The 71,553-nt window shown below is 32.4% G+C and overlaps 8 protein-coding genes across 10 annotated transcripts; 3 read left to right on the forward strand and 5 right to left on the reverse strand.

The window, feature by feature from the left end:
- The first annotated feature begins 143 nt into the window (after positions 1-143).
- Positions 144-617, forward strand: LOC108913668 (cytochrome b-c1 complex subunit 7-like). The gene has a single exon (XM_018719254.2). It carries the CDS (start codon positions 224-226, stop codon positions 554-556), a length of 333 nt encoding a protein of 110 aa, XP_018574770.1. The 5' UTR covers positions 144-223; the 3' UTR covers positions 557-617.
- Positions 618-836: 219 nt separating this feature from the next.
- On the reverse strand, positions 837-1,943 carry LOC108913667 (proliferating cell nuclear antigen). Its single transcript, XM_018719253.1, has 2 exons — positions 1,621-1,943; positions 837-1,518 (listed from the first exon to the last, which is right to left on the reverse strand). Exons 1-2 carry the CDS (start codon positions 1,839-1,841, stop codon positions 957-959), a joined length of 783 nt encoding a protein of 260 aa, XP_018574769.1. The 5' UTR covers positions 1,842-1,943; the 3' UTR covers positions 837-956.
- A 677-nt stretch (positions 1,944-2,620) lies between these two features.
- On the forward strand, positions 2,621-4,946 carry LOC108913675 (mRNA export factor). 2 transcript variants are annotated; one of them, XM_018719262.2, is made up of 4 exons: positions 2,621-2,655; positions 2,727-3,055; positions 3,113-3,477; positions 3,988-4,946. In XM_018719262.2, exons 2-4 carry the CDS (start codon positions 2,780-2,782, stop codon positions 4,418-4,420), a joined length of 1,074 nt encoding a protein of 357 aa, XP_018574778.1. In that variant the 5' UTR covers positions 2,621-2,655; positions 2,727-2,779; the 3' UTR covers positions 4,421-4,946. The 2 variants fall into 2 exon arrangements, with proteins under 2 accessions (XP_018574778.1, XP_018574779.1); XM_018719263.2 differs by lacking the exon at positions 2,621-2,655 and having other exon boundaries at positions 2,666-3,055.
- A 5,517-nt stretch (positions 4,947-10,463) lies between these two features.
- On the reverse strand, positions 10,464-11,095 carry LOC108913672 (NADH dehydrogenase [ubiquinone] 1 beta subcomplex subunit 3). Its single transcript, XM_018719257.1, has 2 exons — positions 10,981-11,095; positions 10,464-10,850 (listed from the first exon to the last, which is right to left on the reverse strand). Exon 2 carries the CDS (start codon positions 10,846-10,848, stop codon positions 10,522-10,524), a length of 327 nt encoding a protein of 108 aa, XP_018574773.1. The 5' UTR covers positions 10,849-10,850; positions 10,981-11,095; the 3' UTR covers positions 10,464-10,521.
- A 2,401-nt stretch (positions 11,096-13,496) lies between these two features.
- Positions 13,497-14,472, reverse strand: LOC108913673 (dynein light chain roadblock-type 2). Its single transcript, XM_018719258.1, has 3 exons — positions 14,375-14,472; positions 14,242-14,320; positions 13,497-14,193 (listed from the first exon to the last, which is right to left on the reverse strand). Exons 1-3 carry the CDS (start codon positions 14,375-14,377, stop codon positions 13,982-13,984), a joined length of 294 nt encoding a protein of 97 aa, XP_018574774.1. The 5' UTR covers positions 14,378-14,472; the 3' UTR covers positions 13,497-13,981.
- A 273-nt stretch (positions 14,473-14,745) lies between these two features.
- LOC108913670 (exosome complex component RRP41) lies at positions 14,746-15,774 on the forward strand. The gene is made up of 3 exons (XM_018719256.1): positions 14,746-14,989; positions 15,108-15,330; positions 15,390-15,774. Exons 1-3 carry the CDS (start codon positions 14,816-14,818, stop codon positions 15,746-15,748), a joined length of 756 nt encoding a protein of 251 aa, XP_018574772.1. The 5' UTR covers positions 14,746-14,815; the 3' UTR covers positions 15,749-15,774.
- Positions 15,751-24,515, reverse strand: LOC108913669 (trifunctional enzyme subunit beta, mitochondrial). The gene is made up of 7 exons (XM_018719255.1): positions 24,335-24,515; positions 24,076-24,244; positions 23,830-24,017; positions 22,333-22,826; positions 19,445-19,660; positions 19,073-19,312; positions 15,751-16,112 (listed from the first exon to the last, which is right to left on the reverse strand). Exons 1-7 carry the CDS (start codon positions 24,405-24,407, stop codon positions 16,065-16,067), a joined length of 1,428 nt encoding a protein of 475 aa, XP_018574771.1. The 5' UTR covers positions 24,408-24,515; the 3' UTR covers positions 15,751-16,064.
- Positions 24,516-26,613: 2,098 nt separating this feature from the next.
- On the reverse strand, positions 26,614-43,605 carry LOC108913674 (KH domain-containing, RNA-binding, signal transduction-associated protein 3). Of its 2 annotated transcripts, none has more exons than XM_018719261.1 (5): positions 43,327-43,605; positions 31,709-31,833; positions 31,206-31,605; positions 28,021-28,296; positions 26,614-26,696 (listed from the first exon to the last, which is right to left on the reverse strand). In XM_018719261.1, the coding sequence occupies exons 1-5, from the start codon at positions 43,544-43,546 to the stop codon at positions 26,692-26,694; spliced, it is 1,026 nt and encodes a 341-aa protein (XP_018574777.1). In that variant the 5' UTR covers positions 43,547-43,605; the 3' UTR covers positions 26,614-26,691. The 2 variants fall into 2 exon arrangements, with proteins under 2 accessions (XP_018574777.1, XP_018574775.1); XM_018719259.1 differs by lacking the exon at positions 26,614-26,696 and adding an exon at positions 26,740-27,771.
- Positions 43,606-71,553: the final 27,948 nt, after the last annotated feature.

Genomic DNA, 71,553 nt, shown 5'->3' on the forward strand with positions numbered 1-71,553 from the left:
GATAAAGAGGGATAATCCCCCTCGATCCCAAATCATTGAGGCCAATTTCTAGCCATAGAATAATGGCGCGGTTACGTGCTTGCAACGGATCCGTGATTATGTATGCATGTGGATCGAGGCTTATTTAGCCTAAATATTAAATAACTAACTTCATTTTGCTGTTGGTTGATTATCTAACATCAAATTTTTGTCCATATAAAATATAATAAAATAATTCAATAAAATGGCAGTAAGTTTCGCCCAAAAGCGTTTTATGTCCAGCGCTCTACAAAGATTTGTGTACAATTTGTCAGGATTTAATAAATATGGCCTGTGGAGAGATGACCTTTTACACGAAGACGAGGACGTAAAAGAAGCACTAAGAAGATTACCTGAAAATATAGTAGACGAAAGAAATTACCGCATTTTGAGAGCAACACAGCTATCAATTCAGAAAGATATACTCCCTAAAGAGCAATGGACAAAACTGGAAGACGATAAATTATACCTCACTCCCATTGTTAATGAAGTTATTAAAGAACGAGAAGAACGGGAGGAATGGAACAAAAATTATTAACTTGGTTAAAGTAATTCTGATGTAGTTTCGTGTGATTATATAATTAAATTATGTTAATATATTTTTTTTTCTCCATTTTCTGTACATAGTCATCTTCATATTGCCAAAATATCCTATTATCACAGAATAGTTTCATTTGTATTCAAAACAGATTTATCATATTTTCAAAAGCTGAAATGAGTACTATACTGTTCATGAATTTTTTTCATATTGATACACGATTAAAACGCAAATATGAAAAATATATCACTTTTATTTTACAAATGAGTTTTTTAGCACATTTACTTAAAAAATTAGTTAATTCTTACACAACTAATTTAAAACTTAAACCTATTTTATAAAAATATTAAAAATGCTATAGCCTGAAGATGACCGTACAATAAATAGATGTTTCATACAATTAATTTTCATCTTCTTCAATTTTTGGTGCTAAATAAAATCGTAGGTGTCCTAGATCTGGAATTTGGTATTCAACAACCAACGGGACATTGTCCGACATTGATAACTGGACTTGGTTTGTCAAAGGAGTTGCTTTCGTAAACGAGTTAAGATATTGGCACGCAAAAGTTAGTGTTACAGGTTCTTGCATTTCAATAGTAACTGCCTCTTCTTCCTTATCGAAATTGCTAGTTTGAGCAATTTTGACATTTGCACTTCCAATATCACCAGAGGTGGAGAATTTGACTCCTTCCTTTGTGCAGGAAATTACAATGGATTCACCAAATTGTGATAGATCACGGCAAATTCTTGCAAATTCACCAGAAGGCATCTTTATTACACAAGAGAAATCAGTTTCAGGTATTCCAAGATGTTCTTGGTCAAGATTCATAAGTTTCATTTCATAGTCCGATATTTTGTCCTGTTTTTTGGATTCGAACATGAATGTTACGGTATCTGCATCATCTTGTGCTTTTATTGTTACCGTGTCATCATTACTGGAACACTTGAAGATTTTTGACATACTGAAAACAATTTCTTTATAAGATCTAAGTGTTACAAGATTGTTTCTCTTAAAAAAAAAAAAAATGGGGGTTATAAGAAAAGCAAGACGAGTTTGTACCTACCTTCCAAGGTTCATTCCCATAGTTAAATTTCTATCACACCTATACTTGTCGAATCCATCAGACCTCAAATTTAGGGACACTAAAGACACGTGAGAGTTGTCCATAGCTTGTAACTGAATTCCAGATTCCGAACAATCAAAAGAAGCCTCATTTAACAAGTCCTTGATAGCATCTAATACCTTTTTGAAGGTAGCACTGGTTATCAATCTAGCCTCAAACATTTTGGATACTCTTATTTTAAACTAACAATATAACAATACTTTAATGCTTAACGGCTTAACGTTCAACACAACCTTTATACAAATGGCCGGAAAAGCGGAATGGGAGGGAAATTTACGCGCCAAATAATTTTAATAGTGAAATTCAATTATATTTGTTGGCATCAATGTAATAAAACCATAGACCTTATAAACTACTGGACTGCCCAACTGTCATTTTGCCTACATAAATGGCAATCGCTCAGACGTGTGCGAGAGAGATGGTGCTAGTAAGGGCTTAAGCATCGTTCACATAATTTCGACTGCAGCGCGCTATATTTAATTCAACTAATCAGCTAGCTGTATTCGTTTCCTTACCCCTTTTTCTGTTGGGCCGTATTCAAAGACTTTATAAAAATAATATTGAGACCAAAAGACTAAAGAAATTCATTTTTTCCAGTAGTGTAGGTATATAAAAGGGTTTATGATATTACTGGCGTAATTACGGTACAATATTTGAATTGTTTTAGCTGTTCCAAATAGTTTTTATAGTGCCTTATAAATTATAACTTCCTCATATCGTAAACTCGATCGGTTAAAATTACTGCATGCTCTCCTGACGTTGTTGTTTCAAATATTTAAATCATTTTTATGTAAAAGGAAATCAACAAATAATTTTATGACGAAGATCATAATAGTATGATTAGTTTGGATAAGGTTTTTTAACTAATTCGAATCTGCTTAATTTATCTGTGCTGCTAATATGGAATCTGCGCTGTTTTATTCCGTGCTTTGCGTTTCGAATTCGAATGTCGTCACAAAATAGATTGTCGTATTGGTAAATATTTTTGGTGTTCTATGTAAATCAATAACGTTGCATTTGAAAATTGAAATAAGTCATATTTTCAGGTCATTTCGATAAACAGAAATAAGTGTACGGTACGTTGTGTACTAATCTCGACATGTTTAACCAAAGTTCAATAGGATTTGGTGCAAGTTCAACTCCCAGTACTGCTAATCCTATGAAAGACTTCGAGGTGGTCCAACCACCTGAGGATTCTATCAGTTCTTTAGCATTTTCTCCAGCGGCTCTTCCTCAAAATTTTCTTATCGCTGGTAGTTGGGATAATAACGTACGTTGCTGGGAAATTGAACAAAATGGTACTAGTGTTCCAAAATCTATGCAGTCATGTGGGGGACCCGTTTTAGATGTTGCTTGGAGCGATGATGGAACCAAGGTGCCCATTAATATAAAAACATAATTCATATAAAAATTTAAATTATATAAATTTTAGGTATTTATGGCAGGTTGCGACAAGCAAGCTAAAATGTGGGATTTAGCTAGTAATCAGGTAGTCCAAGTTGCAGTTCATGATGCACCTATTAAAACATGCCATTGGATCAAAGCACCTAATTACTCCTGTTTAATGACTGGTTCTTGGGATAAAACATTGAAATTTTGGGATACTCGTAGTCCAAATCCAATGATGAGCATCAATTTGCCAGAACGTTGCTATTGTGCTGATGTAGACTATCCCATGGCTGTCGTTGGAACTGCTGGCCGACACATCGTCGTGTATCAGTTGGAGAATAAGCCTCAAGAGTTTAAAAAGTTGGATAGTCCATTGAAGTATCAACATCGCTGTGTAGCAATTTTCAGGTAGAAATCAATGAATTTTAAATTTAAAATACAGTATAACCTACTAATAACGGACACCCACACGGAAAGTTTATGTAAACAGATTCATCCCATGCTGTTTTAAAGGAAATTTTATGCCTCATACAAAATTTTTTCAACCATCCACTAGAAATTTTGAATTTAGCTGCAAACTTGAGTTGCCTCCAATACCTTTTATTTGCGTAGAGATATGGAAATATTCTTGTCTCGTACCTTACACAACCAATTAAAAATTGTTTTTGTAATAAAACTATGTACACTAATTCAGTGTCATCCCATCTGTCGGCTATTAACAAACAATTTCACATATATTTTCGTGCATTCGTAATAAATCCGTTTTATAGATGGTCTGTTATTAAGGAGATATTATGAAAACCCTATTGTAAAATCTTGTTATTTAGAGGGATCCGCAATTCATAAGTGTCCACAAATAAAAGTTTTACTGTGTATTCTCTACATTTGTATTTGTAACGGAAAATAAAAATTTTTTAGAGATAAAAAGAAAATTCCAACGGGATATGCTCTGGGTTCCGTGGAGGGACGAGTGGCTATTCAGTATGTGATTCCCACAAATCCCAAAGACAACTTCACTTTCAAATGCCACCGCTCCAATGGAACACCTAATGGGTACCAAGATATTTACGCCGTAAACGATATTGCTTTCCATCCTGTGCACGGTACTTTAGCAACAGTGGGAGCTGACGGCACATTTAGTTTCTGGGATAAGGATGCCCGCACTAAATTGAAACCCTCCGAGTCGATGGAACAACCCATAGTGCGGTGTGCGTTCAATAATAACGGACAGATATTTGCTTATGCAGTTAGTTATGATTGGAGCAAAGGACATGAGTTTTATAACACGCAGAAAAAGAATTACATATTCTTGAGGCCTTGCTATGACGAACTTAAACCTAGAACATCTTAAGGTTTTAAGTCGTTAAATGTTTAAATAGGACAGAGTAGTCTTTTATAAAATTTCTGTGTATTCAAGCTGCTGTAGCACAGTGTAGGCTTGCAGTGTCTGATATTATCTACAATCAATCATTTAATGGTAAACAGCATAGATTTATATTTATATTTGATCATTTTCCTTTGAAACTTTCTTAATATACCGTAAAACATGCCTACTTTGCCCATGAAAATTTGTTTTTTTGGACAAATATTTTATATGCACATGTATAAATGTAAATTAAAATTACCTTGCAGTCACACTAACCGTTGGATATTTATTTTAACTATCAGTTTTGTAATAGGTGGGCACATGTGTCAAAAAAAATAAATTGGGGCAAAGTTTGGGATTTCTTCAACTTTCCCGGCTGTATAAATTTCACTTTGGAGACAATTTGAAGGATCTTTAAACAACTATGCTCATCAAATAAGTTTTTAAAAAATATTTTAAGATGTGTGGAAGAGGTAGGGATTTTAAAAACCAAAAAATTGTAACGTATTTTTATTGAAAAATATTAAAAAAATGCCAATTCTAAGGCAAAAGAATATAAAAAAAATAAATAATACATTCTAAACAAACTTAAAAATTGTAATCAGTTGCGATAACATCACAGTCGTTTCCCACTGAGCATAATACAGCTTATAAACTGTAGGATTTTAAGTTATCCTTAAAAATGAGACCTTTTAGTGGATCTGATAAACTTTTGACTACGTCAACAAAAAAGACTTCAGAAATATCATCCTTTTCAGGAAATAAAAAGCCCGCCTCATATTAAAAAAAATTTAACTGAAAATATTGTCTAAATCTGATTTTTCCAAAATGAGTCCAATAAAATGTCTTACAGTTTTTTCCGTCGGAAACTGAACCACAACAAATTTTCCTGGTTCTAAGTTATCTGGATTAAAATGGTTGTCTTCAAGATGATTTTCTTTTGATGCATCACTGTTTGTATCACTGATTTCTGAAACAATACCTATCTTCATAATTTTCATTGCCTTCCTCGTTCTCGTTCTCTTCAGCTAAGTCAACTACCTTCCCCTTTATGAAATCTTCATACTGCAAAGATTCTCCTGCATGTATATTAACTTTTTTCTTTTTCCCTTTCTTAATGGCTTCTCTTTTAGAATCCTTTCTGTCTTTAAGGAAAGTCAATACAGCATGGCTAATTTCAGTGTTGACTCTCGTTTTAAATCGTTTTCCAGGCATTTTCTTCAAGACTTCGTGGGAATTCAATGAATATATTCCTGTTGCACCATTTTGTATATTCTTAAAATTTGGATTTATTTTATTCATTAGTTATGTCAACAACTGAGGAAATATGCTTTTTTCTACACAATTTATATTGCGTTGTTTTGTTTTTACATCCGTTAAAATCGATCTCCATGTCTGCTTTAATGGCGTAAAAAGGCTGACATCTAGAGGCTGTGTTGACTGAGTTGAGTTCGGTGGTAAGAGAACAAACCTTATGTTATGTTGTTGACATTCTTGCAATATTTCTATGTTTATGTGTGACGACAAGTTGTCACCGATTAAGAATAGATTCTGCATCTTTCTTAGCCCAAGGAATTATGACTTTTTTAAACCAGTCATGAAAGTCGCGGAATTGAACCATCCTAATTTAGTTCTTTTATAAAATGTTTTACAAAGGTAAACAATCTCCAGCTGCGGTCCCTGCAAACATGATAGAAATTGCACTTTTAGTGGAATTCATATATCGTTCAGGATATTTAGTTCCACGTCTAAAAAGAAGTTTTGAGTTTCTGGGTTGTCGCTAAGATTTGTTTCATCATAGTTAACTATATTTACCAAATTTTCTATCCAACCCATTCCTGGAAGATTTCCATCTCGAAAATAATTGTCTTTTGCCCCTTTGGAATATAAATAATATTTCACTAACATTCTCACTTCAAGTGGAGCTAACGGAGATCCAAATTCTGCGCATGCTATTATAACGTCTGTCGTCTACCAATTGACGTCCTTCAATGTCGTTTGTGGCAAGGGGATGACCCACGGGCTTCAGATGTCTTTTATTTTATTTATTCAGGAAAGTTTGCTAGGAATCTTACATAGTTGCTCAGCTTCTCTAAAGCTTAATCCATTGTGAATTGCTGTTAAAGCCCTTTGTAGAGTTTTTTGGGTATAATTTCGATACCTCCTCGAACCTAGTGTTCTTCTAATTCTACCCATATCTAAAAAAGGACCTCGTTACTTAGAAAATAATTTTCATCAGTATAAAGTTATTTTGTTGAGAAAAATAAAGATTAAAAAAACAAACTAGCTTAAAAAGAATTCAGTACGATATATTCTAACCTAAAATAAAGGTTCACATTTATATTTTAGCATAAAAACTCTTTTTTTGCTGAGAAAAATAAAATTTTATAAAAACATTTTTAAACAAGAACTACCTATCAACATTGCCCGGTTACTTGTTACCACATAAAAAAAAACGTTTGTAATGTATATTTAGTTAACGGATATTCTCAACAAATAATTATAACAAAGATCTTGACAAAGTTTCGTTGAAATAAATAAAATAGAAACCAAGCAGCAATGCTTAAAGTTTAAAGAACTACGAGTTGACGTGACCGTCGGTGTTGCCACTTTTCACAACTTGAATTTTTCCGTTATCTCTGCCTTGGGCAAAGTTGTCCCTTCTGGGCAAAGTAAGCAGGTTTTACCGTACATTTTTTAAATATGTTGTCGAATTTTGTAACGTAAAAATAAATATTTAAATATTGTAAAATATTTAAATTACTTCATTTTGTAAAATATGAGTTTTTTTTTTCAGCAAAACATATTTAATAATAATAATAATACTAATAATTTATTTTCCTCAGAGTCATAATATGTACAGGAATAGTCAAATAAAACTTACAAACTAAGGCAACGTAGGTAAAATTTCCAATATGGAATAAAAACATTTTTCCATTAAAAACCGCTAAAAAAGCTTTCTTAAAGAAATATTCACTTTTCAGTAATTTTAATTGGTTAGGTAACTTGGACCTAAACAGGAGAATTGGACGTTATTCTTATTCTAGCGAATGGAACCTGTAAATTAATATTTTGTCTTGTGTTATACTTGAGGAGTGCATCATTTAAAAGAAATTACTTTTATTTTTGAAAACATATAAACAGGTCTAAAATATGAACAAACATGGTAAAGTTAGAATTTTAAAATTTTTAAAAATATTACACGAATAATGACCGGGAACTCTTACCATATATCTTAATAATCTCTTCTGTGCTATAAAAATTTGTATAAAAAATGTAGAATTTCCCCAAAAACAGAGACGCGAGATGCAACTTGTGCATGATATAAGCAAAGAAGTTGTTCCATACTTATATATCGGCCTTAGATTGCGAAACAAATAAGTAAGAGAGGAAATTTTATTAGTTAATAACACAGTGAATTTTCCAATTCAAATTTTTGTCTATGTTCAGACCTAAAAATTTTATTACCTTAACATCAGCACTTAAGTCATCATTTCCTATGGTAAAACCCATCATATCACAATATTTCTGCGAGCTATGAAATCTTATAATATTGTTTTATTAGTATTAAAATACAAATTATTCTCAGAGAACCATTTTGTTAGATCTTTTAATAAGACATTAGAAATTGTCTCCAAATCCTTATCGTTTGGGTTCGATCTAATTAAAGATGTGTCATCCGCATACATGGTAAAATTTGTGCTTGGTGAGATAGCATGCAAATCATTAACATATATTAAAAACAGCACCGGCCCTAGAATTGAGCCTTGCGGTACACCCATCTTTGCAGGATACGGCACCGAACAAATAAATATTTTCTATTGAGATATATTGGATTTTATTCGACACGAAAGTTTACAACCGATTAAGAAGTAAACCTCTGATATCACAAGAAATCAGGTTATATATCGGCCTCTGATGGTCGACACAATCGAATGTCTTACTTAAATCGCAGAAGATACCGGCCAGGCGTTCACCAAGCTCTATAAAATTATAAACCTTTTCTAAAAAAGCATGGATAGCTGTGCCTGTAGACATACCACTACGAAACCCGTGTTGATCCTTGGTTAAAATATTAAATTTGTCCAAAAAATATAAAATATTTTTGAAAATGCGGCAGGACTTGTTACAGATTTGAAATTATTCATATTATTTGTATCGCCACTTTTATAAATTGGTACAACCCTCCCAGTTTCCAGGGACTCTAGAAATGCGCCACACACGAATGATAAGTTAATGAGATATGTAATTGGATCTAGGTATAATACAATCAATAACTCTTTATTAGAAAAGTTGGTATGTCATCAGAACTTGACGATTTTTTGTTTTTTAATTTTCAGCAAAGTCAGAATTTCAGCCAGAGTAAATGGATGTAAATAACAATTTTTTGTATAAATATTAATATTCAAGTTGCCTACCCTATTAGGTATAAGGTCAACTACTCTCTGAGGGGCGATTATAAAAAGTCATTGAACGATGAAGCCACTATCGCAGGTTCAATATGAGAAATTCCATCCATTTAATTGTTGAAAGATTTATATCTCACATTCGTATGAGCTGCTCAATTATTTTGTTTGTTATCGGTCTACACAATTGCTTAGAAATTGGGAATTTCAAAATCTGGGTTTTCATTAAATCTAGCTAGTCAATTCCAAAATTTCGTTCCTTTTTTACACTTTTAAATATACAGGCAGTTAATTAAGTTATTTTAAACAAAAATTGCTATATTAACATAGATTTGCAAAATGATAGTTTTTGAGATACAGGGTGTTGAAATTCAGAAAAAAGTTCACTTTTTCTAAAATATCTCTGAAGATGATTGATATATGTAGAATGACGAAACTTAGGCTAATGATTTATCTAATTATAGGTAGAAATCCAATGAATTCAAATATAAATATGTGTATCAGGAGTGGAGATACTGGGATTATTTTCATCAAGAATCCTAGAATCTCATTTTATTTAATTAAACGTAACGTGACTTTAGACCTGCTCGTTTCGCAAAAAAAAATTATTGATTTTTTACAATTTCAAATAAATTGTAATCGTGAAAAGTCCAAGTAATTGACTTAATTTTTTTTTTTGGACGATATCCCTTGCTCCCTCTAATAAAATTGCAACATTTTATGCTATGACTCATTATGTATTTAAAACTAATTTTAGCAAAAGATCCTATGAACTTTACTAGACAAATGAGTACCTAGTTCAACTGATTAATGTCGTTGAAAATTGAAATAATAATAAATCAAAAATGGTTCATTTTGCAAATAAAATGAAAGATAGCTTTTATCTTGGAAACAGCACAAAAAGTTACGGGTAGTGATTGAATTTTGGAAATATTAGGTGGTGTTGAATTTGTAGGGTCTTCTGTGAGAGGGACTTTCGGATTTTTGCCTTTATTAATATGATTCATAAGCTTAAGTTTCATCATTCTGGATTAAAAATCTTCAGATATATTTAAGAAAATTTGATTTTTCTCTAAAACTATTCACCCTTCTTCGTTTAAGATTATTGAAAGAATCACTCCTTACAATTTGTCAATTTATTTGATTAACACCCTGTATTGGAGATAAATATGTTGAAACGTTTTGTCTAATATACATTTTTCCGTTTTAATAAAGCAAATGTCACTAAACTCACTCATAAATAAGTTCTACAGATTTGCAATTTAAAATTTAGATTGCAAATAAAAGAATGTAAATTCTAAATGTGATTGCTTTTTTTTAAAGCAATACATATCACAACGAATTACATAGTATTGTCTCTTTCACTGTTTAAACTGCAAGCAAAAAGATAACTATCCCCACACATTGCTCTTCAAACGATTCAAGAACAGATTATTGACTGTCCTCTTCAATATGAGGTTAATTATTTTAAGAAAATGTGACATTTTTTATGATACTGCCCTGCCATTTTTTTAAAGCAAATTTACCATGCTTTTACAAGCATTCCAAATCCACGAGATTATTTATTTTAATACTGAAAATAAATAAAAAATGTTAGGTTCTATATAAAAAAAAATAACAAATATTTTAAAACCTATTATATTCAATAACATTGTACAACTACACTAATAATTCATAATATTAATGGTCACTGCTGTGATCGTGGCTGCCGTGTCCATGATCACTAGGATATATTTTGTCATACAAGGCAGTGCCAGCAATAGTTACGAGGAAAGCTGCAAAGCCATATTTGAAACCTCTAAAGAAAATTAGTCTTCCACGGGCCTTCTCAGTTCCCCATTCTTTAACGTTATATCGCCAGACTTCATTGCGCAGCCAGGGGTCTTTCAAACCTTGAGCAGCCAGAGCTTTTTCTACTGCTACTAATTCAGGAACGTCAGCTACTTTGAATATTTTATAGTCTGGGATCGTGTAAGGTTCGTGATGACCGTGGCCATGTCCCCCCATTTCTTAAAAATAATAACATAACCTTAAAACATTACATAATTGGGTAAAAATTTATTCTGATAATTTTTGTTAAGCAGTATTGTACATCTATAAATTATTGGGTAACTTAAAATTGAAAAATAAATTACATACCTGCAAATTCAGTCCACTTCAACCAATGCTCTTTTCCTATCCCAAGTAAACTTTTTGGAATTTTTGACAGGTTTTGACAATTGGAATTGACAGTCAGTTTGTTCTTCGTCGTGATTTTTCTGATCGGAGTAAGATTTGCTGTTTCTTGGGCAAAAGTTTTGTTCTAATCTAATCCGGTTCTGTTTCGTGGGCAAGATCAAACTGCTCTAGATCAAGAAAAATCACGCTTTATCTGCTCCACCTTGGAATAAGAGCCCTTTTCTTTTATTCATGATTTCGGAATCATAACGCGTAACGATCCGACGAAAACCAATCAGGTCGGTAGATTTCGGATTGTAACGCTTTATGAAATTATGATTCTGAAATCACGAATAAAAGAAAACAGCTAAGTGTGAGTTAGAGCCGCTTGGAGTTTGAATTGACCTTGACTTTTACCGGTCTTTTGTGGAGCACATTAACCTATAAAATTTACTGAAACCTGAAATCAAAGAATTAACCTATGTATAGTTCGTATATGTTAATATTCTTTACTGAAGTTATTGTATGATTTAACTGTGCTTTGAAACTGTTTATTAAATTGTCTTTATAATCTGTGCTGTTTATAGTGTTTCTGTCTTGTATTTGTTTCTGAAAAAAATGGAAAACATGATAGATGTAAACGTTGATGATGTTGTTGATGGACATTACGTTATAAATGCTGTCCTTTATAATCTGTGTATCTAATTTACGGTTTACACCCAAATGAAATAAAAGTTACTCTGAACACATCGATCGCATTTTCTCGTTTATCGAAACTATATGCAAAGTGATCTGAAGTAAACTAGAGCGTAACGAAGAACAAACCTAGTATGACAGTTCGATTATTATTTGATATTTGATTGATATCCTAGATAAATGATACTGATTGATATTTCGCGTATTTACTGAGCTCTGAGCATTCCATTGAAGTTGCATTTTCGTAATGGGATCAAATCATCAGAGTGAATATTCATAAGACATTTTCTTGTTCCGACCACTCCGATACAATTATCAGGTGCGTTTTGTTGGATTCATTCCGGAATTGAATTATACAGAATGCGCGAGATCTCGCTCTTTTTATTTCGTATACACTCTCGCTCATCTTTGTCAAATCTTGCTCGTTTTAGTACCCTTCAAAACGATCAGTTTACCTAAATATGAATTAATGCACAAATAACAAACTTTCCCCAATTTTAACGCAGATTTTCTATAAAATAGACAGTTTGAAACTTACATTACTTTTTGGTGTAAAGAAATTTGTAATTTACGATGCTGCTTGTTCAAAAGCGTCAAATTACAAATTTCTTTACAACAAAAAGTAATTTGAGTTTCAAACTAACTCCATTTTATAGAAAATTTGTGATAGAATGGAGGAAAGTCTGTTATTTATGCATTAATTCATATTTAAACAATCTGTGTAATAAAATCTATAAAAATGCATTGCTGGTTGCCTATATGGTTTGCTAGATACCGACCAACTACCGACAGTCGAGTCGGAAAGTCGAAACATTTGTCGAATGGCCAGATAATGTTAATTTTTAATTTCTTCAGTCTTTATTTAAATTTAAAATTAATAAAAACCTACTAACCTACTAACAAAAACTATGGAATTGTACCTATAATCTAGTGAAGTTTGGCTATTCTATTTTTGTATTATAGACACAGAGGAGGGTCCTCTGTGGTAGACACAAAATATATAATAGACCTTGTTCCCTCTAATAAAAATGCAACATTTTATGCTATGACTGATCATGTATTTAAAATGAAAGATAGCTTTTAGCTTGGAAACAGTACAAAAAGTTACAGGTAGCGATCAAATTATATTTGGTGGCGGGTTTTCGGTGATAAGAACTTTCGGATATTTACCTTGATTTATATGAATCATTAGCATAAGTTTCATTATTCTGGATAAAAAAATCTTCAGATATATTTTAGAAAAGTTGATTTTTCTCGAAAACTATTCAATCTTCTTCGCTTAGATTTACTGAAATTGCTCCTTACAATTTGTCCATTTATTTAATTAACACCCTGTATAGTAGAAAAATATCTCGGAATGCTTTATCTAATATACATTATTCCATTTTAATAAAGCAAATGTCACTAAAACTCACTCATAAATAAGTTCTACCGATTTCAATTTAAAATTTAGATTGTTTGCAAAGATTGTAAATTCTAAATGCGATTGCTTTTTTTAAAGCAATACATATTACATAGTTTAAACTGCAAGCAAAACGATAAACCTGTTCAATTCCCACAAATTACTCTTTGAACGATTCAAGAATAGATCCCCTGAAGAGATTATCGACCATCCTCTACAATACGAGGTTCATTATTTTATTAAAATGTGACATTTTTTATGATACTGTCCTACCATTTTTAAAAAAAGCAAATTTAGCATGCTCTTAAAAACATAAACATACCAAATCCATGAGAATGTTATTTTTAATTATTTTAATTTTGTTCATAAAAATATTAATTACAAAATTTAAAAATTAAAGCCAGCTGTACATTAACTATTTGCATTCTTCTAATATTCTATGAAACAAATTTTTCTTCTAATAATGTGAAATAGGTTAACCTATTGTACACCAACAAAAATTTGAAACTCGTACCAAAGTTCATGGCTAAGCTTTTGGTATATCATAATTTCTTAACTATTATTTTCTTTTTTATAAAATTATCTTTTTCTGGGATCAGTCAATAAAAATACAACATTGCAAAAATGAAATGGTTTTTATTGACAGATTTCCCGAAAAAAATACATTTTGTCTAAAAAATGTAGGTTTTAGGTATATTCTTTAGTCGTAATACATATCTTATTTCCATAATTTTCACTTCCAGCATCTCATTCTGCATTCATTTAATGACAAAATGATATTAAATTAACAATCTACTTACATATGTAAAAAAATAAAACGTGCAGGTTAATACATTAAAAATAAATATTAATAGCAAATGGTGGACTAAATTGCTTATTATAAATTTAATCTGTTGGATTCTGAACTACTATAAGAATAAATTCTTTATCTGGAGCTACCATAATCTCGTGTTTCTTTGACCGAATTCTTAGAAAGGTAAGATCGTTAGAAGGATCCAAATCACGTACGACACTTCTCGCTTTATCTGCTAATGAACTTATTAATCCTGCATATTGAACTGTAGTTGTATTGTCCAAAGTTGATTTAATGGGGATTCCTACAACAACCATGTCAATTCAATATTCATTTTATGTATACACATTACCCTCAGAGTTGACTACTATTGTCCCAACAACACCTTTGTGGGATTGAATGCGTTTCATGGTTTCTTCTACTTCGTTGGACTATATAAGGATTAATGATTATTACTGCAGCAATAAATTAAAATAAGTACTTACCATTTTTTATTTATTAAATTGAAAGTGATAGAGCGAATTTACTACAGCACAATTTCTTTGCAAATTGTGTCGATGTCTCGTCTGCTCTGCTCTGTTTATGAATGATGGATGACAGATGACGTCATTGGAACAATTTTTTGCATTGTCAAGTTGAAAACTGGTTATATAATTGTTAACATGATTATATATGGTTAGTCCGTTTAGTACTTGTTTTTTATTTTCTGTAGTCATTGTACTACATTGGTGTTTAGAGAATGTATAAAATATATTGTACAGGTTTACATTATTCACTGAATGTCTGTAACAGGCAACCAGTGATCATGTTAATTGGTTGAAACACTTATTGGTTATTTTGTATTCGAGAAAAATGTTCTAATGTCAATGTCATATAACGAATACAACTCTAACCTTAATTTTTCTAATTTATTTTCATAGGATAAAATGAGTAGGAATAAAGAGCTTATTTCGAAAATTGGCTTACGTTTAGATGGTAGAAGGGCTAATGAGTTGCGGCGAATTCGTTGTAAGTTAGGTGTTTTTACTGAACCGGATGGAAGTGCATATTTGGAGCAAGGGTTAACTAAGGTTTTAGCAGCCGTTTATGGACCACATCAGGTATTTTCCATTTTCTCATTAACTTTACATTAAATAGAATAGAACATTGTGGAAAAATATATAATCATACCATCTGTAAAATTAACTTGGGTTCTTTCTTATGTTCTATGTATATTAGGTCCGTAATAGATCAAAAGCTCAACACGATGCTGCTATAGTAAACTGTCAGTTCAGTATGGCCGTGTTTTCAACAAACGAAAGGAAACGTAGGCCTAGAGGTGACAGAAAATCTACAGAATTATCTATGCACCTACAACAAGCCCTTTTAGCAGTTATAAAGATTGAATTGTACCCTTGGTCTCAAATAGATGTCTATGTGGAAGTTTTACATGCTGATGGAGGTAAACTATAATAATATTCAATATGAATTGAGAAATATTAAATAAAAATTTGTTTTTAGGTATTTATCCTGCCTGTGTTAATGCTGCAACGTTAGCTCTCATAGATGCTGGAATTCCTATTAAAGAATACGTTTGTGCTTGTACGGCAAGTTTGGCCAACAACGACATTCCCATGTTAGACATCTCCCATCAAGAAGAAGTAATGGGTGGTCCAACTTTAACAGTAGCTGCTTTACCGATATCTGGGAAGATTGTCTTGATGGAAATGTCGCAGAGATTTCATTTGGACCACTTGCAAAAAGTGTTAGAGAAAGCTTTGCAGGGCTGTCGCGACATTAAGCAGATATTAGATGAGGCCGTAAGGCTGCACGTGAGGGACGTGGGATGTTCAACAGGGTGGGCAAATACCACTAGTTAAGATTTTGATAAAAGAATACATATATTTCTAAGTTATAAGGTTATACAAATAAAGTAATTTTTACAAATATCGTGTAATATTTATTTCTTAAATAAAAAGTGGGTACATTATAAATAAAAAATCAACAAAGTAACAATAAAGCAGGCAAATATAAAAGTTTTAGGGGTAAGGCCACAGGTAGACACCGTATTTTTATTCTTTTATAATTTGAATAAAACCTTAAATATCAAATACTTTTGCTTGTAAAATTGTTCTTTAGGGGTAGCATACATTTCTAATTATTATATTTGCTTTTAAGGATTAAAAGGTGTACTTATTAGTTTGGTGTTGCATCAGGATGTCTTTCCAAAATCATGGCTACAGCCTGTAATAAAAGTTTTTATCATTGTGTTTATTATTTCCTTTTATTTTACGGAAAAATAAAAAAAAATGTAAAAAATATTTGATATTATTTTATTCTACTTATTTATTAAAATACAGTCAACCTTGGTTATAGCCATAGCATATGTAAACTAGAAAATTCACTCGTTATCAGCACTTTGATTTTTTTTCAGTTCCTTTCAGTGTTCTTGGTTGGAGGGAGCGATCACACTTGTAAGAATATTTTTCCGTGCGCAAAAGCGTATTAAAATAGATAATGATTGAGATAAATACATTGCTATTGTTAAATAAAATTAACGGGATTCTCAAGTAAAGGATTTTAAATGTTTCTAAATTTACATTTTATATCAAAATATTAAAGAGTATTATTACCAGAAAATTTCTTCTTTTTTTTATTGGTATATATTTTATATGCATCTATTTTCATAATTATACAGTGTGTTCAAGATAAGGATGGGACAGCATTAGGATCAATTATTAGAAAAAAGTTATTTTTTATACCTAATAATATGCCATTTAGAAAATTTTAAAATTCCGGTACTTCAGGGGATATCCGAAATTTTGCAAAATCGTTTTATTTTTTTCTGATTTTATTTGAAAACGAATTTTAAAATAAGTTGTATATTTATTGGCACTTTTTACGCTCTATCCAATGGTGTCAACATTTTCGCAATCCGACGTTTTGTCTTCAGGTTAATTTTTTTAAATAAGTCGCTGTATTTTTATGTCAAACTCTAGTCATTTTTAATTATGAATTAGATGATATTACTATTGTAATCGCTTTAAAAAGTTTTTAGCTTATTTTAGCTATCATTTAAAATTTTTAGGGATCGACTGATATACGATTTTTGGCCGATACCGATATATCAAAGGCCGATATACCGATATATTGGTCTATCGGCTATTTCCGTTGCGAGTTAGGTGGTTTGCATTGAAAACCTGCGGAATCCGTCGTCACATAACATTTCCTCGTGTCAGTGGAGTTTTAGTTTAGCATCAAGTATTTTATCTCTGCAATTCGATGTAAACCAATGTAATAAAAACCAGTAAAATAAAATTATAATAAAATGCCCACATTAAGCCCATTATGCAAATTTTTACAAAAAATATGTGAAAACAACAAGAAAACTGAAAGTCCAGACTATATTTCATGCAAAAAATCTGTTTCTTTTTTACATCACAACTTGCCTAAATTATATTATAGTTTTGATGACTTTTCACATTTTTTAATTATATTTTGTTTTTTTTCTCATGCCTCTTAAGTATAGTTTTAATTTATTAATCATTTCTTGTAACTAATTAAATTACATATATGTACTTATTCTTTGATTTTTTTCTGCTAAAACCAAATACTAATTACTGTTGCATTACATTTGATTTATCATTTATTTTAGCCAAAAAATGATCTATATGGCACTTTGGTACAAATAAACTATGTATTTTTCCAGTGTTATTATTTGATTTTCAAAAACATTTTTGTATTAAAAATATATATCGGTCTATATCGGCCGATACCGATAATCGGCCAAAGAGGCCGATAAAGCTGATATATACATATACCGGTATCGGTCGATCCCTAAAAATTTTTCCAGAGAGCTTTGAACGCTTTCAAAATATATTTAAAAAAAAATCTTAGATATTTTGTGCTGTATTGACTTTTATGTTGCTATGATTTCCTCCAGTAGATATTTTGCAAGCGTTCAGAGCCGTACTCAGGAAGCAGCGATGTATTTAAAAAAAATTAACCTGATGGTGCGTAAAAAGTGTCAATGCAAATATGCAAAATTTATTTTAAAATTCATTTTCCAATAAAGCCAGAAAAAAATAAACCGGAATTTTAAAACTTTCTAAACGGCATATTATTAGGTATAAAAAACAACTTTTTTCTAATTTGAGCCACCATCTTTTACCGTTTCCTAGATCCTAGTGCTAGTCCATCCTTATCTTGGGCACACTGTATACGATCTATATGATGCCATTAACATTAAATATAAATAAAATAAATTGTTACATTTCTTCGAGATTCTGAATAATTAAATCAGATCAGATTAGAAGACTAGCCTAGGCTATAAAACTGAATTTAATTTGAATAGCATTATATAAGCCACATATAATTTAAAAACCCACTAGAACTACCTTCACAAACGTAAAAATAAGAAAACAGTGTACAAAATAACGTATTTAAAATAAGATTAATGAAAAATATGAGAAAATGTCATTTGAAATCATAAAATTATGAGCATTTTGATGTCTCTTTCACATTGTTAAACATTTTAGTTCTAATTTTTAGTGTTTTGATAATTACTGTTCATTTTAACAGACTGTTTTTCATAAAATTTAAATAAATTTTAAAATAATTTGGGAACGTCACAACCAAATTCAAAGATAATTTTACTTCTATATGTAGAATTTAACGCGGAATTCAAATATCGTCTGTTAAAAGTGTAAATCCACTACAGAAGATCTGCCACATCCAAAATAAAAATTTATAAGAAAAAACTAAAAAGCCCCATAAAATGTAATTTCATGACGTTGGAAATAAAACGATAATTTTATCAAATTGTTATGGTATTCTATTAAAAAAAATCAATGTTTGTCACGCTCTCACACATCAACCAGTTTGACTTTGAATTTAAACAGAACTTGTGGATGGCAAGAATTGTGATGCAGGAACCAAACTGACACAACCTGTGCATTTTTATTCTACTATTGCGTCGGAAAAATTTGTTATTACACGCAAAGGTCCATAATACACGAATTCACTGTAAACGAGTATTCATTTTAGACAAGTCTATCAAATCCGTTCATTTTAATCGAAGGTTTGCTGTGGTCAGGTATGTTATAACCAAGGTTGATTGAACATAAAATTAAAATTTAAATGAAAATAATTTACTTTTTTATAAATTATAGAAAACATTACAAAGAATGTAAATTGTCACTCACCTGTCCTCCAGCTGCACAAGCAGCAATAAGTCCAAACTGTCCGTCTTCTCTTACGAGCCTGTTGGCGGTATGCATTGCAAGCCTCACACCCGTTGCAGCAAATGGATGTCCAATGGAGAGGGAACCACCCCACTTATTGAATTTATTCAAATCGGGAGCTCCAACTTTGCCGTTTCTTTTCATATACTTCTGTGCGAAGAAATCGCTATCCATCGCTTTGAAATTAGCCAGAATTTGGCCCTAGAAGTGTTAAAAATGTTATAATATTCATTTCCAGAGTTTCTTCTGAAGGAGAGAGCGACGTCTCTCGCAAAAGTAAAGATTGACGAGTGTAATACTCAAACAATAAATATGATAACAGCATCTACTTACAGCAAAAGCTTCATGGAACTCCCAAACATCGATGTCCTTCATGGTTAGGCCTGCCTTTTCCAAAATTGTAGGGGTACCGTAAGCAGGACCCAAAAGTAGCTGGTCAATGGGATCTTGTGAAACAAACGTAAAGTTCCTCAGGTAGGCTTTTGGTTTAATGCCCAGCTGCTTTGCTTTTGATTCTGTTGTAACTATGCAAGCTGATGCACCGTCAGTCTATAAAAATTTTTAATGAAGGATGATCCTAAATATCTCCCTATGATTTAATCACAAAATAAGGAAACTTTTTTCTACAAACTTTTTTCCAAAAATTGATGAGGTATAAAAGATGTCATATCTTAAAATCCTTCGAGATACTTACAATTTAAATTTAAACAGATTATAAGGGTATAAGGGGTATTTGTAATGAATATTCACTGTATATTATTCCAGTTCAATTTAGTTAAAATAATTTTTGAGAAATTCCAACCTACATTTGTAAAAAATTTCATAATATCAACGTTGATATACATAATTTAAAATTTGCTCAAGATAATCAATATACAGTACAATCGGTTAAGGCTATATCTCGGAGAGCAGTCATGCTGCAATTTCGAGGTAAAAAATCAATCTATCTATAGCCAAAAAAGTTGATTTAAAAAGATTTTAACTTGATCACCTTGGAGCACATTTTTTACAAAAAAAAATCATTTCACAATATCTTGCAAATGTTTTTTTTTAATATCTTCTATAAAATTTTTGCTAATTATCCTGGCAACAGCAAGAATGAGGACATGTTGAATTTTTTAATGATGTAAATTTGCCTTATTTAATAAACTGTCGTCTCTATCTCAATATAAAAGGCTCTTTAATCTGATTCATATTTATTATAAACAACTAAACAGTTAATTTGTATGATCAACAACAGGGAGCTTTTTAAAATAATGGTAATATTTGGTCCAATTCTGTAAATAAAGTTTAAGTTAAATGCAATCTTAACTTTTTTTGTTTTGTTTGATAGATCAGGAAAATAAATATGAAAACGGTGATACCATATCTATTTCCGTTTTAAAATTTTTGCAAAAATAGTGCAAGAGTAAGAGATAAAGCAAACTCATGTTACACATTATTATAAAGAAAAAATCATTACGTTATTCTCCCCTTCTTGTTGCCATGGTAAATAGAAAAATATTGTTGAAACAAAACTTGTAGGAGAAGAACAGAGATTATAAAATACATATTTCCTACTTACGTTATATGCTAAATTTTTAACATATAGCAAAAATGTAATATTTACCATCACCCTTTTTACCCACTCTTGGAGAAATATTATATAGAAACTGCTACTTTTTTTGTATATTATCTATCCTAAAGATATCGCAAGACAATTTTTTATATGTCCGTATGTAGTGTTGTAAAATGTACAAGAATTTATTTTTGGGAAATTTTCGTCAAGCACAAATGAAAATAAATGAGAACAAATAAACATAAACACAAAGGACCTGGGAATTTGTTTTACATAATTGTTATAAAATTAAAAATGCGAGATATTCATGTTTTGTAAATGATGAAAACTTTCATTATTCTTGAAAATGCTCTTAAGGAGGTTCGATAGATCTCTTGCGGGGCAGGCGGTGCGGGAGGTAAACCTATGTTTATACACGGGAGTTTCGTTGTAGTACCAACCTTACATAAACTAATTTGAGAGAACTGAATATAATATATGCGAATGAAATTTATACAACACATATTAGCTCGCATATATTTGTCGTCATTAATGCATGGCAATTGACTTTTTATTTGAATAAAAGTGTCTATTTATTTATTAAGAGCTTGTAAAACTATGGGCGAAACCTTAAACATGAATGAACATCTAAGATACAAAGGAAAAGTAATGACTGAAAAACAATATAAAAGGCATATGAAACAAATAGAATGTGGATTGATGAGAGAAAAAAGTAAAATGTGTAAACCTAGAATCCATATGACAACTATCAAGAGCCTCAGTGTATGGTAGTGAGACGTCAAATTGAAGATTATGACAGAACATCTATACTGTTCGTTTTGCAAAGAGATCCTTTCAATTTTTGTTTCAAATTGCTGCTAGGTATATTGCTCTAGATCACGAAAAATTTATTTAATATTAATTATTACTACATATGTTTGCGACTGGAATAATTTTATAGTCTAATAATCGAGTTACTCAAATAGTATAGCGCGTCAGTCGAAGCGTCTAATACAGTGTACATGTTGCCATATTTCCTTCCATTGGATCAGATGTTTGTTCAAATTTGTCAAAATGTTATCTACTCATTCCATTATCTCAATAATTACATTGTAAGTGCATATTTTTATTGTTTTAAAATGTTTATTAATATTTAATTATTTAGTTACAATTTCATTTTCCCGATCCTAACCATTTTTAAGAGCAATATTCTCGTTTGATTAAAGTTTTTTCCCAACCCCCATAAGAGCCTGTGTATAAGAGCATAATTTTTAATATCACTTTTTAAAAAAACTACGTTGGCAATCGATGTGATATTTTTACCCGAGGCAGTATGCATATTTATTAATAGATTTCAATTGTTTTGAAAACTTTCTTACCATTTTCTTTTCGGTATCGAACCTCCTTAAGTGCTCCTATATTTTTAAATATTTATAAAAGCAATATATAAAAAAGAACTTATTAAAATGCAGTATACTTCTCGGTGAAATTTGGGAAAATTCAGAAAAATGATCCTTTTTGTGGTTCAGAGTAGAACATTCAATTTCTCCTGCATGAACATTTGCGAATATATTCTCAAGCGTACATTGACAACATTACAACAATATGTCCAATCAATCGTCAAGTTTAAGATCCAATTTAAGAATTGCTTTACTTAACTATGTTTTCTTAAGCATATTCTTACCAAAAAGGATGCATTTGCTGCGGTAATGGTGCCGTGAGGTTTAATAAAAGCAGGCTTCAAAGCAGCCAATTTCTCAGGACTCGAAACACGAATGCCATTATCTCTGTCGATTATTTTAGTTTCTCCAGGTATCTGAATCGGGATCAAATCTGTCAAGTAGCCTTTTTCAAAGGCCTGTTGTGCCAGAGTGTGAGAGCGTAGAGCAAATTCATCCTGTTCTTTCCTAGTAGCCCCAAAGGCAGCTGCCAGTCTGTCTGCGGAGTGGCCCATAGTTTCCCCAGAAGAGAATTCGGCCACTGCAGGCAGTTCTGGTATAAAGTAGTCCGGGCGGATGGAAGCAAGTAAGGCCAATCGCTGTTGTAAGGTTTTTGCTTTATTTGCCCTTAACATTAGGCTCCTCATTTTTCTACTGTGTCTTATCGGAATGTCGGACATGAATTCTACCCCTCCACAGACTATCAGGTCGTAAACTCCACTGTTAATCAAACCAACGGCTGAAAGTGGTAATTTGTTTCACAAGTCGTAATTACTGCCAATTAAAATTTTCAATTTGCCTTTATCTACTTATTTACGGAAAATGTAGATAACTAAATAATTTGCAGTTTAAAATAGTTATAAGTCAATCGTTTTTCTTTGATAACATATCACACATTTGCAAACTAAAGTTTGTCAATAGTAGACATTTAACGTAAAGAACAATACTTTTTGGAATTCTAAATTTGGTATACATACTTGAAAACAAGTCACTGCTATAACTTTATTTATGAAACTTTGATATATACAGGGTGTACACTAAATTTTCATTTATAAACCCTAAAAAACCCGATATTTCTAGATTTCCCGGGTACATTTAAAAAATTTTCAAGTTTCCGAAGAAAGATCGATTATGTTTCCATTTTGCAATCATCACTATTTAATTTCTCTTTAGAATATTTCCCACGTAAACATTTAACAAAGTAAGGCTATTAAAAAAAATATACATATTATTTGCACTAAAAAGGAAACATTTTTAATTATGATGATGATAAAACTTTTTTAATAACTTTTTCTTGCTGAATACCAAATAGGGAAGATTTAGATGTAAGGATGTTACGGAGATTTTATTAAGACATTTAAATATGCTAAAATTACACATTACAAAAAAATACATATGAAAAATGTGGCATTTTTACCCAAAATCCGATGACCCTACTTAATATTCAAAAGCAGCAAATTTTAAGAAATTTTCAATATTTTTTCAAATAAAATCCAAACTGCCTAACAGGAATAGAATTATTTTTAGTGGTATATTGATAATCATTAAATTCTGTACTACTTTGCCCTTTAGGCTTTTTTCCAAGATCCTTGTTGTGCAGTGTTAATTAAATATGGTTCAGATTATAATTGGAATTTAAAAAAATTCCCTGAGAATTTGAGAAATTCCGTGATAATTCCCAGTTTTTCAGACTAAAGTTCACCCTGTACCTACATACTATGTTTATATGTGTATTAAGTTACCTGAAGCTATGGCAACATTTGACGAGATGCACGCCATTGTAACAGTATGAGCAGGGGTATTCTCATTGTAACCAGCTGCTAAGGCTGCTTCTCGGGCAATATTCGAGGTTTTAACCTCTTGAATGACCGTTCCGTAAATGACATAATCAACAAGATCTTTCGAAATTCCAGTCTTTTTAAGTATACCACTAGAAAAGAAAATGTTTTATTATGGACAAATAATGTAAAGAACATTTATAATTTTACCTAAGTGCGTGTTTGGCTAATTCATGGGGCATAAGTTTGTTATAATCAGTTCCAGACAATAAAAATGGGGTGCGGACTCCATCTAGCAGAACTACACTTTCTCCAGATTTTGGGGCAAGGGTCTTTTTTTGATTGTTTTGAACGCCGAGTGAAAATGCTCTAATACTGTCTAGGAGAAAAATATATATAAATTAGACGTTGAACTTTGTACGAATATCCAGATATAAAATTAACCTTATTTCTAGAGAAATATACTTACTTAATTGCTGTCCATTTATTACCGAAGCGACGACAGGCCCTTTTACAATACTTTTTGCAATGTATGAAGCCATTTTTTAAATACTAAATGTTTAAACTCTGTGCTAACTCAGTAACTTAAAAAGAGAATGGAATGGAAATAATTTTCATAAACAGTTTCATACGTTTTATTCCTCGACCTTGTACCCCACTGTTGCCAACGTTAGGTAAACAATGGGGGCAGAGTTCAAATTAAAAAAAGGGTGGTTATTTTTAGGCTTTGACATAGAACTTGAAAAAGAGGGTTTTGCTCTGATATAAGCATAAAATATTTAAGTAAAGATTTAAAATACCTAACAGAGGTTCAATAACGGGGGCAAATTGCACTATTAATATATTATTTAAAGAAATGGCTACCTTGGATGATTATGGTAAGGCCACTTCTATCTTTAAGCTATAAAAAAGTATAAAATAAAACTACTAATATAAATATATAAATATTTTTAGACGTGTGCGTGTAATTCACATGTAGGTAGTGAACTTTTGACTATAACGTGTACCACAACGTGTACTGTACGTCTCAAAGGTTATAGAATATATTTGAACATAAAAAAATTGGCCGCGAAAGCAGATCGAGGGAGTGTATGTGTGTATTATCACCCTGTATAAAAAATACAGATGAGTGCGGATCCTCTATGAAATGGCAAATCTTACATTTGGAATTACAGTTACAGACTAAAATATGACGATTGGACTTACTCTAAAACAAATATTCACGATTTAAGAGATACAGGGTGTAGAATATTAGAATTAAATTTGAAATTTCTCAATAATTTTGAAAGTTTTTCTAATATGTAGGCATAAGCAAAGAAATTATGTTTTATATTGTTTGGCACAACAAATAAAGAGAATACTTTTATATATTTTATTTTAAAAACATGCAGACTATTCTCGAGTTATTGCTTTTTATTGGGTACTTAAGTACTTACCTATATCTATTACAGTTATTCAGCGTTTTAACTGAATTTAAAATAATTCTAGAACTATTTTTTCACAAAAGAAGTTTGGAAAAAATAGAAAACTTCTACATTAATAATTTTTTCTAGAAATACGATTTTAACTATCTTAGGAATTTGAAATTCATGGAAAATTGAAGAGTGGTGTAGAAATTTCGAATTTTTGAGGATGTATATACCCCCTACTACCTCTTGCAACATGCAAAATTTATATATTTTGTAGGTATACAAATTTTTCAAATTTGATTTTTGAATAAAAATTGATTCACCAGTGAAAACGGCCAAATTTAAAATGTATTCTTCATTCTGCCCCTTTTTCAAAAATAACAATTTTGTTTCCCAGCGGCATGCCATGGGCAGTTGCATAATCAGGGGACCAACATTATGCTTCAAAAAAATTAGAGATGCGCAGAATTATTTGTTGTATTCATAATTCCCGCAAAAATTTTTTGAGGTTGGTACATATAGAATTAAAGATATTTAATTATTTAGCCATCGATGATTTAGCCATTTTCTTGTAATTTTGTTGGTAATTGTATAACTGAAACTGACATTTTAAAAATATAACCTTCTATATGTCCATATTTTATTATTTTTGGCAAAGTTAGCGATTAGTAAATAGTAATCAGTTGACTCTTAATTTAATATTTAATACACATAGTTTATAAATTGAAGTATTACGCCAAAATCAACAGTTTGGTTATATTTTTCTGAATTGAGTATCATTATAAAATATGTAACCTGCTCAAAAACATTTTTTAAGAATTCCACTAAGATGGAAAAACATTTAAATAAGCGTATTGGCTATCCGGGGAAAATTAGAAACCAGTTCATAAAAAAGTCTAAAGGTAGGTAATAAGTAAAATATATCGACATATTCATTAAAATAAAAGCAATATTTTGCTTTGTGTACCCTCAAACAGTGATCTGTGAAAACATGTCACTCATAGGTGCCTTATTAGATTCAAGGTCAAAAGTACTTTTTCTGACATTTCCAACGGACAAGTCCCTATCACACTTTTCCAAAAAGTGCCCATCTCTACAATTTCTATATGTAACGTTTCGTCTCTCCAGGATCATGATTAACTTCATTGTTTTAAATACTGTCCAGATTCAGACGTTTCGTCTCGAAAAATTCATCTTCATTCTTGCATTGTATTATTCACTTACAATAAAGTAATTTTAGAGACATTTTTAATAAATTCCACTAGCAATTTAGTTTCCCTTTAAATTTTGATTCATACCTCTAGTGTAAGGAACTTGGAAGAAATAAATAAAACATTAATTACTAAATAATTATTTATTAAAAAAAATTTGTATCACAGACATATGCCAACGTAATCTTGCTCTATGTAGTCCGGTGTTATCCTGTAAAATTAAAAATTAGATTAATATCAAATTATTAAGTAACTAAAATCAAAATGAAACTGAGCTTCGACATTTAAATTTTTTATAAATAAATAATGAATGATCCTTATTTTATTTTTAACAAGATCAAAAAATTCTTCCAGAAACCTCCACCAGAAACTCAGTTTCTTCTTGATGAGATGCTGCCAGTATTCAATATGTTTAACATGACTGGACTTACATAAAAATAAATATCGAATTTAAAATTAAATAAAAAAATTAAAACGAACAATGTATTACGTATTAATTGCTAGGAAATAATAGTAAAAGCACAGTTATTAGGAAAAAAATCATGTTAAACAGGCTTTCCATCTGTAAATTTTTATTTTAGTATGTACCATGCAGTAAATATTTAAAAAATAAAAAAAACGGATTATTTAAAGGTTTACGTTTAATATTACGTTTTAAACATACATTACCTGATGTCGAACGGAACACTAGAATGTTTTAAAATCAATTATTATTATTATGGGGGAAATTAAGAACTTTAGAGAACTTTACATTTTATTGTAGACTTACACAATTACATTTAACTGGTTAGCTAGATTAAACATATATATTTGTATTTATAGAGCTATTCTGTAAGTGTTAGTGACGCGTTCACACATTTGCTCTCTCCGGTTCTTATAGAATAACTCATTTTACAATTATAAGTACATTTAAATGTTTATAATCCACATAGATTTACGTAAAGCAGATATTAAGAAAAAGGCTATTAAATTTTTAATTGGATAATTTAATACAATCGCTCCGATTGTAAATTTTTAAAATAAAAAATTTCATTAGTGCAACAAAATTAATTTCTTTTTAATGTATAAAAAAGAAAAGTAACATTTATTTAATAATAAACATGTTAATCCAAAGATTTTAATACAACGTAGTCAAAAAGTCTAGAAATATATTTCTACTTTTACAGAGCTAATTTATTTCGACGGACGAGTATAGGGAGAGGTTCTATAACGAGAACTTTCAGTATGACGGGTGCTCGATGAAGTTGTAGGAGATTTATACGGCTTCCAAGTCCGAGATGACGGTTCTGTACACAACGGTTTAAAAAATAATTAGAAACAATTTATGGTAGCTTTATTATTTATGGTTTAAGGTTTAGTTTAAGGGACGCGATTATATGATTTAAGGGTTGATTAGTTTTATGTATTATTTAAAAATATGGCACAACTTTACGAACATTGTACCCTATTTTAAGTTATCATCCTTATACTGGAATCGGGTTTTCTTTTTATTTTACGGATCAAATTTATGGATCTGTTAAGACCAAAAAACTTACCGTATGAGGTGCTGCTCTCTCGGTAATAGTCGGGTTCATAGTCTGCTTCGTAATGGTGCGACGGGTATGATCTAGAGGGCGGCATGGAAGAAGAGTATTCGTACGAAGGAGGCGACGGCGTGTAACCGTCCTCATCGTAGCCGTAGCTTTCCTCCATGGCGACACGTGCGCGGTCCAAAATTGACATGATCTTTGTCTTGGCCGGCATTACCCTAGGAGTGATGACTGGGGTTCGTGTTGCAGTTCTCATTACAGGGGGCGCTCTTGGTAGCGCAGCTGGATTTAAAATTAAAAAACGAGTTCAAATCACTTCGCACAAAACAAGTAGTTCGAAAACTCAATTGTCCGATAAATAAATAATAAAAGATAAATTAAAGTTAGGTTGGACATTAATAGGCCGTTAAACTCCAGGAGGTATGGCAATCAATGCCCTTATATTTATTACCCATTTTTTTTTCTTGTATATCTTTGTACATGTAACCTTTATGAGTGCAAAGACTATACTGTTATCGGCAGAGTTATATAGAGGGTTTTAGGGGTGAGCTTGACAAATTTTGACGTTTGTAGGCCGCTAGGAGGTACGCCCTTATTTATTACTCTATTATAACAGTTTAATGAGTAAATTGGCTCTTTTTGTGGTACATGTTCTTAGACCTGTGAGCGTTAGCTGCTGTATCTCCTGGCCATAGGCAGCTTAGGCATCTCTAAAACTGCACAATGTCAAGAATTATGCCTCATACATGTTACAATAAATGCAAATATATTTTTGCAAAATCGCAAAAATCCCGTTCGTATGAAAATTTGTTGTATTATAAAAACGCAGTTACAGAAAAATTCTAGAGAATTTGTATCAATAAATATTTTTTTGTTATCGTTCTGTGTTATTATGCATCATAAATTACATCGAATGTATTAATATACAGGGTGTAACTTTAAGTGGGAGTTTTTTAGTGGTAATAGTATGTGTTCCCATGAATACGAATCTGAAATTCTTCTTTTTTAATCAAATAATTACTCGAGTTACAATAGTTTTCTAAAATGCACTTCAATACTTGTGTATGCTGTCGCTGTAATCATGTATTACAAATACATGAATTGTAGGCAACCTACAATCAGGGTTCGTAGTGGCCGGGAAAACCGGGAATACCGGGAAAAGTCAGGGAATTTGTTATTCTTCATAAAAAACAGGGAATAGTCAGGGAATTTTAAAAATATTCATGAAAGTCAGGGAATTTGATGTTTGCAACTGGAAATTTTGTGAAAGCCGGCCCTGGGTTCTTGAAAGAAAACTATTTGTGGTTTTGAAACCTTTATAAGAGGTTGTTATTTGGAGTCCAGTCGAAAAAAAATTTAATGCATAAACACCAATTAGTATGTAAAAATGAACTACAAGTGACCTGGATTTCTTTTTTATAAGTCAGGGAAAACCTGGAAAAGTCAGGGAATTCTTTATTACTTTTGAACTATAAACCCTGTACAATGCGCGTGAAGGGAGATCAATTGTTGTTACGGTTTTGGAGACAGCACATTTAACTGTGAATTTGAATGTTTTTCATCGTTGGAAGCCATCAACAGACTATTTATTTTTGTGTATTTCATTTAGTTTTATTGATTATACTTTTTGAGGTTTTGCTAGGTTAAGTACTGTTTGTGTGGCATACATCCACTCAACAAAAGTAACTCATGGCGAATGGTGTAGAATTGTGTATGCACTGAGACTAAAGCGTGCCATTATTTGAGGTTACACTAGTTTCTCCTGCGGCAGGGTACAAAAATTACTAAAAAACAGGTTAAAAAAAACTTTTTACGACGGAATTTGATTAAATAAACTATTGATACACGTTTCTAAAGGTTAAAGGAAGCCTCTGTATAAATATGACCCCATTCGACGTTACACCCTGTATAAACTGTTATTCATCTTGAAATAATTAATATTTCTAGGGATCAGATTTTTTTTTTAAACTTTACCTTTTCCCTCTATAAATTTTATTTACTTAATGCCAAATTAAAGCCCTCAACCGCATTGTACAAAATCTTAAAAAGCTTTGATGTAAAATAGTCAATTCTACGAGAGTGACAGCTAATAATAAAATTTTTGTTGGATATTCACAAATTATGTAGTTGTGTTTAAACTTATTGCAATTGTAATTAAAAAATAAATATGCTCTACAGAAAATCAGTAGGACAAATAAGAAAAAGTTTAAAAATAGTAATTAGATCATTAATTATGACTATTATGAGCAAATTAGAAACAGTACAGATAAAGCCAACGAAAAAGGTAAATTTAAACCATACTTTGGCAAATAATAAAAAAAATAATTAAGTTTTTTATAAACTAAATATGGCAGAACAGAGAACAGAATCTAGACTTAAACCTTTACATAGTTGTACCACAGTATCGCTGAAGGTGATTGATGACATTCTATCAAGATCTGATAAGGGTGAATTTAGCGCTCTCGTTTTATTAGATTACTCAAAAGCATTTGATCGAATTAACCATCAGTTGCTTCTGGCAATACCGCCTTACATGGGTTTCAATCAAAATGCCATAAGCTTAATTGAAAACTATCTTAGGCATAGAATACAAATTGTTAGACTGGAAAATATTTATTCAAAAGCATTAAATATTATTAATGGTGTACTTTAAGGTTCCGTTCTGGGCCCACTTCTCATTTGCATTTATATTACTAATATAAAAAAGTTGATATGCATTGCTGTGCTGATGACATACAACTGTTGATTTCATTTAAAAAATCAAATTTACTCCAAGCACATATTACAAATAATGTTTTAAGTTAAGTTAAGTTATCCAAATAAATGAAAACGTATTTTGTTTAGACAAAATTTGAAATATTCGCATCGGTAATACAAAAATAAACATTCACGATTCTGTCAAGAATTTAGGTGTTATTATTATGGACTCCTCCTTAAGGTTTTTAAACCATAACATAAGTATAAAAAAGGAATTTTTGTAATTTGTGGTGATTTCATGCAGAATTATCGTATAAGAATGTTATTCATCTGAATAACATCAATATAATAATATCTCAGATAGTAAAAAAAATGAAGGACTTAACATGAAGAATCCTAGAGCTTTACACTGTTGCATTTTCTATTATCACCATTACAAACAAACAAAACACCTATTTAAATCTCAGCATTTCTTAATATTTTTTATCACTTACGTCTCAAAATTGCGGAGGCTGGAGGCCTTCGAGTTCTTGGTTCTGCTTCTTCAGTTGCTCTTCCAGGGGTGTCGGAAGAAGAAGTCATAATCTCCATCTCTCTCATTTGTTCCTGTCTGATATTATCGTTGTTGACTGGGATCAAATATTTCCTCACTTCGGCGAGGGCATACGCGACTCGAGCGTGTGCCTCAGCTGGTGGGCCTAAAGCGGAAATTTCAACGTGCAGGTCATCGGATAAGTGACTGTATTTCGGGTCGAGGGAATTGCGGCACTCTTCCTCTTTTTGACGGTCTTTCATCGAACCTCTTCCGAGAACAGCCATCTTGCACATGGTCTCCTCCTGAAGTCGCTTCATGGAGTTGCCTTTTGGACCCAGAAGTTTCCCAACAAAATTGAACTAAAAATTTGTTTTCTAAATAATAAATCGCAAATGAAGTTAAGGTCATGTATTCTCTAATTACATATATACAGACAGAATTATCAATTTTTGATAACATTACCTTGGGGTGTTCCCGAACAGGTACCAGTACTTTAACTGTGACTTTAATAGGCTTTTCTCTGTAAATATCCACATACTTTTGCTCCTTTGCTGGTGGCCTTCCCATTTGCTGAATTTTTGTTATTTCTATAATAAAATATCCATGTATTAGTTATATCAGAAAATGTAAGGAAAGTAATCGATAGAGATTATACATTTATTAGTACGTTTTGTAGAAAGTTTAATTGTAATTTGCAGTAATTTTGTTACACACTGCAATGATCGTTGAGAACATGTTATGGCTAAAATACTGAAGTGATGGTGACAGCACACCACTGTCAGTGGGTGTTAAGTATTTTTTGAGACAATCCTCTAATTTACACTAATAAATACAATTACTATGATCATTAATACACAATACATAGTAATGCTTACTCTGTGATTAGTGTTGAAAATAAAATGGTCACAAATCGGAACCACAATCACTCCTTGTATGTTTTTTGCCGCTTGTGTCTTGTAAATGCATGATGGCTGAAGTAATAGCATTTTTCTAGAAGAGTGTAGAGTATTATTTTTTAATAATGGGGTAGTTTTCTTCAAGTGCAAGGAAAACGGAAATCAGTAATTTTTTTACTTTCATTTGAAATTTTATTTTGTGTAAGTTAAAGCACAAAGCGAAAAATTTGGGAAGTCTATTTTTTATGTAGGATTCTATAAATCCAATGATTCTGTGTGCTCTGTTAAAGCCTTCTCCAATTATAATTGAATACGAGAGGAAACCTTCATTGCCATTGCCAGATCGAGGCATTTTAATTTTCTGATCTTTATAGTTTCCGAGAAAATAATTATTGCAGTTATAGTACATACTTTCAAGCATTACATGGCTAGACAACTGTTGTCTCTAACGTGATTCGCAATACGCGTGGAGAGCCACGTGGCCTCAGCGAATCTGAATACTGAAATCCGATTTTACAATAGTCATTGCGATAGTGTTTACAATAGTTTTTTAGTAGTTAGTGTCAACAATGACTTGCATGTATAGCAACTCAGAGTTGATGGATATCGTTTTCATTTATGGTGAAACATTTGTGTTATGGTGAAGCAGGGCAACATTTGTGTTTGTAGAAACTGAGTAAGACGGGCCTAAATGTTTTTACACGTCGTTGGACAAAATTTTGAACAGTTGGACATCACATATGTCAAATTATTTTATTAATTAAAACCACAAATTGATTTTATTAATAATAAGAGCGGCAAAAGCAATTTACCTTTAAATTTCAACATCAAAACATAAATGTTACTTAACCTTTAACTTTTACCTAAAAAATACGTCATTTGCAGGTGCTTAAATTTTTCTTAAACTCGTATTTTACTTTATCCAACAATGTTACAAAATATTTACGAATGTCTTTTGGGGATGCATTATAAAATATTACTGACATTACGAACCGAATCTCTCAAATTCGGTTTAATATAAAGGTGAAAAATTCTTTTGTTAAAAGTATCCGTAAAGGAAATGGGTTTCGGCGGATACATTCACAGGAAACAAAGCGTTAAAATTCAAGAACCCTCGCAAGATTAAAGCCAACCCCATTGAAGGGCCTTTAAAACATTATAAACACGAATAAGCGGGTAAATAATGGGTATAGGGCTCGGAAAAAATGAGGCGGAGAAAATGCGGTTTTCCACCTATTACTGTGGGCCGCAGTGATAAATGAACAGGTGGAAATGGATCGGTTATCCATCAACTTCAGCGGAGGCGAGAGAGGATGGCGTTCCTGCTAGTTGCCGCGGTGTAAAACAAAAGGCGGACAAAAAAAAAGGACCGGTGGAACGGCGTCGGGGTGTGGAGTGTGGACGAATCAATTTATGTAAATCGATGCTCGGATTTTAATTTAATGGAATCGATGCAAGGGCGTAGGTTGCGGGGCTGTAAAGGGTCGTTCGCATTTACTGACACGGTATAGAAACATGTTTTCTATAACTTCTTAGTATCCACATACAGGGTGTCAGTTTTAGTTAGTTAGGGTACGTCTTCTACAGAATATTAATCTGAAATTAATCTTAATTGAGTTACAATTCGTTTACATATGCATCAAAGTTAGTTGACAGAGAACGAAACTGCAATGGAACATAATTTTATAAAATCAGATTGCGCGCGCCATTATTCCATGGCTAGAAATTGGCCTCAATGATTTGGGATCGAGGGGGATTATCCCTCTTTATCCTGCCTCATCTCGTGTAGGCCTGGACAGCCTTCGTAGGTGGGCCCCATCCGTCGTCTACCCCGACCGCAAATGCGGCCGGTGTAGGCGCTTTGTGGGACCTCCTATTGTCCTGGCTGGGCCCCGCCGGCTAGGGCCAGCTATGCTAATGCGGACGAAGCGTCGAATATTAAAAAAATTCCGATTCCGTCTTTTAAAAATTGATATTTTTGCAAATCATTTATATTTATTATGTTGTGTAATAGGCGTTACTATTTGTAATTGAAACTCATTTGTTTTACAGTAATTACGTGTCTGGGTAGCGCAAGTACGCCATAAAGTTACTTATTTCAGTGCTGTGTGTCTTCATTATTTTTGCGCATATCATGTATAGGAATCAAGAAAGATGAGATTCGACAACAATGCACGTCGTAACACCCAAATGGGTATAAAGACGCTGTTAATGTGTGCTGTTTTTGAGGTTATACTAGCCTATCCAGTGGCGGGGTACAAAAATTACAAAAAAAAAGTTGTCAATACGGAATTTGAGAAAACACATATTGTTTTTTAAATTTGTAATGTGCAAACAATTTAACTCGACTTGCAAAATACGATTGCAAAACTCTGAATGTGTAGGCTCCTTGTAGTTCGCCACTACTGTACCGTCCATATTTACCATATTTACTATGCAGATTGGGCTCTGTTTAGTCCGACTCTCAGTCCGACTGTAATCAAATAACAACTATTCACCGCTTTTTTTCTTAATAAACGTAATTTGTTCTTGTGTGTTTTTTAAAAGATTGCAAAAGTTTAAATTGATTGTAGTGACAGTAATGCTATCTATTGAAAAATCAATGTTGCGAGAAATACCATACTTTCATGAAAAAGTAATTTAAAAGTTTATTTCGGACAAAAGCAGAAGAATGGATTTTCACTATCAAAAATAATGTTGAGTACATTTTCCCTATATTTCAATAGTACCTACTTAAAATAATTCTACCCAATTGTATTTTACTTTTTTTTCAATACTTTGTACCTAAATTTTTCGCCCTCCTTGCTATGGAAGACATGAGCCGCCACTGATTATGACTAAAAAACTATTACTCGTACATCGTACATAGCTAATAGAAATGGAAAATGACGCCACCATACTGTGTGCAATTCTAGGTCCTAATCGATTATACCTACCATCAAAAGTAGAACACGGATTGAACTATTAAACAGTTCTCCAGATAAATTTACATCTATTATCTCAAGTAGGTTAAACAACAAAATTGAAGTGCAATCGGTGTAAAATTGGTATTCCTTAATTGCCAAGCCTTGAGGGTTGAACGAATTTATAGTACAGACGCTTCATAAATGTTTACAAGCCGCGTGACCGCAGTATATACCTACACACTGGAACGGATGCATATTGTTATATTCATGAGGCCAATTTTTAATATATGCAACCCGTCGTGAGAGGGCTTTCCGTCTCTCTCGCACTCATTGATATTAATGGAAGTTAGAAGGGAATTACTTTTAAAACGATTTTTTTTTATATTCTTATTAATTTCCTTTCGTTATGAAATTGATGTGAAGGTAAACTATTAATACAAATTTAAATATTAGGAACAGAAAATATAGAATTCTAGGTATTAGTAAAATTATCATAAACAATAATGTAACGAAAAGAGACACAAATCCCTCCCGCTTATGGCTTCTCTTTCTATGCCCCTGACGCAAAAGCACTCAACAAAACAGTCAAAACACGGTAGATTCCCTCCAGTATGTATATAATTCATTGCCGCCGAGCTTAAGCAACTCACATTGCAGGGCTGGTGCTGACAACGAAAAATCCCTAAATCTTGACGTCACCAATATTAATGATTCGTTTACAATGAACAATGACAAACTTTTACGTCACTCTCAAGATAATGCGACCGCTGATTGGTTGAATAAAATATCGTGAAAAATTAGGCCAATCAGCCAGTGAAATAATTTTTAATTTTACCGAAATTTAATAGACTCTTTTAGTGTGACGTCACATATTTAGGCAATCTGCAACAAATTGTCATAGTTGAAATTGTGCAGACCGAATCATATTCTTGTGTACAATTTACATAGTTACTATAAAACGTGTTTCGTAAAATAGATACACTAATGTGCTTAAAATTAAAAAAAAACAATATAAAAGAACATTCCTAAATTTAAATAAAGTGAAAATTTAACATTAACCGTGTTATTCCTAATGCGCATGCTTAATATATCATCGCTGTCATCATCATCTGTATTTTCTCTTCTTTTGTTTAATCTTGGCACTTTTTAGTTCTACCATGTATTTTTATTGTTTTTCTTGGCGCTGTTCTGTGTCAGTGTGTTCATCGAGTGTTTATTTCTTCAAGTAGTTTATTATAGACGTACTCTTAACCATAACCAAACTTTTCCTGAATGATATCCTGTGGAAAGGCTACTTCGCTTACATTAAATTATCTTTAATGCGCATGCTCAGTAACACTGATACAATTTTAATTTATTAATTACTTATAAAAGTCAAAATTGTTCTATAAATTTAAATATGTAAATTCTATAATTCTATTAGTTTGTCACTTGGGAATTGAAACTTCTTAAATATTTCTAATATTGCCAGAATATCGCGATATTTAAGGTCATGACAAAGAAACAATTTTTTTGGCTCTTATATCCAAAGTACATCAGGTCGAAAATCGATCTAGTAAAAATATTGAGAAATTCTTCATGACAATGATTGTGTACTATGGGGCTGCCTATTATTTAGCGTATGTGACTAAAAAGGTCTATTGCCAACATGAAGGAAATAAAATTACTGTTCCAAACAAAATTACTGCACATGTGGCTTGTAATAATTTATTAAGGCTCTGTAGTAATTGGCGGTATCGAATACTGTTCATAGTCGTAAGAAATTTAAAGTATTATATAAAAAATTAACCAGTAAATAAGAAAGTAGTTTTTTATTTGTTCTTTATAACCATTTGATGACTTAAACTTACATTCTTCAATCACATAAATTGCTAAAATTACTTCAAAGACTTCGAACATAAATAGGTTGATGGCATAATACTTTTCTATTGTGCTCTCGATTGTGCCATTATGTTTACTTTAAGTTTAGTGAGAAAACAATTCGTTTGTAACAATTTGTCTCCCAACATCTCTGTTAGTGACTAATGTACACATGAAGTTAATGACATGTGAAAGTAACTCCCTCCCTACTGTTATTTAATGACTTCTACAACCCTCCAGCCATAATATTTACCCTTCAAGATGCCTATACTAAGTGTTTACGCTTGAATATGGAATTTCGATACCGTCAGTTAATTAAACATCAAAACGTAACAATTAATAACGCAGTTTTGTCAAAAGATGTTTGTAAGACTCATCCTTAGCGGATGTAATTAAAAGAAACGATCCAGGCCGAGTGTGTACACAGTAGCGGCACAAAGCCGGGGTTAATTTGTTTTAATGGAATTACTTTAGATAACAGCGCTGTTTGTGTACTCAGCAACGCAGAAAATGGAACACTAGGAAATTAGTAGTAACGAGTCCTAAGGCACATATTGTTTCGTGTTGATGCTATCCCGAGAACTGGCTTCGTACTGTAATTTATTATTATTGTATTTCAAAAATAATCAATGCTTCTCGAGTTGGGAGCTCTTTAGGGGTCGATGCGCTCCACAAAGGTTAATTTTGAAATATGTATACAGGGTAGGCGTGGGCCATTTTAATCCCTCCACCCGGATATCTCTGCCCAGGTAAAGTTTAGCGAAAAATGTTTCGGACAAAAGTTACTGCATTCGGAGAGGGGCATGTTATGGTGACATTGCCTACGACCCTGAAGGTAATTGTCAAGGTCAACTTTGTTTTTTTTTTAAATAGGAACCCCTATTTTTGATTTCGGATTCGGAAAGAGCGAGAAACTCTACGTTCAAATGATGTATCATATGTCCAAGGTCATGTATCAAGCACAATTGGTATGAGTTTCAACGACAGATTAGATAGTGATCTGACCTCAAAAAACATCACAGGGAAACATGGTAGTTAGCCATTTCTAAACGATAGAAGATAGAAGAAAACTACAAGTGTTTTACTTTTGTTGTTTATTTTCTTAAAACACTGTTTCTTTTAAAAGCTAAAATTTGATTTTAAAAATTACACAGGACCACAACAAAAAAGGTCTCCTCGGCCAAACCTATCGTATTATATGTTTTTTAGGTTGCTGAAACCGAATCTGCAACTGCAACTCATTTGGTCCCATCACGTCAGAGTTTTTTCTAACCTCAAAAAATAGCTGAAAAATGGTAGAATTCAACAAAATCAACCCTGCAACCTGTTAAAACCCACATCCTTATGATCCCGAACGAGCTCGACAAGCCGTAAAATGATAACTCGCAACCGTAAAAATACATAACCTCAAAAGTGGATGAGCCTAAAACCCAAAATAAGCAGCGAATAAACTTACACATAGGGCACAAACCTTCATTTTTGAATAGTAAACCCTTTCAACCTAAAACCCCGAAACCCCATAACCTGAAAACACGACAAGACCTCAATTTGAAACCTCAAAACCCCGAAGCTGAATAACCCTAAAACCCCAAAACTTCAAAACCAGGGCCGGCATTAATAAGGGTGAGGGTGGCGATCACTTCGAGCGTCACACATGATCAGCGAGATACACACTTCGAATAAAGAAGCCACTGGCCGAAACTCATAAACTTAAGCATCCGAACCCACATACTCTAGGGGCACCTTACGCAGTAGAGTCCCTAAACCCAAAATCCCAAACCCACATACCCTGAGCACAACGTACGTACCTTGGGCGCAGCAAGATCTACGCTTCCATCACACAGGCCTTTGGCGGGACACATGAAACCAAGCTTCCACACCCTCATACCCTAGGTCCTAAGTGAAACAAGAGAGTGTTAGAGTTTGCAAGGTTAGGTTTGATACTAAGCTCCATTTGCTTCTTTATCCCCTTTGTAACAAACATTGATCTCGCTCCGACCAGAGTATGTGGGCTTGGGAGCTTAAGTTTATGAGTTTCGGCCAATGGCTTCTTTGTTCGAAGTGTGTCTCGCTGCTCATGTGTGACGCTCGAGGTGATCGCCACCCTCACCCTTATTAATGCCGGCCCTGGTTTTGACGTTTTGGGATTTTAGGGTTATTCAGCTTCGAGGTTTTGAGGCTTGTCGAGCTCGTTCGGGCTCATAAGGATGTGGAGTTATAAGGTTTTAATAGGTTGCAGGGTTGATTTTGTTGAATTCTACCATTTTTCAGCAATTTTTTGAGGTTAGAAAAAAACACTGACGTGATGGGACCAAATGACTTGCAGATTCGGTTTCAGCGACCCAAAAGACATATAATACGATAAGTTTGGCCGAGGAGACCTTTCGTCGATTTTTTTTGTGATCCTCTTATTGACAGAAGACACCCTGCATTTTACTACATGCACATTCATAATTTTAATACATGCATCAAAGAGAATCTGAAGTTGTGAGACGAAAACTTAGTAGCCGTCAAGAAAACATTTTTCGATTTTCACACAGAACTCTAGAAGGGTGAAAAGATGTGGAAATACGTAATGAAACACTGAGTAAACAATAGTAGAAATATATTTCCCCGTTTGAATAAATCTTCTATCATTATTACCGCTATAACTCTGTTTTGCGAGTAGCGTAAATCAGTTAGCGCATTATAGCAGCGCCCCGTTAATAGTTATAATGCATTTAAATCATTGCCTAGGAAATGCTAATGCAATTTTAACTAATCAGAAAATTTATGGAACATACTTATGGAGCTGCATCTGGGTTAATGAATTTAGGACAGGAATAACTGGAATGAACATTGAAATGGCTATGAACATCGTATATAACTCGATTACGGTCCTGGGAAATAGGAGGAAAGACAGTTTATGAAGCGGGTTCATAACTCGATATACGAGATTTAAAGGGGCGACACCACAAACTCTTTGCGGATCAAATATGAAGGTTTCTAAAAGTTTGATGGAATTTTCCGAGAAAATAAATAAAATACTACAGTCTTCCTGGTAGAATTTTTATTACGTTACTGCACTGTGTACAGGGTGATCGTCAGTACAGGAAAATGGAAAGATCAAATAGGAAACTGCTGACGGGAATCTTTATCTGGGCGATTTTTTTTTTAATTTTTAGAAACTTCATTTTGCCAAAATGAACTAATTCATCACATGAATTGCTGCTATAAAAGATGTTTGGCCACAGATTCCTGATTGGTAATCTTTTCATTTCGGTAATAAATAAAAAAAATTGCCAGGCATCAAGCCAACTGTTCTGATCAAAAAATTGCAGCCATTCGGATTAATCGGTGGATTTTAATTGCCCAACCAAATTGGCCAATCTCACCAAATGATTATGTCGTTACGTTGTAATGTTCTGGATAGATGATGGAGGTCGATTATGATTTTATAATTTAGGTTATTATTGCTATTCATTATGGTATGCGTTTTTTTCCTGAGTTAGCTTGTATTTAGTACCTAGGTTGTTGTAATATCAGCATGGATCGAGGTTATATGATTATGAGGTATACATATTAAAATCGCATTCTCTTTCTTTCTAATTAAATAAATACTATTTTTTATTTTTAGAAATAAATGTACGATTCGTAATATATTTTATGAATATTTTCATAAGAAACTATTGTTTGCCAAATCCCATATTATCCAACTTTGACATGAAAATATGGGTAAATTACATTATGTTTTAGTTAAATACTGATCATTCCAATTAGAGAGTACCTATACCTATTAATTATATTTTGTAAAATACATGATATTTAATATTTCTGTACAAAAAAATTAGACACCTAAAGCAATCCCAAACGCGTAAACTGATAGGTTCGCTTGCCTGGTTGTGATTTTTCGAAAGTTTGTAAAGATAGAAACAGAAGATAAGAAAGAAATAGAATAGAAGATAGAAAATTACAGCATATGCGCCAAATCGCAGCCTTTCTTTTCTTTACCTGTTCCAACCTCTTTGGTTTGTTGACTTAATATTACGATTTTGAGTACTGAGGATAAGTCCGCAGCGGCAAAGTAATGGAATGAAGATTGTGTTACCAATGTAATGTATTTTTTTTGTGTTACATTTCTAATTTATGTTATGTTGTTCATCATTATATTACTGTAAAATCGCAAAAAACTTTTATCTTCGTAGGTATAATATTACGGATTTAATGAACTCAAGGAAGAAATTTTTTTCGCTTCCGATGAACATATTGTCCCAAATTTTAAAAATCTTGTCTTTCTATTAATAACGTGTGTATAGTGCGAACTGACGGGTTTTAGAGGGTGACGAAACAAACATTTTTCTGTACAGTTCATATTCGTAAGTCCTGTTTACGCGGCTTTGAAAAAATTCGAACTTTTAAATTTTAAATCGCCGTCGTTATTAGTTCGAAACAATTTTTAATTGCTGATATCTAGATTTATATAATCAGATTATTTTTTGGAGAGTAGTAGTCTAACTAAACTCAATATATCCACCATTTCTAATCGTGTCTAAATCATTGTTCCTAAAATTATCTGCAAGTGTGATTTATTTTGCTACTAGGACCATAGACCTAGTAAACTAAGTAAACTATGGACTGATGGACTGGCCCTAGAAAGAGAGGTCAATCGCGCTGATGTGTGCAAGGTAGATGAAGCTGGTTGAGGCAAATACCGGTAAAACAAATGATGGTACACGGGTATACCGTTACAAAATGCCATAAACAAACTGAAGTAAATGTCATGTATTGACATTATCGATTGATTTCTTGAATTTTTGTGTGACTTAGTGTATGTGAAAGATTCGTAAAAACTAAATACGGTGCAATCGTGTTCTGCGATAAATTGCATAAAGACACGTTTAACTGGGGAACAAATTTAATTTCATAAGTAGGAAAGAAGTTATGATGGTACCAACATGTTTATACTTTTTGCATCTTTCTGAAAATAATGACCAAGCAGAGTTGTCTCCGATGATAACATATTAGAGTACATCATTTCCCCCATCCTCAAAATAAAATGTCATTTTAACGTCCAAATTTTGCGGCTTTTAAATGTGTTACTATTCAAATTATTTTTTAACATCAAATTGAATATAACGAAAAAGTTTGCTTAACAAAAATTCTCTTCAAATCATATGTTGAACAAAGAAAGCATCGACATAGTTTGAATTTATACAGTTCTGCAAAGCAAGAAAATATGAAATATTTGAAACAACTACCTCAGACGAGCTTGCAGTAATTTTAACCGATCGAGTTTACGATATGAGGAAAATAAATGGAGAACTACATAAATAAGGCATTATAAAAACCATTTGGAATATTATAGCTAAAACAATTCAAATATTGTACTGTTACATTAGGCCAGTAATAATAATAAACACTTTTACATACCTACACTACTGGAAAAATGAATTTTTCTTGTCTTTTGCTCTATATTATTTTTATAAAATCTTTGAATACGGCCCAATAGAAAAAAGGGGTAAGGAATCGAGTATAGCTAGCTGATTGGTTGAATTAAATGTAGCGCGCTGCAGTCGAAATTCTGTGAACGAAGCTTAAGCCCTTACTAGCTCCATCTCTCTCGCACACGTCTGAGCGATTACCGTTTATATAGGCAAAATGACAGTTGGGCGTTGGGCGAGTCCAGTAGTTTATAAGGTATATGACTAGGATAGATATACCAGACACTATACCTAATAAACAATAATGATAAAATTTTACCTATGTCTATGGTGGTTCTTTACTTCCAATTTTATAATTAAAATATATTTTGAGTATATTGCTGATACGATCTGACCATGAAGTACAGAAGGTAAACAAAAATGTAACAACAGTAAATGAGATGACTTTAATCTAGAGAAGTCTTAAATCTAATCAAACGTGATACATATGTGGTGATACCGATTGGAGTTGAGTAAAGTTCTCGTACCTCATGGTAGTTCTAGCCAATAAACAAACATTTTGCCGTAGCACCTTAAAAAAATCATTTTTCAAACGAATGATTTATATCTTCAAGAAGTTCTATTTCACAATTCTTTATATGTATTTTCATTGTGGGTATTTTTTAACATTTAAAAAACGACAATGCTTTAAGTGTCTATTGTTTAACCATTCGATAGCAATAGCACTGTAGTTGATCTTACATTTTATTATCCAGTATAGGGAGCAACAATTAATTAAAAATAAAAATTGCGACGTATATTATAATTGTATTCTTATAGACCTGTAACATACACCTAATTAGGCAAGATCCTGATATTTTATTGAAATTAATCTCCCACGAACAAATGTAAATTAGTTTATGTGGTCATAAATGAATATATCGAGGCGTTACTTTCGAATGATTCCAACAACACACCTGTTTCTGGTACCAAACACAAAAATAGGCTAACATTTTTACCTTGGTCAATTAATCTTGTGGCATTTGGAAGTTTGTTTTGGTCGATCGATAACTTCTCGGCCAACAGCTCCCGTACATACTCCCCGGCTTTCTGATTTAACGCGTTTGTCTCCTCGCTGTCACCGTCCACGCTCTCTGTGACGGTGTCTGGCATATTCTTGCGTTTAAAATTATCGGTGTAACTCGCGTAATCGCCGTTGGAATCGTATTTATCTGCCATAGAATTATTTTAATCGCGTTTATACACAACAATGGCGTCCACGTCTACACCTCAGTCGCGCGAACTAAACAGGGATAATGTGATTGGCCAGCGCATGCGTTATTTCTCCGTCGTCAACGGTGAGAGGCGGCACAGTAGTTTTTGGAATTGATAGATGTCGCTAGTAGTTATATAATATATTTTTTTAAAGGTACTGAATGGAATATGGATATCCATCCAACTTTGTACGATAATATTGACATTTTCCCTTTATTTGTCGCAGAAGAATAATATGCAACTTATATAATATGCAAATTAAGTAATATCAATGGCGTGCCATTATTATTATCTCTGACTATCCTTTCAAAAATGGTTGATCGGTCTTTTCATGCAATATTTAAGTTTTTATAAAGCATATAAGCTAAGTCTAGCTGTTACATCATTCGGCGCAATATCCTGCTTAAATAAATATAAATATTAATATCAAATTGAAGCTTAATTACATTTTGCTGAGGGTCGCAATTCCCATGCCTAATTCAGTTTGCTCTGAAGTTAATTGCGCCAAATTATGATGTGGATAATTGCATTCGGGAACATCAAATGTCGAATTTGGTAGCATGTGGTTCATGTTGTATCTCTCAAAACAATATGATATATTGTATAATAGACGAGTAGACGATAATGTCAATTTAAGTGACTTCTAATTCGACAGGGAAAAGTAAAAAATAAATTCTAATAAATATTAATTGACATACATGCCATGCCCCTAATGCCCCTACTAAAATTGTATTACACCAGCCTGTAAGGAGCTAATAATAAATAAATATCTAAAATAAAAACTAAAAATGAAATATACGTAATTAAATATTAGTTAAGGCATGTAACCCATAGAGTATAGAGTAATGTTTCCCGTAATATCAACAGTTAGGAGTCTTGTGTGTGATAACTAGATTTTTGGTATCGAAAAACATTGTTTGATTTCATTTCATACGATTTTTTTGGAAAACATTTTTTGAATATCATCATAAAAAATAAATTAGTGATTCAAATTTATTTCAATTAACTAAAATGATTTTAAAGTTAAGCATTTGAATTTTATGTCAAACGGGAAACATGGTCTTGTAAAACAATTGCCTTATACTTTTACCTTTTTCGCCCGTTCTATACCTACATTAGAACAAGTGTCTCCAGCATACCTGAATGTTTTAGGAACGTAGGAACCCACAACCCAGCAGAATTGCAGAACTCCGTTGAAACTTTAAACACAGTTGTACGTGTTCCTTAAATCAATATTTACTGTTCGGAATTGCCTTCTAAGTGCATTGGATTCTAATTTGGTGGTAGTTTGAGCTGCAGTAACGTGGTAATGAGAGGAGTTTAATGTCTTCAATTGCACTATTCTGTCGATACATAGTACAGCAATTTGAGTGCTTAAATAAAGCTATTCTTATTCGAATTGCACATACAGTTTTTCTTTTGTATGAGTATGTGGAAGGCTTTCATATAGCTACTCGTAGAGAAGGCAATCGGTAAGTTTCAATGGAATCAATAGAGATGCTTAACTATTTTTTTAGGACTTAAGTGAGGTTGAAATGAAAAAAATAAAAGATAAAGGTTTCACATAGTTTAGCCTACTTTCTACTATACCTACTATGTGATGTAGTTAAAAAGTTTTAAATACCGCATTATGATAATACGATTAAATTTAGAAAAACTTCGTTCCAATGATTAGTTCCATGTGTACAAGCTGCTCCAGCAGAACTGATAATTTAATGCAAAGCACACTCTAAATTTTAACTACTACCTACTTCGCTCTCCTGTGATATTAGCTTATCTTTTATTTATTAGAGGGTACATCATTGAGAAAACGTCGATACCCAAACTTGATCATGAACGAACGATAGCAGAAATCACGTTTATGCCCTGTGATAAGCAAATATTCCTTTACCCGACGTTATATCTAGGGCGCGCCTCGTAAAACGCGCCCAAATCTTCCTTCGTCCTACATCTGTTTCCTTTTTATTCATAAGCTCGTATTAAGGCCCAGTGCGCTTTTTATACGATTCGAAATACGATTTAGCGTAAAGTGAACGAAATAAAAACGAAACGAAGCGTTTGAAATCTCCACCATTTTGGAGTTGTTAAAAATAATAATAAAAAAAAATATGTACCATCGCGTCGACGCGCGTGTGCGTTTTCTGCATTATTTTGGTTAAAAAGTCTATCAGTATGAACAACAGTATATTATTAATTACTTATTTTTAACAAAACTAGGTATATTTACCTTGCAGTTAATATAATTTTCAATAAGAATTCTAGGCAACTTATAATTCATCGGTGTAACAACTATTAAATCAGTTGTGACAATTCAAAATAAAAGTGTGGATCCCAACCAGAGATATGGAGTAGGGAGAATGAGCGTCAAGATGCGCAAACTTGCTAATAAAGGAGGTCGCCATTTTGAAGTCTTTAGATACGAGGGGAGACTGTATTACATTACCAGGTCAGTTCTAAAATTCCTAATTAGAAATGCACATAACTTTACATTAAATTTTGAAATGAAATATGAACTAACAAATACGTACTTTTGAAATTTTCAATTACATATGAATTATTTTTCATAATTTTCTAGGTATAGGTATCTGAATATTTATTATATAATAAAAATTTAAATTTTCATATATGCACTTCATAAAAAATATATTAAATACTATATTACCCAAGAACAACGGCTAGAGTTGTATCATAACTGCATAGGATATTATTACCTATCATATGTATAAATCTGCACACACTCCGACATTGTGCTTATCTTTTACATTGAATTAATTGAATGATACTTTAATTATGTTATAGCTATCTTGTTTCACAGAAGGTTCAACAGAGAATATTAATCACACCAATAATAATATATTTTTGATACGATAAACTTTAACAGATTGCGGTAGGTACTCAATTTATATGAAATAAAAAAAAATTGTGATGTAGTTCCTAAATATTTTGTATATTAAAATAAAACACTGTATAACGTAACAGGTTTATTTACTGATGGTTGAAAATAATTATTTAATTTTTTGTCTTAATGCAGGGCCTTGAATAATCCGTCCTTAATTTCTTTTCGTAAAGACTGAATGGTAAGTTTCTTGTCTACGTTTCAGTTTAACATTTTTCGTTGCAACTGTAGAAGGAGATGTACTGCAAAGATATTTTCATTATTAAAGTTATCCATTAAAGTATGTTTTCATTGCCATAATTCTCCTTCTCTTAGCACTACTATCAGTACTAGTGTTACCATTCGATGTATTCTGAACACTGAAAATAAAATTACTGTAAATATTATTTCTTAATTTATTAGGTCCGTATCAAACAATTTGGCAGGGTACGTATTTAACATCCTTAGCATTACTACTATTTTTAAATTACAAATCTTTATTACCTTAAATTCAGTTGTCTCTTCTTTTTACGTTGTACCTACTCGAACTTCAGTAACGTTATAGGTCAAAGATGATTCACTTGATTGTAACATCAATTTGTTGGTCAAAGCTCCTGTATTAATTGAACTCGATAAAGTACTCTTACTTAAAATGGAAGAAGATACACCACAAAATAATTTTATGGAAGGTGCAGAGTTGGGTCGTACTATTTTTCTTCCACAAATGGCGACAAAATCATCTGCTTTAAAGTGTTCAGAGCAAATTACGTTATTTTTTGTCCATACCCAATTTTCTTTTTCGATAGAAAGAACCTTTAGCCACTCCTGTAAAGTTTCATTTCTAAGAAAGCTAGAAATAAAAAAATTACATGTTTACAATAAAAATTTAGAATAAAAAGTGGAAATATCTTATTTTTGTGTACAGCTACCTAAATGTTTTGTATTGGATATCTTCTGCAATTTGCGCTTCCTTTCACAGCACAAAGCACAAGACACATTTAAAGTTCAATTAAAACGAAATTTACAAACAAAAACATGAATAACCTCAAAAAACACACCTGCGAACCTAACGTCAACAACAACTGCGTCACTGCGTGACGTAAAAGCCTTCAAAATGTCTGCGCCCGTAGCGTCCCTAGAAAAGTGGATGCGCACTCGTCGAAGCTCATTCTCCCCTACTCTATATCTCTGATCCCAACACACACACAAAGTGTGGATACGTGTTTTTTAGCCGTAGTGGCGCTTTAAACAAGTAGGGACCATACTACTCTTTGAAAAGCAATGGGTCACTACGTACTACAAACGGAATTATTAATTGAACATAATACTAAAAATTCAATTATAAAACATAGTGAAAATGTTTGTTTTGTCGTTAACTACAGATTAAAAATGCATTAAAAGTTAGGTTGGCGGTCACGAGCGGCACGAAAAGGGGGTTTAATAATGATTTGAAGATATTTTTTTTCACCGTAAATATGCAATTTCATTTTTTTTTTAATAGCGCATTCGTATTCCACTATTTTTCCCCATCTTCTCTTAAAATTAATGACATTATGACTGGATCACCCTTTAGATTGCGTAGATATCTAGCAATTCCGAAAGGTTCAACAGAACTCTTCTTATTACGGTAACCTAATACCAGATCACGTGTTTTTACTGTGTCCTACCAGTGGCATATTTCCCATAAATCTATACCATATTTCTCTAGTCTCTTGTTTCGACACTATTAATAAAAGTTCGAAGTGTATTGATTTTTGACGCTGCAATTGTCACGGTCTACATATTGCCAATACACAGGGTGCGAAAAGTTTGACTCCCTTAATTTTAACAGACGAGAATACACTAAAATAAACAAAAAAACCTTATATAACATGGGTCCTAAACTCAACCATTTCCGAGAAAAAAAAATATCAAAATCTCCAACTTGATGTACAAAAGTTCGATTAATTAAGGAATATTGACATAACTGCGTGCATAAAATGCCATAAAGTACAATGTTTATTGCTTTTTTGAACTTCTTTATGCTTATTTCTAAAAAATAATTAGCGTTATAATAAATTTAAAATTCGATAAAATTCAACAACGGTGCGGCAATTAACACGAGGCACTAAGCGGTTCAGCAACCAGCAATACGCAATTCAGTTGGTATCTGGAATTTGACCGCGACGGAGTGTTTTTTGCGTACCATTATTTCCTTTTCTTAAGGTGTTTCTCCTTGCTTTTTTAAAATGTTTACAATACGTCATAATTTGATACAATACGTCATAAAATTGGGTTCAAAGGTGTCGTGCGTGCATCGAAAATGGGGGTGGACATTTTGAGCATATGTTGTAGTTTGTTTTGTACTTGTGCGTTTAAAAATTACTAAATTTTGCTTTTTGGTAAGTACCTAAATTATTTTTAATACTATGATTATTTGGACGACGTGAATCTTTGGGTACTTTAATTATATATTTTTCAAATTCACAATTTAATTAAAAGTTAAGTTGCTGTTTTAAGAGATTCATAATTACTAAAATTCTAGCTAAAATTTAAGCACAATACTACTTCGTACTAGAAAATCGATACATTTTATTTTATTTATTTAAAAACTTGAAAACAATTGTCTTGAAATTTACTAAAGGTTTCACAATAATAGTTGTTTATATTTTTATTATTCCAGCGTGCACACGTGGTCTGATCAGCTGTGTAGCGTTAAGTTAACGCGCTGTTGTCACGTTGTAATGAAACTCCCCAATATTAATACTCGTTGTATTTTGAAAACTGTTAATCTTACCCCCCTGTAATATACAACTTTTTTGTTCATTTATGATTACTCTATCTCATGCTGAAGTTATGGCAGTCATATTTCTTACACGCTGTATTTCACATCACCAATGCCTTTGTATGCACCAGGAGGAAATTATACATTTGTCAATATTATTTACTGCATACTTTTATTACCCGATTATAACAGTTTAAACGATAAATTGTCCCTTTTTGGAGCACCTTTCTTTAGATCAGACAGCACCGACACAGCCCTCTAGCTGCGGACGGTCTAACTTGCCCTAAAACCATAGGTAACGTCAACAATCAGCAGGATCTTCTTGTCTGAGAACTAATGCTCGAATAATCAGTCGTCAAAGTGATATTTACACAAAATCCATATGGTTCTACAAGAGAATACCGTCACTAAAAACTCCAAAATTCGGCCCCATTGAGTATTTTGAAAGACTATTTGAAATAAGCTTATCATACAATTAAATACATTTAAAGGATATGTATATTTAAAACTAATGGTTTAATTAAGTAATTAATTTTTTTTGAAATTCAGTTTTAAATACAATGTAACTATCAAAAATCCAAAAAAATATTGTTGTGAAAATATTTAATTGTCTGAGAAGTAGCTCCTTGAAAAAAAATAATTATAATATTATACACCACTGAATTTTAACGTTTTTTGTTTTTTTTACTGTATTTAAAATGGCATTTCGAATAAAAAATTCACATACATAGAATTTCTGAAATTAATAATTAATTTTTATCATTGCTTTTTTTCATTTTATTGTAGTCTTGAGAAATACTAACAATCAAATAAAACATGTCGAAATGAGTGGGTAATATCGTAGATATTCAGTAAAGTCTTCTTAAACCTCCCTTCACATAATATGGACTTATAGAGCTTGTTAAATTTTGAAATGATATTTATTAGACCAACTTTTCTGCAGGGCCAGAGGGTTTCTATAATGAAAAGAATTATTCCTTCCTGCGGGCCCATTCCTTTAAATTTATCTGATTTATCCTATAATATAAATTACAAGGTTTAGTGATCCAAAAATCGAGCATTTAATTTGAGTTTAATGGTATGATACGAATCCACTTCTTAAACATGTTGGACAGATTAAGAAAAGGTATTAGCAAGACTACATTCTCGATACCTAATGTATTTTTAACCATAACTAATTACTTTAAAAATTGTAGATCTTAGGATTCTAAGGAGATCAAAACGACATCACTTTCAAGTATATAAGGCAGTTTTTGTCCGAATATTTTAATCACTTTTCCACAAGCAAGAAAAAATCTTTTTCTGTCCCAGAATTTTTTACCATTTTTCTCATCCGAAATGAATTCCTCATACTTTACTGTATATCTGAGGATTCCCAATAAAAATAGCCGAGATTACCGTGTGCAGGTAGGGTATGGGTCGCAGTGGGCTTAGAGCGAGCCACCTGAGAGCCATCTGTCGACAGAGTCGCTCATTAAATCCGTGGTCGTTAGCCCTAACGATGAACGTGACGTTTGGCTACCCCCTCGCAATCCATTATGGACAGCATCCTGCCTGATAAATCTTACGCTTTAGTTTATTTCGGTTTGTTTTCGAGTGATTTATGTAAAGCTACGCTTCAAAATTGTTTTAAGTAGTGGAATTGTGGAGAAGAACGTATCTTGAACATAAACTGCAGAATCATAATCAATTACATACTACCAATGTTATTCTTATATGTAAATACTGTTTCAAAATGTCAATATTTCAGAAAAAAAAATGGTGGTAATATTTACGTAATGTGGGTACACTGAGACAACTAGAATGTTAAGTAATATTTTAAACTCTAATTAACTTTATATCAAAATTTTAGTGATTGTTAGTGACTGTAGTTAGTAATGACTAATTACAGTCATTAAAATTTTGACATAAAGTTAATTAGAGTTTAAAATATTACTGAGAATTTATGCGTTATTTATGAGACATCCATCAATAAGTTTTGACATAAGCCTACTTTGAGAAAAGTTACTTATTTTCTACACCGTAATATTGTAAAAGTTCAATTAAAATCCTTTTTTCTCGAAAAGTTCTAACAAGAATACATTATTTTTAGAAAATAAAATTGTACATTAGAAATTGGAGCCTGAAAAAGCTAACCTCGAAAAAATTAGAACTTAAAATGTAATACGAATGTAGCATAACTAGCGCCCTCTATAAAATATACAAAAGTAGGTATTTCGCACCGTTCGGAAATTTTCGTAAAAATTCTATTTAAAAATTTTTATTTTGTGCCTCTGTATCTCGAAAACAAAAGGAGATAGACATATAGTTCATAAAACAAAAAATTCTTATTCTTTGTCGTACTATCACCCCCTGAATTTACGGGAGGTCTTTCTGAAACACCCTGTATAGTAACTGAGGTAATGAGGTAATATGCTCCTCCAAATCAATCGACCATCCTGTAAATTTATAGAATGCAATGTTGGTAAAAAAGAGGTACATATTAAAAGCGCTGTCAGCTTAGTAATTCAGTTTTTTCCCTAAGCTGACATAACTTTGCCAACTTTCTGTACTTCTGGGTTAGTAAGGACAGAAAATCTGGTGCATATTATTTAATAACTGCTTTAGAAGCAACGTTAGATTGTAACAAGTCGCCTCCAGAGAACAATTTATTCTAAACTCTCTCCGTTGGTAAACCATTTGCTATAAACTGCTGTTCTGAACTTATTCTGCTTTAGTTGGTAACAGTTAATACTTCCTTGTACTTATATAAGAATTCATAGGCGTGTACAAGCAACATACAACTAAATAATTCCCTTTGGTATACAGCATTGTGTGGCTTCTCCTAAAATAACTTGGGTCTGGTTTGTATTGTGCGCTATTGTAAGGGAAAGAAAGAAAAATACCACAGTAAGTTGGACAATTGAAAAATTGTAGGCGTTTGAGTACTCAAATTTTTATTCTGTTGTCCTTCCGTTTTGTTTAGGGAGTGTAATTTATTTTCGGGATACTATTGTCAGTAGTTCGTGCTTTTCGTATTTTAGTATACAGTGTGTTACGGAATACCAGTATAATGTTATATTTCCTCCACTATTTGTTCGAAATTATTATTTACTGGGTTCCTTTCAGTGTTGATTCTAGAATATTTACTTAAAAATAGATAATTTTTAAAGAAAAATATAAATTACACTAGAATATTTATTTATTAAAGCAACAACAATTATAATTGGTATTTCATTTTAACATTTTAATTTATTTCCTTCAAAATCTTTCAACTAATTTGATTTCAAAAGCATCAAAATAGTCAAAATAAGACCTAAAGACAAGACTTGAATGTTAGCGAAGGCTTTTTAAATAGGAAACAATTATGATACTCTTCCATATTTCAAAAGTATTTAGAAAACTTCGAACTTTGACTTGTTTTGCCAGTCGAATAAATATTCTCCACGCAAAAGCCAGTTCAACACTAATTCTAAAGATTTGGGGTATTAATCATTCTGCGATATAAATTTTGACACGGTTTCAATTTGTCTAAATTATGAAGAATGATTTATATTCTGTTTCGTATATATTTTATCATTTGAGGAGGATCTGCGCCTCCATTTCAATCTTTCGTCGAACTTTAATACAGAGAACCAAATTTGAAATAGCATTTCTTTTTTTGTGTATTTTACCTCATTGTAAATATACAGGATGTTTCCATTAGAACCCACACAGACCAGGGGCATGCAGGGGAACCCAAAATATGGAGATTTAACGCAACTTTCCAATTTAGTTGAATTGAAAAATACAGTGGCGTACAAATATCATTGGGAAATTTAAAAAATCGGCATATTTAGAAACAGAAGACATTTACTGCTAACAATGTTCTCTTATTTCAAATTCGTATAGAAAAAACTTATTTTCATCCAATGCATACCGTACAAAGCATTGTTAATTTATTAGTTAAACATGTTACCCACCTTTACTTTTTGCTTTTTAAGAAAAAAAGTTCTAATTAAGACAAAAGTATCATGTGATTATTTAAAGATTTGTACAGGGCGTCGCTAAAAAGCGTGACGAGACATGATTTTTTTAAATGGAACATCCTGTATATTATTTCATATTTAAATAGGATGGGTTTTCAGAATTACAGATACAATAAGGTTTGATGAGATTCTTTAGCAGACACCTTGTACATGAATAACCGTAATGAACTATCATTTTGATATTTTAGTTCTCAGATACAAAACTTGAACGTTTCTGAAGTAAGTAAAATATGGGAGACGAGAAAAGAGGATTTAAAAACCTGCAAAAATGATGTGCCTTGTCATTATGAGTGATTTGCCATAGCCGCGTTGATAAATCAATGTTACGAATAAAGTATTATGAGAGCTGGCTAAAATATCTAAAGATTCTTTACTGTCCTACAGTGATCCAGAAGTCTTAAATCTCAGAATGTGGAATGATAATATGTATGATTTCTTTTCTCCTGAATGTATGTACCTACTTAGAATAACCAAGTCAGATTTTCTTTGGACCAGGAATTAGAGTACAAAGCAATAGCGTCCTTCTTTCTATATGTATAATGAATGATACAGATTTGCAAGACCATTGTAAATGTAATTCCATTATAAAGAACAAAACAGGATTAACAAACTACCACTGGCTGGAATATCACACATTATCTTGATTCACGTCAAATAAGCTGAAGTAACCAAATCCGAATTGAATTACAACGATCCCTAATACCTACAAAATTAGAGCAATGCACTGTCGACTGACGGAAACTCTAAAATTTCCCCTTGTAAATCTTTGCGTTGTTCTATTTGTCACAACTCGGGAAAATATCCACAAATAATATATGTTCATACTTTCCGGCCATGTGTTGCAAGTGGTGCATGCGAGGAATTCAAAGCACCTTTAAAATTAAATTATCACTATCTCTACGTTGGTTTATTGTCCGGATCCAAAGTTATAGGACTTGCACCGAAGAAAACGATCAAATCCGCATGTGGATTGGGGTAGATGCTAGTCGCTCTAAGTTATTACTTCTTACGTTGCGAAAATATTGGTAAACAGGTTACTCTATATCTCTATACAGGGTGAGTAATTAATAATGGTACACAGTTTAATGGCATATTGTTAACGTCAAAATATAGTGATTGAGCCAAACATGCCTTAATTAATTATTGCTCCTTTTCGTTCTACAGGGTGTTAAAGTTGAAAAAATATTTTCCTTTTTTATCTATATTTTAAGTATGTATGGACCGATTGTTTTGAAAATTTGTAGTTTTACGTTTTTTGAGGAGGCAAATACGAATATGCAAACAGTGTTGGGGTCACGCCTAGAGGGCGCTAGTTATACTGTCCCATCAATGTAAAAATCTGTCTAACTTGTTGTATTTTACAATTTTGAATTTTTTAACTACAAATTATTAAACTACGTTCAATTCTAAATAAAAAAGGTATACTAGTTAGAAATCGATAAACTAAGCCGTTTTCGAGATACAGACGTTTTAAGTTTTTGAGATTCGGCGCGAATTAAATTACAAAATTAACAGGTCATAAGATACCAATCCTGAATTAAGAATTAAGACAAACAATACAGCAATTAAAGATTTTATTATGCATATCTTAACAAATTATTAACTACCAGCAATTTCAACGCACTTTCTTAGCCTTTTATTAAGATATTTTCTTCTCTAAAAAATAATGACAAGGAAAAAACTACTTCTTAATCAAATTGAGTAGAAAACAATATGGTATTGTAGTGGCAGCTGTCAATTTATTATGACCATGTTTACTACTTTGGAAAAAATTATTTTCTAATTTAATTCCCCTCGAATCTCAAAAACTTAAAATGTCTGTATCTCGAAAACAGTTGAGTTCCTACTGTATTTCAAGCAGAAATTTTCCCGATAATGGCCTGTCTAGCAGAGAATATACGAAGAGGCTATAAACATAAACTCATATACATATTATAGAATTATGAATAATTTTGCGCAAAACAAAATATGCAATACTAAAATTTCTTATTTGTTGGCATTTGTTAACTGCAAAATATTAGTTTTTTTGTATAGTTGTTAAAAATTGTAATAATACTTAGGTAATAGGTTTTTTTTTCATTCACTTGATGAGTGCAGTTCAACGCTGTTATTTTTGTATTTCGAAATTGTACTGTTTTAGTGCTTAGATCTAAGTTCTTTTTATAACTCCAAATAATAAAACATACTGTTTGGAAGTGCAACAATTGTGTATATTTTTCTTATAAATTTAATACCATTTATTTATTAACATTATGAAATCGATTAAAAAATTATCATTGAAATGAAAATTCAAGTTTGAAACAGCGGACAGTATATTAGACTAAGATTCCTCTTAAAATACTTTTTGTGGCTTCAAATCGGAGTACTCTTCTCTTTCACTTCCATCCATCATTTTATATACACTTGCCAACAATTTAATTTTGTAAACTTTAGTGGGCAGTATATTTCACTTTGTCCGCATTGGACGGCAATTAGTGGTCGGGCCAGTGGTAATTAATCTTCTCAATTGCATTACGCAAAGAAAACCAAGTTAACCATCAGATTGTATGAGGTGTAATGTATTTAACCGGGGTATTATTAGACCATAAATGTCGTACATTACGGATGAAAGGATATTTTTTTTACAATTGATACGTGTCACTTTTCTGATTGGCAGGAATTGCTTCACGATTTTGTTTATTTTTTATTCAAGCATGTAAAATAGAGGAAGCCATGGAAATGCATGTACCTCTGTCATTAAAATTTAATAAATCTCTTAACATAGGTGAATTTCCAACTTTATGGAAACAAGCTTATTTAATTCCTATATATAAAAATTCAGGAGATAAAAATTGCGTTAATAATCACAGCCACACAGAAAAAAAAAGTTGGGTATACTTTTTATGCGACATATATTTTTCGTAGTAATTTGTCCTCCTGAACACGAATCTGGGGTCAGAATTGGCCCATCACGTCACAATTTTTTCCTAACCTAAAAAAACTTGTGAAAAATAGTGAAAATTGATGAAAATTTACTGGGAAAATTTGGAAAAAAATTTATTTCCACATCAAATAGTACATTTTTATGTAAAAGACTCTGCTGAATTCAAATCCACTGTCAGAATTGAGCTAGAACGTGTGGTTTTTTTTCTAACCTCAAAAAACCGAGCAGGAATCGCTATTTTCAAATTCTGAGCGGATTTTGACCAGATTTTGTATAAAGGGGTTTTTTGGGTCGCTGATTACGAATATGAATTCACATTGTAAAAATTCAAGATGGCTGATCCAATATGGCGGGTGTACTTTTTTGAAATCCACCGATTTCAGTAAAATTTGGCATCATAAGGATTGCTGGTTGATCTCACCTTCATTAATCACACATCTGGAGCCAGATTTTCATAAATCAAGGTAAAAGATTCCACTCCGTCTAAAAATGTGACTTCGCTTAAAAAAATGACTTAAGGACTCTACACATGTAATGATGTGTAGTGTGATGTGCTTGTTTCCATGGGACAAGACAAAAAAGTTTCTACTTTATTCTTTCATTTATTTAGTCGTGCATGGGCTTATGGTTTTCCAATCAGATTTTTTTAACTACTATGCAGTTTTCCTATGGCATTTAGATGCTTTTATTTCTTAATAATTTTAAAGTTCAAGGAAAAGGACACATTACTGCCACACAGCACATCACTGCATCTGCTTATGCCTTCAATCTAAAAATGTGACTTTGCCGAAAAAATGCCGCCTACTCGGCCTAAAATTATGACTCTGCCTACAAATTTTACCTTGATTTATGAAAATCTGGCTCCAGATGTGTGATTAATGAAGGTGAGATCAACCAGCAATCCTTATGATGCCAAATTTTACTGAAATCGGTGGATTTCAAAAAAGTACACCCGCCATATTGGATCAGCCATCTTGAATTTTTACAATGTGAATTCATATTCGTAATCAGCGACCCAAAAAACCCCTTTATACAAAATCTGGTCAAAATCCGCTCAGAATTTGAAAATAGCGATTCCTGCTCGGTTTTTTGAGGTTAGAAAAAAAACCACACGTTCTAGCTCAATTCTGACAGTGGATTTGAATTCAGCAGAGTCTTTTACATAAAAATGTACTATTTGATGTGGAAATAAATTTTTTTCCAAATTTTCCCAGTAAATTTTCATCAATTTTCACTATTTTTCACAAGTTTTTTGAGGTTAGGAAAAAATTGTGACGTGATGGGCCAATTCTGACCCCAGATTCGTGTTCAGGAGGCCAAATTACTACGAAAAATATATGTCGCATAAAAAGTATACCCAACTTTTTTTTTTCTGTGTGGCTGTGTAATTATAGAGGTATAAGTAAGTTGTGTGTATTTAGCAAATTATTTGAATCGATTATATACGATAGTCTTTTTAATGCGATTAAAACATTTGTCATGGTTGAACAACATGGCTTCTTTTCTAAAATATCTATGGAGACTAAATTTATTATGTTACAATGAATACATTCGTAGTGCTTTGGACCGTCGAATTCAGGTTGACGCCTTGTATACGGACTTTAGTAAAGCCTTTGATAAAGTTGATCACAATATTTTGATAGCTAAATTGGCGAATATCGGTATACATGGTGATCTATTGCGTTGGTTTGCCTCATATATATACATATAATAGATCTCAAATAGTTGTAGTCAGTGGTTTCAAATCTGACCTAATATTTATAACTTCTGGTGTGCCATAAGGTTTACATTTAGGTCCGTTACTGTTTCTTATATATATTAACGATATTGGTAATTCTATTCATTATTATTCTAGGTTCCTTTTATATGCAGATGACCTAAAATTATTTCGAATTATTAAATCTATTGATGATTGCGAGCTAATACAAACTGACATGAATAGTATTGTTCGGTACTGCACAAATAATAAATATAATATAGATCATATTTGCAACAAGTGCAATAAATTGGGTTTTATAATAAGAATATGTAACGACTTTAGACATGAACAGTCAATGAAATCCTTGTACCATGCTTATATTTACAGTAGGTTAAATTTTGCGAGTGTTATCTGGAACCCCACTTATAATAATATTTATAAAATTAGATTAAAAAGATTGCATAACAGATTCGCCCGTTACTTAAATTTTAGAATATATGGCATCTATAATGTTCCTAATATCACAGTGACAAAACAAACATTTAAATTAACTACCCTAGTGAACCGAATATTTCATTCAGACCTCATATTCTTGTTTAAATTGCTTAACAACTTGATCGATTGTCCTGAACTTCTATCTTTGTTAAACTTTCACGTTCCATCTATAAATACCAGAAATAATTATTTGTTCGATATAAATTTTTGTAGAACTAATTTAGGTATGAATAGCTCTATATGTAGAATAACGTCTTTTAATAGTTATTTATCAAATAATAATGGATGTGTTGATATACTGTCATCATCAATAAACACTTTTAAAAATTATGTTAAAAGTTTAGAAATGTAATTGTATGCCTTTTCTTTCTTTATTCTTTTAATTTCTTTTAATTCATTTTATTTAAATTGTGTTGTGTGTGTGTGTATGTCTATCTAGTAGTACCTACTGTGTTCTCTATTGTCTGTTCAACTATATATTTTTTTGTTTTTTATGATTATTGATATATTAAGATATTTTCCATCTTTTATTACCAAATTAGTGGAAGCTGTAGTGGGTTCAAAACCTGTAGTATTCCCTAAACTGTATAATAAAATAAATAAATAAATAGAAAAATAAAAGTTCATAGTTCCTTTTCATCTGAATTCAAAATTTATAAAGATTTAAATAAAGTTCAATCTAATTATCGATTCTCTTAAAAAAGTGGCTTCATCTTTACACAAGATCTGTACCAGTTGAGAATGTTGGATTTCCCAATAATGTTAAGAATTATTAACAACTGCCAACTATCTGACAACCGCCTACTACAAAATTTTTCACATTTATACCCATATGCAGATCATAGTGTATATCTTAACATAATTTATTTTCTTTGGGCCAAAACTATTACATTACGAAAAAAATAGAAGTAATAAAATTTGTTTCAAAACACCAAACAATTTTATGAGATTTATTGAAAACTTCTGTTATTTGCATTTATTAAACATTAGCTCCTCACACGTATTCACCCCACTTTAAAGACACTCACCCAAGTGTGAATGGAAATAGTTTATTTGTCACTCATTGTCAGTTAAATATTATCTCTGCTACCATAAAGGATAACTTGGAAACATGGGAGTTGCCTCACCTCGTTGATAGTTCAGAAAACAATGTAATATTCCCTTCCTACGCCTTCTAATTAGTGATGGCCCGTGAAGAGGCGAAGTTCCGTACTCCTATTCAAGTTACGTACTAAAACTTTTGCTTAGGACTTGAGCGCTTGTTAAGAAATCGTTTGATAAGCCCGTGTAAAAGTTGGGGGCAGGCGTTACCCGCAAAATCGTCTTTTAGAAGTAATTACCTTGTTAGAGGATGTAATACCGCGAAAAAAACTAAAAAAAAAAAATAAGTTGTTAATAACAGCATGTGAGCCTCAAGTTGGGCTATTATCTCCCATTTTGTAGGACTTTTATGATCGAAATTTTAGATTTTCTCGGTTTTAGAGTCTTCATTCCATTTAATAGAAATAGCAAAAAAATATGTTTGTAGATCTCACTCATAACTCATAACTTTTCACAGGGTGTGCCATTACAAAATGTCAACGTGATAAGCGCCTACTAAATAAATTACAGTTCGATAAAATTTCTACCCAATACATTTTTTGCTCAAAAATCGTTAATTTTATAATAAAATTATTAAAATTACGAGAGAGAATAAATCAGGCTATCTGAAATGAATATTTAAATGGTAAGTAGTAATAAGAAAACAAGTTACCTACGAAATAAGTCTCAGGGGTAGCTTTTTCTGGGGGAAAACCAAGAAATTGTTTACTGAGTGCCTTCTCGATACTAGAAAATGTAATTTCATTTCTGTCACTTTTTTGGTATTTCAGAAAAAAAATTAAAAACTATTTTTTTGGCACCCTCTAAGGGGTTGTAGTTTCACTGGGGATGTTCAAATGAATTTTTTTTATATGAAAGACAGGGAATCACACCCTGAATTACTTCGCACTTATTTATTTACACCCTGTATATTTACATTAAATTTCATTCGTTTCTTGGTTGCTACATTTACGATAAACGAAAATTTACTCCTTAAATAGTTACCTTAACTTCTCTTCAATATCAGCATCTTCAGTGGAGACTCAAAGCTGCGCTGTGACTAGGACCCCTTGCGACTGCGTCATTGGTCTCTTAGACAGGACATAGTTAATACCATGCAAAACATCGCCTTAATGTTAAAAATGTTGTCAGCACCGTTCTTGGTGGTGAAAACTCGAAATATTAGGAATTATTCAATTGTCGTTGCTGAAAACAGACATAGGTATTGTATTATCTAAACCCAGAGAGTTGCACTAGTAAAATTTGGACAGGACATAGCTAATGCAATGCAAAATACCGGCTTAATTAGTCCAAGCATTATAGAGAAATGCTTACAGAAATTATTACCTGGACAAAAAAATATGACCGTATAGAAAATTAAAATTTAAATTGACTTTCTTGTTCTTTAAACTCGATCCAATATGGCGAACATGGTTAAAAAGAATCGCAAAGTTGAAAAATACGGTTTTTCTAAAGTAACTAAAAAAATATAGCACGGATTGAAAAATTTTAAATGAGAATGTTGTAGATTTTAAAAAGATCTATCGACTGATTTTTTGAAAGTATCCATTGCTTTGTTACTTTTCGAGATATATCGAGAAAACCCGTTAAAAATCTTCTCTTTTCTCTTCTTCTATAACTCGTTTACATTTACGTGCCCATATTTGCTATTTACTGCAAGCATAGCCCGCAGCAAGCAAAAAAGTACATTTTTGAAAAATTTAAAAATATTAATTATTTTTCGAGATATATCGATTTTTTGAAAAAAAGGCGCTCTCGAAAATTGGGTAGATCTTCTCAGCGGATAGCCCTACAGTAAAGATTTTCGGTTTATTTTCTTCGTAAAGAGTTATATTATCATGCTGTTAAAAAATGTTGACGATTTTATTAATTTTAAGGATCAAAAAATGATTTTGAAAAAGTTGCACTTTTTTGGGTGTTTTTTCAAATTACTATTTCAATTTTTATTTTATGAAAATGACTTTTAAAGAAAGAAAACTAAACATTTACGGGTCTATTTTGCTTCTAAGGTGAAAATGCTATAATATTCGTGTTTAGCTACCCCAAATTAAGTACAAAAAAATAATAAAAATTGAAATAGTTATTTGAAAAAAACATACCCACAAAAAGTACAACTTTTTCAGTCATTTTTTGATCCTTAAAATTAATAAAATCGTCAACATTTTTTAACAGCATGATAATATAACTCTTTACGAAAAAAATAAACCGAAAATCGTTACTGTAGGGCTATCCGCTTAGAAGATCTAACCAATTTTCGAGAGCGCCTTTTTTTTTAAATCGATATATCTCGAAAAATAATTAATATTTTTAAATTTTCCAAAAATGTACTTTTTTGGCTTGCCGCGGGCTATGCTTGCAGTAAATAGCAAATATGGGCACGTAAATGTAAACGAGTTATAGAAGAAGAGAAAAGAGAAGATTTTTAACGGGTTTTTCATATATCTCGAAAAGTAACAAAGCAAACGATATTTTCAAAAAATCAGTCGATAGATCTTTTTAAAACCTACAACTTTCTCATTTAACTCAATTTAAAATTTAATTTTCTATGCGGTCATATTTTTTTGTCCAGGTAATAATTTCCGCAAATTTAACATTAATCCGTGACAGAATGCTTGAACTAAATGTTAAAAATGTTGTCACCGCCGTTCTTGGTGATGAAAATTCGAAATATTTGAAATTATTCAGTTTTCGTGGCTGAAAACATACCTACATAGGTATTATATTTTCTAAACCGAGAGAGTTATACTAACCAAATCTGGACAGGACACAGCTAATACAATGCGAAACATGGCCTTAATGTTAAAAATGTTGTCACCGCCGTTCTTGGTGCTGAAAATTCGAAATGTTTGGAATTATTCAATTTTCGTGGCTGAAAACATACATACGTATTGTATTATCTAAACCCAGAGAGTTGCATTAACCAAATTTGGTCAGGACATAGATAATATAATCCGAAACATCGCTTTAATGTTAAAAATGCTGTCACCGCCGTTCTTGGTGGTGAAAACTCGAAATATTTGGAATTATTGAATTTTCGTGGCTGAAAACATACATAGGTATTGTATTTTCTAATCCGAGAGAGTTGCACTAACCAAATCTGGACAGGACATAGCTAATTCAACGCGAAACATCGCCTTAATGTTGAAATTGTTGTCACCGCCGTTCTTAGTGGTGAAAACTCGAAATATTTGGAATTATTCAATTTACGTGGTTGAAAACACACATGGGTATTGTATTTTTGAATCCGAGAGAGTTGCACAATCAAATTTGGACAGAGCATAGCTAATACAATGCGAAACATCGCCTTAATGTTAAAAATGTTGTCTCTGCCGTTCTGGGTTGCATTTCTGTGTTCTATATTTCCAATATACGAGATTTTACTAATTTACACATTGTGTTTAGCCGCTATTTGTTAAATTAAAAATCATCAGTTCTAGTTGGCGATATTCAAAAAATGGGTGAAGTCCGGAGAGGCCAATTGTCCAAACCTAAGGCGGACTTCGCTTTAGGACCTCTGCGGATTTATCAAGGATCGCGATCGGACATCTACCCTGATGCCTTGCTATTAACTATGCTATGCTGCTATGTGTAATATGTTTTAAATTATTGCCGTTTTGTATTGTATAAGGTTCTGCAGATCAATAAATTGAATACTATTACGTAAATTCATATTATTTCAATAAATTAAATTTTCAGTAAGTCAGAAGCTGTTATAATACACAGTTCCTAAATCTGTCACGCACAAGCCCCCCAAAGAAGCAAAAATCCAACTAAGTTCTTATAGCTTCTATACAAGCTCCTCGAAGCTTTCAAATATTCCAAGTACTCATAGAAAACCTCGAAAGGCAAAGCCTAACAGACAGTATATAATTCCCGAAAAAAATATGCTGAACGACGACATGGCGCCCAACGTGGGGTAGAACGTTTGAAACTCAAATGTGGTGAAAGAGTACAGACTTTATGTTTAATTCATTTACATTTGTTCATATGAACCTTATTTTAAATGTTTAAGAAGTTAACATACATTTTTGTCAGACATATGATCCCTAATGAAGTATGTCCTAATAAAAACAAATTAATTAAATTATGTTTTAGCCCAAACACGATATAATGGTAAAAAAAAAAACAAAATATGGATCACTGATTTTATATCCTCCTATAGTTAAAGACTAGTAAAGTGGTTAAAACGGTGAGATTTTTCATACTCTTTAAAGTTCCAGCTAAGTGTCAGACTTATGTAGTTCTGCATAATTCTCGGAGATTTTCCGCGCGGAATGCCGGTAAAATTGTCAGAAAATTCACGAAACATGCACCGCATGCAACATTGAATTAGGGGAGCAGGTGCCTTATGACCGAAAAATCCTCCATGAATACAAATAGTGAGCGAACCGAGCAATACAATGCTGACCTCCATAACCCCGTTCTATTCATATTTATCTACGTGCCAGGTAATAGATAAGAAGGAAACAAATTGCTGCATTCTGGAAATTTTAACTCGACGCGGCTCCGGCGGTCGTAAATTTAGAAAACGGATTGTGGTCGATACCTAGACCTAGACGGAATTCGGTGCAGGACTCTCGACATGATCGATGGTTTCGCGTTATTCTCTATCATTCTCCAGCAGAGTGTAGGTGTGTTGGTTCTGAACACAGAAAACGACATAGTAAAATATTTACTGACATCTCTCAACTTAAAACAGGCTAATTTAAAGACTGTTGGGCTAGCTGCTATTCTTTGATTAATACAGAGTGTACTCGATATATTTGTGTGGACTTGATAAATTGACTCAGGCGGTCACTTAATTGAGGCCTCTACACTTGAGCGGGTGAATTCAAAACGAGATGGTTATGGACACCATCTACTGAAAATTAAGATTACCATCTACAAAACGGACAGTAGATATCCACAAAAATGTGGAATTTAGGGGAAAAAAATCAAGAATGATGAGAAAATTATATCTTACAATAGTTACTTTCATAAATATTGGTTTACATAACCCGGTAGTTGGATTGGATTGGATGATGAGTAGAGATCGGACATATTGGGACGGCTGCAATGTGGTACAGGGTTGGCTGTAGACCGGGTTCTCTTTTATGTAATTTTATTCAAACAAAAATTGAACATAATCGTTGCGTTCTTATAAAAAAACTCACACACACCACAGAAATGAGAGGACCCCCAAATCCAAAGCCAAGAGCTGTGCGGAAGGGGGCTACACTTGAAAAAACGCGGACAAACACCAAGTTATCCATAGTACTGACGCCAGGGATTGAACCGGGACCAGAATAGGTAGCCTGGCCGATAAATGCTTGCCACCGCACTCTCGATCGACTATGCTACCGTGGCGTGGCTCCACTCCACTCTTTACGTTATGAAGAATATACAGGGTGTTCTGAAGGTCCGTCAGGAAACTCCGGGAGGTGATTCTACGGACTAAAATAATAGCAGTACGTAATGAAAAAAATTTTTGAATTCTAGGAAAAGTGCTCTCTAGCGGCATATAATGAAACTTTTCTCTGACTGGTCGAATAAAGCTTCATTTACTTAGTGGGTGTGCCAAATGAGAAACTAATAGAAATTGAATGAAATAAGTTACTTAAATAGAAAAATAAAAAAAAATTGAACTGACAAGGAATAACTTGCAAACAATTGACAATTCGAAAAAATTCATTACGCACTGCTATTATTTTAATCCGTAGAATCACCTCCCTAATGGACTTTCAAAACACCCTGTATACGAGTGTGTAATGTAATATACATATAGGGTGATTCAAAATTCAGTACAAAGTATTTAGGGGCATATTTTTGAGGTCAAAATAATACTTTTTTTCCTATAAACGTGGATTCACAAAGGCTTAGTTTTTGATATACAGGGTGTTAAAGTTTATAATTTTGTTCGATTTTTTAGGAACAATTTCCAAACAGATTTGAATGTTGGTATAAAACTTGATGTACGGGGGTTTTTAGGATGCTAAATTTAAATATGTTATTATTAATGTCGTTGCTTGTAGAGGGCGACACCTATAAGGGTAAACTTGAATTCAATTCGCCCTAACTTTTTTAATACCCTGTACATTGACGTTTCGTATCAGTACGTTTATTCCCCTATCCAATTTTAAGCAAAAAAGGTATACTTGGTCGAAATACCTCGGATCAACCATTTCCGAGATATTGGCTGATGAAGAGTTAAATGTACACCATATTTTCAAATTTTATTGACAATTTACCGTGAAAAATTATAAATTTGTTTTCACCATCTAATCAGTAATGCAATGATCTTGAATTTTAGCTCTTTATATTTTTTCATACAACTAACCGTTTTCGAGAAAATCACTGCTGACTAAACGGTAGTATTGTCACTAGCTATCTTTCTTAATTTTCATATTAATCTGAACATCCTGGCCCCATCGTTAAACGAGCAATGTGTACCGACATCTCTTTGATAAAAAAAAATCAGTAGGTTTTTTAATACTGTCAGATGCATATTTTTACATTTGTATATATCTGCTTCTGATCTGAAGCTTCGCATCCATCGATTTATTCTATTCGTTGGTCTGGCGTGTCGGTGATCAGTCTAGCGGTGGTATTCTGTATGGCGATTACAAGCGATAACCTCAAATTTTACAATTTTTTTTAGTAAAAGCACTTATCTAATCCATATGCGACACTGAGAGAGAAAGGGCTACTTTGTGCAACACGAATGGAGATACAACCAAATTAAAGGGACTGAACGCATGCGTATTTCCAAACAGAACAGCTGTGTCACACTGTCTATTTATTTGATTGTCACCACAAAGTTTCCGATATTTAATGAGTCGTTTCTCTCGATTATATTTCCCTCTCGTTGGTATTTCCAGAATGCGCTCTAGTTCTAGTATTTGTGGTTAATTTTGTTTGCTGCCTAGCTTCAGTACAATGTACAAAAGCATATGCCAAAAACTGCTTTATTTGCGAAATGTATAGCTTTATTTGTCATTCGTAAAGTCTTATTAAAACTTTTTTTTATTAAAACTTTTGCTTTATTAATTAAAACTTAGCTTTATTAGCGCAAAGCCAAAAAGGAAAAAATAACATTAGCATGCGTAAAAGTATGCAGGTTGATTACAAAATTGAAACAAAACTATACGATTAAGATAGTCAAAGGACCTCGCACAAGATATATGGAAAATGGTCTTTCGGTAACTGTTGCTGAAATTTTGCAGAGAGGTAGGTTCCAGCTTGCTGAACAAAAGTCTCAATGACACCAAGATCAAAAAACCTCACCCAAGGCCACTGGAAATATACGAAAAAAGGTATTTCGTTGAATCTTGCTAAACACACATTTGATCCACAATGAAAAACCCAAAGCGGTCTGGTCCTCATAGGGTTTTTGGGGTCGCTGATTACGATGAGTAGGTCAGTTAAGCTTCATCATATCAATTTCAGTTTAAATAATTTTTTATTTAAAATATTGAAATTGAATTGAATTAAACAATTTTTGTGAATTTTTAAATATAAGTTTAGTTTATTTTCTATTCTTTTTACCACATGTTTGCTTATTTATTTCAGCATATTAAAAATTTTTTTTGAAGACCTGTAACGTTTTAGGGAAGTAAAATTGTACAAAAGTATCTTGATCTACATCGGTTTATATTTATTCAAAACAGCTAACCTTGAAGTACGTTACAATCTTTACTACACATTCTACATAAATAAGACTCTATCGAACTCTCTGATGAAATTTACGATTGGACAATTTAAATATTTTTATCAGAAGTTCTGAATTGCGGACGAAAACTATGAGCAAAATATAAGAGAACAAGATCTACCAAGATTAAAAATGATACGCTTGTCGGAACGAGAGTTTCGTTCTTTTAGAGTAGATTAGTGATTACTATTCGGTTAAATCCCGATTCATAATCTTATAAAGTTCTGTGGAAATTCATTAAAAAGTTGAACAGCTCGCAGTGAAAAACTGCCGCGATAAAGGGTCGTTGAAAATGAAAAAGGAAACAAAGCAGGAAGTTTTATATTTAAATTCGGATTTTATTTCGGCCGTCAGCTTTGGATAGCAAAAGTTTCCAGATATTATTACTTTATGAATTAATGTAGTAAAGTTCATATAGCAGAAGAGATTCAATCAAATAGTCCCGCTGGATTCTCATTTCAAATGATTTATTGTCCTAGTTTTAAGACACAAAGATAAATTATGTTTTCTTTTTATTTGAGTACAATCCATTCACGAATTTAGTCAGCAATCACCTGTACATAGAATAAAAAAATAATGCCGTCTCAGTATAATGTAGAATATGATTTTCACCAAATATGTACACTGTTTCCCTGGAGATGGAAATAAGAAATCCAGTCATTCATATCTTTTGATGAAATAACATACGTTATGAAAAGTGTATCAGCCTTACGTATCTGTCGTAACATATCACAGGCATCAACACGTTTCAGTGTTGAAAAGAAACTGGTTTCATTATTACTAAAGTTGTGACTTTTTTCCCCAATTTATGTTAGAGCTTAACTGAAATGTTGGCATTCAAAGAAAATCATTTGCATAGGTCCCTATGTAATACCAGAATAGCATCGCACTTACTTATATAAAGTTTTGCCAGCCTTGCTACAAAATTGCAACAAATACGAACATTATGAATTTTTATTGTAATATTACAATTTGGCAATCAGTCATTATGGTTATCATAACTTCAGCCGTTAAAATGGCTGTAACGTTGATTCCAAATAATTTAAAGCATGTATTTTCTTATACAAAGTATACAGGGTGAGGCGTGTATAAGCTACAAAAATTAAACTACAACTTCTTAATGATAATTGTGATGCTTTTTGCAGATGGTTTTTACGGCAATGTGCCTATCAAGTAGACTTTCCTGTTTATGTTTGTGTAACAGATGAGGCGACATTTACTCTTGAATTACCATAATATGCATATATGGGCCGATGAAAATCCTCACACGATTAGGGAAACTCATTTTCAACATCGGTTCTCGGTAAATGTTTAGGCTGGCATAATAGACGATGTACTTGTGGGTCCCTATTTCTTTGAAGGACGACTAAATGGACCAACATATGCTGACTTTTTGGAGAACCGGTTGCCTGAATTATTGGACGACGTGTCATTACAAGCTCGGGCACGTATGTTTTATTTTCAAAATGGGGCTTCTCCACACAGTACTCGAGAAGTAACATTTTTGAATGAAATGTTTCTTCAGCGATGGATTGGACGCTTTGGGCCTGTGCTGGGGCCACCTCGGTCACCCGATCTAACTTCAATGAACTTTTATCTTTGGAGTCACTTGAAGTCATTGGTTTACAATACTTCAATTGCTACGGTGGAAGAATTGCGAAACCGTATACTTGAAGCTGCTGACACAATTAGGGGAACACCTGGAATTTGTGAAAATTATTCACCAAAATCAATTTCAACATTTTCTCTAGAAATGGTAAGTTTTATTTCATTTTGTTCCATATTTTAATGGAGTTTGTTTAGTGCACGCAGTTGTCAACTACAAATGCTTAACGGATGTGGTTTTGTTTGCGAACTCTTGAAGTAACAACAATGCATTGAAGATAGTAATTACTATTACTTCAAGCGAAAGTAAATGCCGCACTTGAACAATTTTATACGTGGTGTACTAAAAATAATCTGATTATCAATCCAACAAAAACTCATTACATTACATTCTTTAAAAAAAGAATATGCCCTAATGTAGTAGTCATTAAATAATACAATGATTGAAAAAGTACAACACACAAAATTCTTAGGACTTTTCATTGACGAGCAGCTTACTTGGTCGACTCATATTGGTCATCTCGTAAAGAAATTAAATACTGCCTATTATGTGATCAGAAATCTGAGAAATATAATGGATAAACATTATCTTTTAAATATTTATGTTGCATTAGCTTATACCCATTTAAAATATTTGATAATTTACTGGGGGAGTAGCGCGGAATTTAATAGAATTTTCATTTGCCAGAAGAAAATCATAAGATTGATTCTAGGTCTCAATCCGATACAATCTTGTCGACCATCATTTATACAATATAAAATTTTTTCTTTACCGTGTATATTGATATACGAAGCTGCCGTATTTGTTAAAAGCCATCCTCATTTTTTTAAACAACATAACAATGTGCACGCGTATAATACACGTGGGAACAATTTAATTTATTTAAATACTCATAACTTAACAACATTTCAGAAGGGGCCGCTTTACTTATGTGGAACAATTTTCAATAAATTACCCCGTCACATTAAGGATCATACAAATATTAGGCTATTCAAAAGACAATTACGTTCTTTCCTTATCGGCAACTGTTTTTATTCGTTACAGGAATTTTATGATTTTCCTGTGTCAAGGTAAATTGTNTGCAGTACTCGAGAAGTAACGACACTTTTGAATTAAATGTTTCCTCAGCGATGGATTTGACGCTTTGGTTCTGTGTCGTGGCCACCTCGGTCACCCAATCTAACTCCAATAGACTTTTATCTTTGAAGTCACTTGAAGTCATTGGTTTACAATACTCCAATTGCTACGGTGGAAGAATTACGAAACCGTATACTTGAAGCTGCTGGCACAATTAGGGGAATACCTGAAATTTGGGAAAATATTCTGCAAAATTGGTTGCTTCGGTGCCATGCCTGTATCCGCGCACTAATGGGGATCAATTTCAACATTTTCTCTAGAAATGGCAAGTTTTATTTCATTTTGTTCCATATTTTAATGGAGTTTGTTTAGTGCACGCAGTTGGTGACATATGCTTACGGATGTGGTTTTCTTTGCGAACTCTTGCAGTAACAACAATGCATTTAAGATAGTAATTACTATTAATTATTATAATAAGAAAATATCAGTTTTTCTTATATATCTATTTTTCTTAGTTTGTAATTTTGCATTGAAAAATTCCCCAAAAATTGAAAAGTATCTTTCTATCTTTCAACGACGATTTGTTTACGCGGCTGGTCTACAGCAGGTAACTCATCGTACAGCACACGGAAAGACCGTTCCAGAGAAAATGTTTTGATACATAATTTAACTTTAATTTACGAAAAAAAAAAAAAAAATCGTATAAGACTTTTCTATTACAAAAAATATCGTTAGGAAGCTGTAGTTTAATTTTTATAGATTCTACACGCCACACCCTGTATACATTCACTGCCTTTGTTACAAAGCTAATAAATGTATAGCATATTTTCCACCTCTTTTTTTGTGCAAAACGATTTACAGATAGCATAAAAATATTTAACAAATTAAAAAGCAAAAGATGGGAAACGATGATATTCTTTTTATTAACAAGGGACGATCAGAATCCTTATGCACGTCACTGGGCCCGAAGCGGGGTAGTAGAGACCGCCGACATTAACTACTAGATGAATGTAGGAATAATTAAACACCAATTAGTTGCGCAAACTTGTTTTGCCCACATACACGGCAATCTCTATAAACAGGACGCTTTTATGACTGCGGGAAATTACTGTAGTTATTAAAAAATTAACGTGCGCTTTTCCGTAGGACTTCAAAGGACTGTTTTTCTATTGCAGATGTTTTGAACTGTCGGGCTACGTTTGAACAGGCTGTCCTGGGTAATTTATTGTGGAATGATAATTAAAAATGACGAAGATATTAAGGTTTCATGAGGGTTTTCATAAATGGATGCGGCCTATTTGTTCTATTATTTACTCATGTTAGTTTCTGCGTTTAGCAATACTATATTTTTACAAACAATGCAACTTGCAACAAAAGTGCTTGAAACAACTTGAAATAACTTAATATGTTAACGCGATTAACAACTAACGTGTATAAGAGGTGGGTATTACCTATTGATTTGTCTAAAGTATTTATATGTAATTGTCATTTTTTGCTTTTCGCATTATGATGCAGAAAAGTAAAGAACTAATTACAGATCATTTTTAACAAAAAAGTACGAACATATTAGAAACTGCTGACGTCGAGTCGATACAATGCAATGGTAAATAAAATTGAGAATCGTACTTCATGTGCTGGACGAGAACTTTGGTTAATGAACTGCAGTTGATGTTCGATCGCACCTAGTGATGGCTTCGCCAAATTCTTCCAGATTTTCCAATTTCGGGCGTTGTTTTC

Source organism: Anoplophora glabripennis, unplaced genomic scaffold (genome assembly GCF_000390285.2).
Source record: "Anoplophora glabripennis isolate ALB-LARVAE unplaced genomic scaffold, Agla_2.0 scaffold535, whole genome shotgun sequence".
Classification (NCBI taxonomy): domain Eukaryota; kingdom Metazoa; phylum Arthropoda; class Insecta; order Coleoptera; family Cerambycidae; genus Anoplophora; species Anoplophora glabripennis.

What these genes read in the sequence shown, in the direction of transcription:
- LOC108913668 (XM_018719254.2), top strand. Translation starts at nt 224, where the DNA reads ATGGCAGTAAGTTTCGCCCAAAAGCGTTTTATGTCCAGCGCTCTACAA.
- LOC108913667 (XM_018719253.1), bottom strand. Translation starts at nt 1,841, where the DNA reads ATGTTTGAGGCTAGATTGATAACCAGTGCTACCTTCAAAAAGGTATTA. An exon ending in ATGGGAATGAACCTTGGAAG is followed by an intron (nt 1,519 to 1,620) that starts GTAGGTACAAAC and finishes AATTGTTTTCAG; the next exon opens with TATGTCAAAAATCTTCAAGT.
- LOC108913675 (XM_018719262.2), top strand. Translation starts at nt 2,780, where the DNA reads ATGTTTAACCAAAGTTCAATAGGATTTGGTGCAAGTTCAACTCCCAGT. An exon ending in GGAGCGATGATGGAACCAAG is followed by an intron (nt 3,056 to 3,112) that starts GTGCCCATTAAT and finishes TATAAATTTTAG; the next exon opens with GTATTTATGGCAGGTTGCGA. An exon ending in CGCTGTGTAGCAATTTTCAG is followed by an intron (nt 3,478 to 3,987) that starts GTAGAAATCAAT and finishes AAAATTTTTTAG; the next exon opens with AGATAAAAAGAAAATTCCAA.
- LOC108913672 (XM_018719257.1), bottom strand. Translation starts at nt 10,848, where the DNA reads ATGGGGGGACATGGCCACGGTCATCACGAACCTTACACGATCCCAGAC.
- LOC108913673 (XM_018719258.1), bottom strand. An exon ending in AATAGTAGTCAACTCTGAGG is followed by an intron (nt 14,194 to 14,241) that starts GTAATGTGTATA and finishes TGGTTGTTGTAG; the next exon opens with GAATCCCCATTAAATCAACT.
- LOC108913670 (XM_018719256.1), top strand. Translation starts at nt 14,816, where the DNA reads ATGAGTAGGAATAAAGAGCTTATTTCGAAAATTGGCTTACGTTTAGAT. An exon ending in CCGTTTATGGACCACATCAG is followed by an intron (nt 14,990 to 15,107) that starts GTATTTTCCATT and finishes TATGTATATTAG; the next exon opens with GTCCGTAATAGATCAAAAGC. An exon ending in AGTTTTACATGCTGATGGAG is followed by an intron (nt 15,331 to 15,389) that starts GTAAACTATAAT and finishes ATTTGTTTTTAG; the next exon opens with GTATTTATCCTGCCTGTGTT.
- LOC108913669 (XM_018719255.1), bottom strand. Translation starts at nt 24,407, where the DNA reads ATGGCTTCATACATTGCAAAAAGTATTGTAAAAGGGCCTGTCGTCGCT. An exon ending in TTAGCCAAACACGCACTTAG is followed by an intron (nt 24,018 to 24,075) that starts GTAAAATTATAA and finishes TTTCTTTTCTAG; the next exon opens with TGGTATACTTAAAAAGACTG. An exon ending in AGTTCCATGAAGCTTTTGCT is followed by an intron (nt 19,313 to 19,444) that starts GTAAGTAGATGC and finishes TAACACTTCTAG; the next exon opens with GGCCAAATTCTGGCTAATTT.
- LOC108913674 (XM_018719259.1), bottom strand. Translation starts at nt 43,546, where the DNA reads ATGGCAGATAAATACGATTCCAACGGCGATTACGCGAGTTACACCGAT. An exon ending in CTGTTCGGGAACACCCCAAG is followed by an intron (nt 31,606 to 31,708) that starts GTAATGTTATCA and finishes ACAAATTTTTAG; the next exon opens with TTCAATTTTGTTGGGAAACT. An exon ending in AGCCTCCGCAATTTTGAGAC is followed by an intron (nt 28,297 to 31,205) that starts GTAAGTGATAAA and finishes TTTTAAATCCAG; the next exon opens with CTGCGCTACCAAGAGCGCCC.